The 72,089-nt window shown below is 48.4% G+C and overlaps 1 protein-coding gene across 1 annotated transcript; it reads right to left on the bottom strand.

Moving 5' to 3' along the window:
* Window positions 1–13,393: 13,393 nt before the first annotated feature.
* On the bottom strand, window positions 13,394–64,332 carry TFCP2L1 (transcription factor CP2 like 1). Its single transcript, XM_081050749.1, has 15 exons — window positions 64,188–64,332; window positions 60,735–60,886; window positions 38,235–38,311; window positions 37,618–37,723; window positions 36,850–36,956; window positions 35,553–35,705; window positions 32,338–32,448; window positions 29,637–29,728; window positions 28,106–28,160; window positions 27,929–28,022; window positions 25,755–25,845; window positions 24,677–24,780; window positions 21,883–22,025; window positions 17,831–17,882; window positions 13,394–16,965 (listed from the first exon to the last, which is right to left on the bottom strand). The coding sequence occupies exons 1-15, from the start codon at window positions 64,247–64,249 to the stop codon at window positions 16,919–16,921; spliced, it is 1,446 nt and encodes a 481-aa protein (XP_080906875.1). The 5' UTR covers window positions 64,250–64,332; the 3' UTR covers window positions 13,394–16,918.
* Between the last annotated feature and the right edge of the window lie 7,757 nt (window positions 64,333–72,089).

Below are 72,089 nucleotides of genomic sequence, written 5' to 3'. Positions count from 1 at the left end.
GATTGTGGTTCGGACACCTTCTAGGCTCCTACGAAGGGAAGGCAGTCCTGGGCAAGGAAGCCATGTGGTTGCACCCTCTCCAAGCAAGCACAGTGCCATGTGCTTTTCCAGTGTCAATAGAGGTATGATTATTCAATGGAGCCCGAAGCCATGGCCCAGAGAAGTGGTCAGGGGCGGATCTGCCCAAGTCTTTCCGTGCGCCATCTAGCCAGGTACGGACTGAAATGCCTCGTGGTGGGCAGCTGAGCACTTGCTCCTGAGGGTGGGTTTCTGATGCAGGTGTCAGCAGGTGGCCAGGGAAGGCAAAGGGCCGCTTCTGCTCCCACCCACGGAGAGGCCTCCTCTTTTTTTGGAATTCTCAGTTGGAGCAGCTGCCACGGAGAAAGACCATGGAGAACCACGCTGGCCTTTGCCTGGCTTGATTACCAGAGCGTGAGGTAGAGACGGGCTTGGCCCCCAGGCAGGGCCCCTGAAGAGGAGGGCCCTGTATCTCCTGTTCAAGCAAGTCCCAGGAACGTGGACCCGAAACTGAGTGGGGCCAATACCAGTTTGTGGAAGAAACCGGAGGAAAGGTAGGTGCGTAAAGAAAAGACAGCAGAAAGTTCCCCGACAGGAACTGCCTACTCTAGCTAGTATCACTCCAGGGGTGGGTCTTTCTTTTGCAGAATGACATGTTTCATTTACTCCCTCTTTTAAAGAAAATTTTATTGTGAAATGAGATATGCATGTAGAAAAGGGCACAAAACAGACACACAGCTTAGATACTTACCACAAAGCAAACACTCATTAACTATCCCCCCCCAACCCCCCCCACCCCACCCCACCCCCGTAGGAAATGGAACATTGCAGTCCCCCGGAACCACTCCCAACCTTGAATCCTCTCCCAGTGCCTTTCCTTCCTCCCAAAGTTAACCGCTAGGCTGACATGCTCAGCAATCACTTCCTTACTTTTCTGTATAATTTCACCACTTAATGTCCTAAACCCCATCTTGGTGTGCCTACTTGATCAAGCTGTGAAATCGAGCAGCTCACCTTCTTTCTGGCTTCTTTCACTCACTGTCAGATACACGTACATTGGTGTGGTCACGTGCTGGTCGCTGAGCGTTCCTCACTGGCGCTCACACCTAGAGCTCTGCTCAAGCCTTGTCTCTGGGCCACTGTCTGGCCTCTGGTTCCAGCCCCACGGCGTCCCCATTGCAGCGCCCTGTGCGGTTCCTGCCTCCTCACGCCTGTCTGTGAATATCGTGAACACGCTCAAGGTCTCCCCGCTATTGGCCTGACACAGGAACATGCCATCCAACTGAAGGTTTCCAGAACTGAATTGGAATCCAGGCTCCACCACTTTCCAATTGTGTGGTTTTGAACAAAGTACTCATTTTCTCTGAGATTCTGTTTTCCCCTTGTAAAATGGTGATAATAATATTCACCTTGAAGGATGATTTGAAGAATTACAAATGTTTGGGTAAATGTAGGCGCATGGCAGACATCCTTTTCTATAAGATATTAACATCCCCAACCTGCTGTTACTTGTCACATGCTACTTATAAAGCAGCCACCTGTAAGAGGGGCAACTTTCCTTCTTTACGTTTGAAAGTGTGATAGTATCTACGAAATGCCACCATGGCACCTAACTCAGAGGACACCCTCCTCCAAAGTTCCGTCTGTCCCCAGCCCATCCTCGGGGAGCCTTGGACCCCAGCAGCTGTCCCAGGTCCTGTCACTGAAAGAGCCTCCAGGGCCCCCGGGCGGGGAGGGGGGGATCCTTTACCTCTGGATTCCTCTACCCCAGAGTGCAAGGGCTTCCACTGAAAATGTGACAAATCCTTTGTGCTCTGCAAGTTTCACCATTCCAGCAGGATCAGAGGGCATCTCTCTATAAGCAAATGCACCAGTGTTAGAAAGAAAGGCAGAGAGAAGGTGGCATCCCCAGATGAGCCTGGCACACCAGGAGTTGTGGGCAGCAGCTGGCTGCAGGGGTGTGGGGCGTGACCCTTGAGTTTCTTCCAGGCCTCCCCAGGCAGCCTCCCTTCCCCATCAGTCTGCCCTGCCAAGACCAGGTCCCTCCTGATCCGGACGCCAGGCCACCTAGGGAGGGTTGTGTCCCTACTCCCCAGCCCAACATTACTCTGGAGGCCGTCTTGGCCACAACGTCCCTTTGGCATCAAAGTGTCCAGAGCCCTGGCCCGGTGGAAATTAATTTTAAAATACAGAAGACAGTGGCTGGCATACCTACATACATACATACTTACATACATAGACAAGTAAATAAGAAATTGGACATACTCAGTTACACATGAACACTGTAAAATTGCATTGTTGAGTCTGTTCATAGTAAATGTTCCTCCTGGACCCCAAAAAGGATGAGCTGGAGAAAGAGGATTTACGTTACTTTCTTTTAACTGGAGACAAACAACACGGGCCCTGGGCAGTGAAAATTAACCTCTGCAGCAGCATTTTTTACCCATGTCACTTATTGGTCACCCTGCAGCTGATCAGGCCACTGGTCTTGAGCACGGGTAGTGTCCCCAATGGGAGAAATGGTGTGAAAAGCTGGGAGCCCTGGCTGTGCAGCCAGCAACCCCACATTCAGGGCATCAACCCACATTCCCTGATCGAGCCAGTGTCTTACCATAAGCGAGACAATGTGTTTTAAGCCTGAGGTTTTTCTTTGGAGAATAAGGACAGCAGCCCCAACTCAGGGTGTGTTGCAAGTGTTCAATGGCCCATGTCTACCATCTGCCCAGCCGGAACCAGGGTGTCTACATTCAGTAAGTGGTGGTGACAAATGTCTGCAGCACAGACTCTCCCAACCCAATACTCCTGGCAGAGGGACGTTGGAGCCTGGCCCCTCCAAGCCAGGCAGCCAATATCCACCTGTGCAGGTGCACCCATTATTTAGGGGTCCCCCATGGTGTTCAACTGCTGGTTCTACCATCTTCACTCCCCTCTAGCTTCTTCCAGCACCCTTGTTTCTGGGAGGCAGCCTTTACCCTGTTCTACAGGTCCGGTACCACCCCTTCCCCCACTCCCATGCCAACTCAGCACTCTCGGTAGCCCTTCCATCCTAGGAACCACCCACTCCCTGGTACATTTATCATATAGCTGGTGTTGGAAGGGCCTGGGTTTGAGGGCAGAGGCCTGGCTGAGGACATGGGACCTGTCTTCCTTCTCACCTCAAATGGGCCATGAGTCACTGGGGATTGTGCATGTTGCTTCCTTTCTACGGGCCGTCTCCCCAGCAGCAGCAGCAGAAGAATGTAGAGGAGCTCAGAATGTAGAATGTAGAGGAGCAGAAGAATGTAAAGGCGCCGGTTCACACCTGCTTCACACAGCCCTGGCCTTGCTCAGAGCCCCTCTGGTAAACCCATGGCCTCCTCCCACCCCGCCTGCACCCTCAGTTTGACTTGTGGTTTGAAACGCATGGCCACATGCTGTTTCCTTTCATGAAGGGTTTGGGGAACATGTATGAAGACCCCTGGCCTGGGTGGTGTCTAGGGTCCTTGCAGTGTTGACTCTAGGACCGTGTTGCCCAGGGTCTGGCTGGAATTCAGCCCCACAGAGCCATAGCCGTGTCACACAGGCGCAGTTTTCTCCCTCCCACATCTCCTCTACCGTCTTTCATGCCAGAGACATCCTGGCCTGAAGCAAGCCTAGAGTCTCACAGTGGGCCCCGTGTGCCACGGCCACCCCCAGGCCCGGCCTCTGTTTTGTACACAAACACCCACGATGAGGCATTACAAACCTGCAGGCTGATTTTGTCTTTCCAACAACAATGCCTGTTTTTTCTTAAAGGCGCCGGTGCACACCCCTGGGTGTGGGAAGCACATAGAGGAGTCTGAAGGAGGCAGGAGCCTATCGTCACCCCCTCTCAACAACTGCATCTCCCCAGCTACCTAAACTGGGTGGGGGTCCCTCTGCAGGGCCCCTAAAGATCAGCCCATTTTTGACCCCCCCTTTTTTTGAGCTTGTGCCTCTATTAAAGAGAGGTAAAAGTAGTGATTTAATGCACAAGTTTGAGCCAAAATATCTGGGTTCAAATTCTTCCTTGAGCAAGTTAATGAACCTCTCTTGGTTTCAGTCTCCTTCTCAAAATAGCGTTGATGGCAGAGCCTGAACTGGGCTGTTGGGAGCACTGGTATCCAGACTCCAGACGAGCCTGGCCTAGGCTAACACCGCACATGTTGGCAATTTCTTTTTCATTCATTCTGGTGGGTTTTAAATTTTTATTTATTAAATGCCATAGTGGCAGCAAATGCTGAACCTATATCTAGAGTGCATTTCCCGACCACCCAACCAAGCTGCTGGGTGGGGCCATGTGACTGTGTGCTGCCCGCTGTTACATGAGAGGAAGCTGATGGTTGTCACTTTCAGACTTGGTCTCTAAAATCTCTCCTTCCAATGTCCAGGTTCTCCCTCATTTCTTCCTCTGCCTGCAGCAAAGGGTCAAGAGAAGAACTCTGAAGCCCTAGAAAATGGCAGATATACTCAATGGAGGGAACCTGGACAATGGGATGTGTCCCTGAATGACCATGTGGAGCGCAGCCCTGGCAACCCAGAACGACCTGAGACACGAAGAATAAATAAACCTCTATTTTGGTAAGCCACTAAAGTTTAGGGATTGTTTTTAGAGTACTAGCATTACTTACTTAACTTGGCTGTAATGTGAAACTATTTCAATTAATTCTTCTCAGGGTATTTCCAACTTAATATTTTTCCTAATAATTATTATCATAGTGGTAGTGTTTTACATTCTGGAGAGTTTTCTTTTTTTTTTTTTTTTTTTACTTTTTTTTTAATTAATTAGATTTATTGGGGTGACAATTGTTAGTAATGGATAAAGAAGTTGTGGTACATATACACAATGGAGAGTTTTCTTTTCAATGTGATCTTCTGGGTATGTTAACAAACAGTTTAGTGGGTCTACAGACCCATTCTTCCAACTCTTAAGTCGTTAGCAACAACAAAAACTGGCACCCAACACACTGCTTAGAATACAGGGCTCTGCCAGGGCCCCCGTGATCTCCTTCCTAGAGTCAGACTACCTTCAGAGCACAGAGGCCACTGACATCGGGGGCACTGTGGGCAGAGGGAGCGGCAAGCTTCCAAATGGACAAGTCAAGGCTAGAAAGTGCAGGAGTCGGGATGGAGCCCTCAGAACCCCTCACAGAGCCTAGGGCCACGAGGTAGGGCCTGAGGGGTTTGGGGCCTCAACTCCCTCAGTTATGACATGGCTGGCACACTCTTCCAGCCTAAAGGAAAGTCACAATTCCCCCTGAAGCTCATCTCCAGCAGGCCCGCTGCAGTGGTTTGCCAGAGGGATGGTTGCATAACAGGGCATGCCAGACCCAAAGGCTCCTCAAACAGATTTCCAGACATCCTGACTCAAACATCCTTCAATTCATATCAGTTTATGTAAATACTGAACTGACTCCACAAAAGGTACCATCTCTGAAGACTGCCCTCCCGCCCGGGGCTGCACAGAAGACACCCTGGGCAGGTGGGGGTGCTGAGATAAACCCTGGAGATCAGTCCTCAGGGCCCAGAGGAAGAGCTGCACACGCAGGGTCTTAAGGACACATTCCAGAGGGCAGCAGAGGGACATCTGCAGTTGTAGGGAAGATGCCCACTCAGTGACCATGAGTGGGTCTGGGGACTCAGGGTCTCCGAACTAAAGACTTACCACGCTGGCTAGCACCCTGGCTGCACCTCCACCCCTGACGCCACCTCCACTGTCCCAGGATGGGGATGGAAGGTGGGGATGTGCTGAGAGAGAGGAGGAGGTCCTGGCTCATCCCTTTGCACAGCCCCCAGGGACATGGCTGAGATGGAGAGGGGATGACCATGGGATGCAGCCTGTCTCAAAGGCACACGACCCTGAGGGTAAGAACTAGGAGAAGGGGCATCGCATAACCCACCTAGACCATACCGATCCTTCTTCCAGCTCGGAGCAGCACCTTACCCAGAATGCATTGCTCACCACTGCTGGCCCCACCACCGCCTCCCCAGAGCCTTGGGGCACAGTCCTTGGAGCTGACAGACCCAGGTCAGAAGCCCGGCTCTGCTTCACGACCAGCTAGCTGTGTGTCCTTGGGTGGGCTACCCAGCCTCTCCAAGTCTCAGTGTCTTCAGGGCCATGTGGAGATTTAAACATCTGCTTCAAAAGTTGCTTCGAGCACTGGTTGAGACCGTGAAATGTCAGGAAGGAAAAACTTCTCTGCCTACTCTGTTCACTATCTAGGGGCCAGCGAATTAAACTGCCAGAAGACACATTAGCAAAAGAAATGACAGGTTTTTATTCATCTATGTATGCAGGAGTTCACAGAAAAAAATATGACTCAAAGAAGTGATTAGAATTTGGGACATACAATATAAACCATCTTACTAAGGGAAGTGGACGGGGAGAAGGGCACTTATGGGAAAACGAAGGATTTTTAGGACAGGTAAGTGGGCCCCTAAGAGAACAGATGAGAGAGATGATAGTTTTGTGACAATGTCTGGTAGGTGATTTCTGATCCTGAGGCCGACTTCTAGACTAGGCGGCTCCTCTATGGTGATAGGAGTCAATCTTCCCTGGTTGAGAAACTGCTGGGGAGAGAATTTATGACAGCTGAATTCTTTTGGGAGGCTATGCTTTCAGGCAGATAAAAAGAGTTCAAAACAAAAAACAAACAAAGCTCTTCACAGTGGTATATTCTGGGTCCCTTCAAGTCTGTAAGACCCTCGGTACGTGGTAGGTACCTGACCGGTTGGGGGGCGGGAACCTTCCCAGGCCCTCTCCGTGATGATCCACCAAAAGTCCCTTTGGCCCATGTTTGGTGTCTGTCCCTAATCCATACTCTCCCGTCTGAATTTGCCTGTCCCCTCTCCCCTACTACCAGAGCGCTGTTCTTGGTGCTCGAGCTAATAACCTCCTCTGCAATCTTGCTAAGGCACACCAGCTGGTTTCTGGTCCAGGAACTGGTACAGGTACTCTTTCCCCAGGGCCTTTGGGTCCCATTCCCTCACTTGCCAATCACCATATGCTTTCATTTACTCATTCAACAAACACTCCTGGAGGGGCTTCTCACTGCCAGGCTGAACTCCAGAGTGGCAGCAATCAAGCAGACCAATCTCTGTCCTCTGGGACATCTGCCTAGTTCAAGAAAAACTGACAGTTCACCTATGTACAGGAGACGTAGGAGCTCAGGGAAGAGTAGCGCTGGCAAGTTCTGTGACTTGTTGGAGGAAAGAGTTGAGTCCACAAAGGGAATGGAGGGAGTGGGGAGAGAGGGAAGGAAGGAAGGAAGCAGGAAGGGAGGATGGAAGGAGTTGGCTGGTTTCCCTCCATCCCTTCTCCGCTCTGGATGTGCTTAGGGCCTGGCCCTTCTCCCACTCCATGTCAGCCTCTCGGATTATTGGATATTCCGATAACTGCTCCTGCCTGAGAAGCTCTCTCCAGATAGCCCCTTTCCCTTGTAATTGCGTTTAAATATTGATTCACCCAATCAAGACAGGTTAATATTTAACCCTGCTGAGCTCTGGAAGCCACCAGCCTCCCTTCACTGATGTGACGGGCCAGTGGGCTAAGAGAGGGGCAGCGCCGGGGTGCTGCGGCCTGAACATGCAGCATGACGTGAACTCCTCCTGAAAGCTTGGTGCCCACATTGTGGCTGGAAATAGACCACCTGCAGGGTGGCGCGGCTCCTGCCTCCGTGGGGCTCACCTGCCCAGTGGTGCAGGTCTCCTGGGGAATGACGGAAGGAGCGGCTGCTGCAGGGTCCCTGCCGGGAGGGTCTGCCCAACGTGGGCCCAGAGTGCTTCCGGGGAAACACCACCAGGCTCGTGTGTCCTTCTGCTCACAGCTGACTTCCCTGTTGACGCAGAGGCTACACAGGCAGGTGGGGCAGCCGGAAGCCAAACCAGACGAAAGACAGGGGGACGCGGGGTGACTCCCAGCTCCAGCCCCAAGGCTCTGCAGCCGTGACCAGCTCCCTCGCTCAACTCTGAGCTTTTGAACCCAACCCCATCTTGTCCCTTCTGAGTTTAAGGACCTCCCGTGCTGTTTGCCACTGTATGTAGGAAGCAAAGCAGAACTCCCTCTGCACCATGTCTGTGAGACCACGTGTCATTGTGCTCAAAATGCAGAGCACAGCCCACCCGTGGGCTGGGAAGTCAGCCTGGCAGGTCAACACCTGCATTTCTCAAGAAAACATGAAATGGAATAGTTCCAGCATGGAGTTCTGAAACTCTTACTACGTGAGCGTGTACTGTGCAACACTGAAAACTCTGAGAATCACTACTTATCTGGCTCCACCCCCAGGGCATCACTGTTTTGGATCCTGGAAAACACCAAACTGTCCCCCCTCAGCACCCTGCCCAAAGCGGCTCCTGTTCCCAGCCCCACTCACTGCTTCCCATGCGTGGTCTCATGTCAGCCTCATAATCTTGCAAGGCAGGTGGCATTCCTGCTTCACAGGTGAGAAGACTGACGTTCGGGGAGGTTAAGCAGCCTGCTCGAAATCCATTAGAATTCAACCTAAACCTGGCCCCTCACCCCTGTGCACACCCCTGTTCTTCTCATGGCAGCACAGGCAAGCTGAGAGGACAGGGGGCTTTACCAGAGTGTGGAGGGGAGAGAAGGGAGTCCACTGGCTCGGAAAGACAGGGAGAACATGAGTGGGACACGGAGGGCAGCCCTGGGCACAGCACATACCTTTGACTGGAATGGAGCATTGGGGGTAGACGGCTTGGAGGAAGTGTCATCTGGGTGGGAAGGTTTCTGAGCAGGGCAGGGGCTGGGAGGGAGCCAAGCTGGTTTAGGAAGGCTGGTGGGTGGCCCACGGGGCTGCAGCCCTGGCCCTAGGTGATGCTAGGAAGGGTTTGGGGTCGTGGCCTACAAATGTGCCTGCCACAGGGTTCAGCACAGCCTGCCCACTGGGCAAAGACCCGAGGGCTCCCCTAAGGATGGCTGCCATCAGAGAGACGGTGCTGGAGAGGATGTGCAGAAATCAGAGCCTAGGTGCCCCACTGGTGGGAACGAACAGGGGTGCAGCTGCTGTGGAAAACAGTCTGCCTGTCTGATCCCATCAATTCTACTTCTGTGTACATATCCGGGAGAGAAGGCAGTAAATGTCTGTACACCCGTGCTCACAGCAGCATTACTCACAACAGCCAAAAGGGGGAAGCAACCCAAGTGTCCAGGAATGAATGAGTGAACAAAACGGTGTACTATATATAGACAATGGAATTTTATTCATCATTAAAGAGGAAGGAAATTCTGACACAAGCTACAAATAAGGATGAACCTTGAGGACATTAGTCTACGTGAAAGAAGCCAGTCACCAAAGGACGAATACCTGACGATTCCACTTACACGAGGCACCTGAGGGGTCACGTTCATCGAGACAGAAAGGAGAGTGGTGGCTGCCAGGGGCTGGGGGAGGGGCATGTGGAGTTAGTGTTTAGTGGGGACAGGGTTTCAGTTGGGGAATGTGAAAATGTCCTGGAGATGGATGGTGTTCAATGTGGATGTGATTGAAGCCACTGAACTGCACACTGATTAAGATGGTAAATTTCATATTATATGTATTTTAGCACAGTTCAAAAACATAAGAAGTGTGGAAGTCTGAGCCACACGGGTTTCTTACAAATGAGTTTTATTTGCATTTCTGACCCGAGTACAGATCCCACATACAGATTTCTCAGCTGCACGATGGCACAGTAACAAGTGCAAAATAGGCTTTATTTCAGGTACAAAAACAATGTGGCAGTGTGACAACTTGTCTTGATGCCCACCTCCCCGTGCCACCACGTCCGCCTGACCCATCTGAGGGCCACACCACCCCAAGACCGACTCCCTCCACTTTTAGAAAAGTCACCCAATCTGAAAAAAAGGCAAGGAAGTTACATTTTAAGAAAGAAATCACTTTAAATACAGGAACATTAGAGAACACAGAAACCACGTTTTTACCCAGCCAGGGGAGGGCAGGGGGAGGAACACGATGGAAACCCCACATTTCCCCAGCAGGTGTACCGAGCCCGGTGATGAAGTCTGCGTGAAAGCCAGAGCTGTGTAGGAAGGAGCTCACTGGCGATCTGGAACAAGACATGCGGTCTGGATGTGGGATCTGGACCCAGGGGCCTGGCTTCTCATCTGGGCTCAATTCACCAATAGCTGTAGGACCCTGGGCCCGTATTGACTTTCTGTCTTGATTGCCCTCCCTGGAAAACCAGGCTAAGAGGGCCACACAGCGCCATTGGAAGGATCAAATGAGACGATGGCAAAAGTACTGAGCACGAAGCCAGAGCCAGGAGAGGCCAGTCAGTATCCACTGCTCCCGCTGGTTTGGTACTAACGGAGGGCTGGACGCAGTGCAGGGCCATCTGCATATGGAGGGGAGAAGCCAAGGCCCAAAACGCTGGCCAAACCAGAGGGAACGGGCACCACCACAGCTGAGAGCTGGACAGCAGCATATGGGCGTCACCCCCTGCAAGGCCTGCATTTTGGCTCACTCCAGCTTCTCCCGAGGGCAGAACCGGAAACCAGGGCCTATGAAACCCTTACAGAGGGCCAAGAAGCAGCCTCTGTCAATCACCAGACTGAGGCTGCCACAAGTGGTTCCCTTTGTAGGAGGGAGAATAGCAGGACGTGTAGGGAGGTATTTGGGGAGACCCAGAGAAGCCAAGAGGTCCATGGTCCTCAGGCGCTATCCGGAAGTGAAGGTCAGGCTGCACCCTCCCAGGACGGGAAAGTTCCAGAGACCTCAGTCAGGAGGCCACCACCCAGCTTGGCTCAACGACCCGTTAATACCAGCACAAAACCTTTCCCACATACACAGCCTTCTCACACCAGCCCCTAACACCCTGAGCCAGGTATCCCAAGGCCCACCAGGTCCCCGGGAATGGGACAGCAGGCAGGAAGAGGGAGAGAGCAAAGGACTCAGACATTTCCACCAAGAGGCGGGTGGACCCCACAAGGGCAAGAGGGCTCGTTGGCCAGTCGGGAAGTAAGACCACTAGTCAGGGGACACTCAAAGGCTACTCAGATGAATGTTTCTCTTGCTTCGAAGCTGAAGATAAAATACTTTTTATTGTTTTAAAAAGTCCTACTTTCTGGGATTTTCTGTAAAATCATCCAATGGGGACAGACAGTAGTGGAGGCCCAGCTCAGTGGCTGACAAACTTTTTCTGTAAAGGGTTAGACAGTAAATATTTTCTGCTTTGAGGGCCAAGAAGCAAACCAATATTATGTCAGCATAAGAGAAAATAAATATCCACAATTCTTTTGTTGATGAAATTCAAAATATAATAATTGAATGGGAGAGGGCAGGTCCAGCCTTCGGCCGTTGGCAGAGGAACCGTCACTCAGACCTCCTCCTTCCTTCCTCCTTCTGGGCTTCCTTGTCACCCACAGGGGTGGAGGAAGAAAGCCCATGAGGAGCCTTTGCAGAGGTCTGGAGAGCTTAGCACAGGCTCCAAGGAATTATCTGGCTGTGCCTGGGTGGGTTCCTGCAAGGAGGCCTGGGAGGCCTGACCAGCACCTCACTGCCCAAGCCCACTGAGGACAGCACTCAACCTCCATGCCTGCAGGCAGGCTGTCCTGAAGAGCCCCCTGCCGGTCCCACAGAATGAAGGAAGGGGCTAGGAGGTGATCAGAAAGGATGTTCGCACATTTCCTATGGGCCAGCCTGACTGGTACCACACCCAGAGTACAAAACCAAAGAGAAAAAATGGACACAAGGCAGTTGTGTGAAAGACTGACTCCATGGGCCTTGTCAGATAGCAGCTGCCAGCTCTGCTCCCCTCCCCAGAAGAGCTGGATTTAGGGTGTGGATTCCCCAGGTAGGGCAACATTACCCTAACCAGCTTCAGCAACAGAGCCTGAACCAAGAGCGTCATGTAAGATCTAAAGGGAGCAGCAGTACTCACCACGTCTGGCTGAGAATATTCAAGGCTGCACTCCTGCCAGGCAGACACTGGAGCGGGGAAAGGAATCCATGTGCATACATAAACATCTGTAATGCAGCTGCAGAGCCGGCCAGCACTGCATCCAGGCTCAGCCTGCCAGGGACCCCTGGGGCCACTCTCAGTGCTGATGGAACACAGTCAGCCCACTTGTTCTTAAAGACACGACCGACACACTGCCTCGTGGCAAGGTGCACGCAGCGGCCTGAGCGGGAGCACTCGTGGCACTGCTCACAAGCAGAATGCCTGCACAAGCTCATCCCCTGCTCAGTGTGCAATATCATGGGGGGAAACATGAGAAAGGACCGCCACCACTCAGATTCACCATGTGACCGAGTGGTCCGCCAACTCCACAGGTCTCCCAGCCCTGATTTTTAAGGGGACACAGAGACCCAGAGAGGCAAAGGGACTCTTAGAAGCTGGGACTTGGTCCCCTGTCCGTTCCAACTCTCTCCACCACCGCCCCACCCCCTCATCCTCTGCTTTTCCACCTTCCCTGAGAGCCTCAGGGCTCCCTCCCTCTGCTCCACCGACAACAGCAAAAGAGGCTTTTCCATGTTTTTCACCAACTCGTTAATGATTTTCAGACTTTAAGTTACTCAGGCCAGCCCCTGAAGCCACACTAGACTTGGAAACTTGTGACACGCTGCTCAACCAGCTCCAAATCCGCTCCCCGTAGAGCACCCCCTAGGTTAACAACTCTTTCTAAGGGGCCTGAGGCTGCGTGGGCAGGAGGTTACCAGGGCAATGTCTGACCTTTGCTTGGAACCCCAAGCCGAGATTTCGCACTCCCCACCCCATCCTTTTCCCAAAGGCACAAAGCTCCTTCCCAGGCAAATCTGACTGTTCCCCCATTCAAAAGCCTCCGTCTTTCCTACAAAGGTGCAACCTGGTAAACAGGAAAAGGTTCTCACAACCTTGCAAACAGACACTTGCCAAGCAAACAAATGTCATGGCCTAAGAATAAAGAACACAGCTTTGGGCGCCGGGTTTGGGACGGTGGCCTGAGCACAAGATAGATCTTTCCCTCTGGAGATCACTTTTAAACACTGCTGCTGCCAAAGAGAAGTCACAACCTCGAACACACGGGGTAGAGGGCACAGCCCTGGGAGAGCTGCCCTGCCCAGCAGGCCCAGACTCTGGACTCCGAGCTCACAGGAAAGACAGTGGACAGGAGTAGAAGTGTTACAGCGTTTCTGTACACAACAAAATGAAAACAAAACCTACCGCTCTAGCTCATCTGACTCCCGTGGAAGGGACACGTGGCTGAGTTAGGTGGCTAAACCATTTTGGTATCAAATTACAGTGTGTATTCTTATTTTGGTATTTATTCTTTTCTACTTCTCTGTAAGCTACAAGATTTAACTAGAACCACGAGGAGAAGGCAAGGAGAACAGTGAACAGTGGGCATTTCAGAGAATGAAAGGCTACTTAAGGCAACAGCAAATTTAACGTAACAGATCTTTATTAGGCCCTCTTTCGGAATTAAGAAATAAAAATATTAGTCTACTCTATTTTTAGAATTAAAATTTAGCCTGCCATCACTTGGCCTGCGTAGTGACATCACTTAAATATAGTGACTGAAGACACCTAGAGGCTGCAAGTCAGAAGACCAAAGGTCTAGCCCTGTTTCTGTGTAACCTTGGGTAAGCTATTCCACTTCTATGTGACTCGTTTCCTTAAAAGGAAATGACTGGTATTGGCCTTGCTCAAGGAATAGTGTGTGAAGCTAGAAGGTGCAGCAAGAAAGATTGTAGAACATCCGAGTGATACGATCCCGTAGTACTGAGACAGGTAAAGAGGCAGACAGCAGGAAGAGAACAGAAAGCCATCTGTAAAAACAGTGCAGCCAAACATGGACTGAGTTAAACAACAACAAAAAAGACAAGGGGAGCTTTCTAATGACAGCCCCGTGTCTCAAAAAAATAAAAAAAATAGATCCAGTAAGAATCAGGGGTTTTTAACAAGGGTGCCAAAGCAATTAATTCCATGGGGATTCCAAAAGTTTTTTCAACAACTGGTGCTGGGACAACTGGATAGCCATCTGCAAAAGAACAAAGTTAGGCCCCTACCTCACACCATATAATTTATAGACATATCTCAGATATATTGTGGGTTTAGTTCCAGACCACCACAATAAAGCTACACATACTATCATAATAAAATTAATCGTAATCTTTTTGCTGGTGGAGGGTCTTGCCTTGAATTTGTAAGAAAGATGACATCTGTGAAGCTCAATAAAGTGGGGTGCAATAAAACGAGGTATGCCTGTACAAAATTAACTCAAAATGAATCAAAGACCATTATGAGAGCTGAACTATAAAAATTCTTAGAAGAAAACATAGGCATAAATCTTCCTGACCTTGAATTGGGCAATGGTTTCCTAGATATGACATAGAAAGTACAAGTAACAGAAGAAAAAATGGGTGATCTTGGACATCATCACATTAAAAACTCTTGTTGTTTCAAAGGACTTCATCAGGAAAGTGAAGACAACGCATAGGATGGGAGAAAATTTTTACAAATCATGTATCTGATAAAGGACCTATATCTAGAATATACAAAGAACTCATACAACTCAATAATAAAAAGGCAAATAACCCAATTTAAAATGGGCAAAGGATCTGAATAGACATTTCTCCAAAGAAGATATACAAATAGCCAGTAAGCACATGAAAAACATACTCAACATCATTAGCCATCAATGAAACGTAAATCAAAACCACCATGAGATACCCCTTCAAACCCACTAGGATGCTATAATAAAAAAGATAGATAATAGCAAGAGTTGGTAAGGATTTAGAGAAACTCGAAGCCTCATGCACTGTTGATGGGAACGTAAAATGGTACAGCTGCTTTGGAAAACACTCTGGAATTACTGAAAAAGTTAAACATACAGTCACGGTGTGACCCAGCAATTCCACTCGCATGTATATTCCCAGGAGAAATAAAAACACATGTATACACAACAATTTGTACAAATATGTTTATAGCAGCATTACTCATAATAGCCAAAAAATAGAAACAACTCAAACATCCACCAAGCGATGAATGAATAAACAAAAGATGGCATGTCCATAGAACGAACTATTACTCAGCTATAAAAAAGGACTGAAGTACTGACGTACGTTCAGCATGGATGGCCCCAGAGAACATTACGCTAAGTCAAAGAAGCTCGTCACAAAAGGCCACCTATTGTATGATTCCACACATATGAAATGTCCAGAATAGGTAAATCGATATAAAAGTGAATTCATGGTTGCCTAGGACTAGGGAGTTGGGGGGAAAGTTGGGAGAGTGATTGATAAAGGATACAGGTTTTCTTTGGGGGGTAAGGAAAATGTTCTAAAATTGATTACGGTCATTCTGTGAATTTCCTAAAAACCACTGAATTGTACAATAGAAATGGATACACTGCATGGTATGTAAATTATAGCTCAATAAAGCTGTCATTGGCTCTTCTTTCCCCTCCAAAAAAGGAATCAAGAGCCTGTCTTTACTCTGTAGGAACATCACACCTGTTATCCCAACATAATTATGAATACAGCCTGTTCACTCTCAAAAGTGCCCTGGTTTGTATAATAAATGCATGTTATTACCCTATCGCTAAGTGTTACCAGGAAAGTGGCTTTGCGCCCCCGGGGCCTTCAACTGCATAACAAGGACTGCCTACTTCTCATCACCTCTGACCCTGGCACTACATCCCCCAAAGGCTCCACTTTAAAAGCGGCCTGTTCAGTGGCTCACAGGGCTGAGGTGGCCACCACGCTTTGGAAGATAAACCTAAATTAGCAAAGAGGTGAAGCCCTGGGCCAGTGTAGGTCACTGGGTCCTGAGAAACAGAGGCAAGAAAGACTAAGAGTAATTCTTGAGTCTACCAGTTACTGATATTCAAATTCCCTCATATTTAGGCCACTGAGAAAGGTGGCCTAATCATATCAAGGCAGGCAAAATGCTCTAACCAAATCCTCTACAAAGGAAAAAAGATAAACACTTAAATGGGGGCCCTCACAGACAATACAACGTCCTAGGAAACTTGGCAGCTTTGGCAGTGGTTAACCAAGGTCTTCTCTAAATGGGACTTGGTGAGTCCATCCAAGAGAGCCAGGTATGACAGTCAAGGCCATCTAATTATTCAGTGTAATGCTCATTTCCTGGTCCTCCGTACCCATGATTGCTAGGAAATGAAAGTATACTAAAGGAGCTCAAAGGGAACCATTTTGTTCTCATCCTTTATAGTCATGAGAATGTGCCTAAAAATAGTCTTTCTGTCCTCCCCCCCCCTCCCGCTCTCCCACGGGACCGAGAACAGGTCTGTGTGGCAGGCGCTCCACACATTGTGGCGTCCCCCACACCAATGCAGTGAGGTGATCCCGGGGTTTTGCAGCGGCAGAGCTTTAGAAACCAAGTAAAGAAGACACAGCATAAACGCCACTCCCATCACTCCAAGAACAGAACAGACAGGCTCACCAGCGGAGTCATCAGGAAGGGAACCCAACACGAAGACAGGAGATGGTGGCAAATCACCCTAATTGGTCAGTAGTCTTGGTCACGGAACCAGTTACCAGAGAAGGTGAAGGTTTGGGGTGAGGCAGAGCTTTGTCTGAGGGAGAGTGGTCAGAAGGGAGCAGTACAGATGGCACCAGGATATCCAGTGAACTAGCCTCCAACTGAGGGAGACGGGGGTTTCCGAGAATATGCCCCCACTGTCTGCGTCTTTAGAATGGCAGGGCTGGGGAAAGACCAAGGAACCACTCAAACACTGGAGGCCAAGAGGCAGGAAGAGAGGAGCCACTGGCTTTCTGCATGCTGGAGACTGCATCCGCGGGCTCTGCTGGTTGTGGGACTGTGGCTTTCATAGACTGGGCAAGGGCACTGCTAGCCGCAGCTGGCCAGGGGAGGCTACAGCTTACAGCGGTGTGATTTCTACATCCAAGGGGCTGGAGGTGGAGGCAGCTGCTCGTTCTACTTCTGCTCAGAGGCCACATTTCAGGATGATGTGGTAGCCGTCACTGCTCTCGGCTGCAAGAGAGAAACACTGGGCGTTTTCCAGGAAGAAAGGCACACTGCCGCGGCATCTGGGATCACAGAAGGCATGGTAGGACGGTACCACAGAAGCCCTGCCGTAAATATTGGCAGCCCCCACAGAATAAGGCGGCACGGAATCAAGTGTGCTGACAAAAGCAGAGATGTCGACACATGCTTTTGCACCTGCCCGTGTTGAGTTTCTTTCTAACAACCGTTCTTTCCACCACCGCCCTAGGCCCAAGGACTAAAGGACCTACGCCCAAGGAGGACCTGGACAAACTGTGATTCCTGGGGAGTCATGGCCCCCAGACCCCATCACAGTGCAGGGTCTATGAGCAGTCACAGGGCTTTCTTTCTGACAGAGCCCTTACACTGAACTGCCTGGCCCTAAGCAAGGTCTCGGCTGGTCTTTCCTTTCTCCTGGCCCATGAGTTATTTCTCAGATCCCTTCTTCACGAAGGCCCTTGGCGTCCCACCCCTACCCACCCCCCTTCCCAGGACCCCAGTCCACTAGGCCTACAGACTCAGCCGCTGTATTCCATGCCTGCTCTTCCTGGAGACCCATGTTTTAGTAAAACTCAAATGCATCCTATGTCTACTTGGCACTGAGTTCATGGAGAATACACTGTCTGGCCAGGATTTGCCTTTCAGAAGTAACTTTGGGGCAAATCTAACTAATTCCCACATTCCAAGGCTTCACAGGGAGTTTGTGTTTCTCTTTTCCAGAGGACATTCCCAGGTAACAATCTCGCAAGGGTTACACCACGCTGGTAGGCCCATGCCACTCACTACGTTACTGGGGCGAGGAGGGGGCAGCCAACATATTTCAATTAAACAAGAAAGCGGGGGAGGGCTTCACCTTTTAAGGTACTGAGGGTAAAACAGGATTCATCTTGGAAATTCTGCACCATCTGCAAGGCAAAAGAGAGACCATGTCGTTTCAACAATCAATTCATAATACGAAAAGGCTCAGCGACCAGGAGTCACTCACAGCCGTCACAAGTGAGTCGCATGTTTACACAAATGCAGGACCACGTGCATGCTTAACTTGCACTGAGAAAATGTGATACAAAATAAATGTACAAAATGATTACAATTTTAAGTAACAAAAACTAAACATAAAAGAAAAGAAACCTGGAACGGAATCAAGATGTTAAGGTTTAATATGAGACTAATTTTTGTTTGCTTTTTCCTAGTTACCGGGTCTTGCAGTCCCCATAACAGACACATTACAGGAGCATGTATGTGATAGTAACAACAGATAAAAAAAAAAAGTGCTGTAAAAACACTGGTAATCAGTAGGCTCAGCCTAGCAGAGTCCTAGGAGGACCACATATACACAGAGTGCCACTCCCTGCGTCTACACATGTGGCAGGTGTCAGGATTACTCACCAGCCACCTCTCTGGAGTTCCCATTTTGATTAAGTACCCAGTGACCTTGGACAAGCCAACCTGTTTTCTTCCTATCTCCATGCCCTCTCTGTAAAATGGGACTGTTTTGATAACAAAAAATATGACCAGGATGTAGAGCGAGGGGAGCTGGCATCACTACCGGTGGGTGTGAATCTGTGTAACCACATTACAGAGCTGTCCATGGGTCCTATAAACATGACCGTGACCATCTGTTGCATAGGAAGACACCCTGGATAAACTACACGTGTCCACACAAAGCACACCTCAAAGTGCTTAGTGCAGCACTGTCTGTGAGACTGAAAACCAGCAACAGCCCCATGTCAATCAATAATAGGAGCATGAACAAACTGTGACCTAACCACACTTTGCTTTCAGCAGTGCCAACGACCTGCAGCAGCACACCTCAATATGCGTAAAAAAAGTCACAGAAGAATACACTATTATTCCACTTATACAAAGTCTTAAAATAGGCAAAACTAGCCAATATACTGAGGAGGAACATGGAAATAATTAATACAAAATTCAGACCAGCAGATGGAGAGGTAGGTTGGAATATGGAATTAGCCTGCAAAGGGGCTTCTACTGTGTTTCCCAAAAAATAAGGCCTAGCCAGACCATCAGCTCTAATGCGTCTTTTGGAGCAAAACTTAATATAAGACCCTGTATTATATTATATTACATTACATTATATTATATTGACCTGGTCTTATAGTAAAATAGTCTTATAGTAAAATAAGACCAGGTCTTATACTAATTTTTGCTCCAAAAGGCGCATTAGAGCTGATGGTCCAGCTAGGTCTTATTTTCAGGGAAACATAAACTGTATTAACCTGAGTGCAGGTATTGGGTACTTTAAATATTCTTTAAACTGTACAAGTAAGTTTTATATACTCTTTGCACATGTATGCTGTATTTCACAATATAAGTGGAAAGAGGAAGAAAAATACAAATATATACATAAACACGCACACCACACTCACACACTAGCCAACATGACAGCAAAACCCCTTTCCAATTTAGAAAAGTGCAACCCACATTTTACTGCCTGCTGTGGATTACTGTCCCAAATCCTGCGAATGCATCCCCCTGTGGACCCCTGACCCTCTCTGCAGGGCCTAATGACGCGTGAAGTACCTTATTCTATACTGCTGGGCTGCTCCCTCTAGGCTCTTGGCAGCCCAGCCACTTGGGCATGCAGAGCCCTAAGCAGAGCCCACTCGGGCTTAATCAGTAACTCCCTTGTTTAATTAAGTGCCCTTGCACCGCAGGGGCTGCTCCGCGGCTGGCCGGCCGCCTCCAGTGCTCCGGGCAATTAAGAACCAAAGGTTTCCAATTGATTTGGGGTTACAAGGCAAGGAGACTTCAGGGAATAAGAATCGCCTACTTAGCTGAGGTGGCATTTGAGTTCTGTTCTCTGCTTCACTTGCTTAACTGCCTACTCTTGAGGGCACAGGGCAAGCTGGGGAAGGAACTTCCTTCAGGGACCCATGAAACTGCAAGGGTTCCGCGCATTCTTGGCTTTTGTCTTCATAGAAGGAAGTCATTCTGAATTGCAAAGTGACAAGTTTTCCATGCTACAACAACAACCCACCGCTCAGGGCAGTTTCACCTTCCTGGCTACTCTAAAGCAAGTTCTCAGGTCTGGAACTCGGGGCTTCATTTTCTCTATCTGTGAAATAGGGGTTAAAAAAAAATAGCTGCATTCGATTTGAACATAATGATATGGAAGGAATTCTGAACCCGTGACAAAAATAGCAAGTTGCAATAAATGTTCAGCTGGAGCTCTGTTGTGTGGTTTAAAAAGCCGCACCCACACACACTCAGGCACATAACAGACACGTGCACAAAAATTTATCTGGCAGAATCTCATCAAACTTAATATAAATTCTTCCAGGAAAAGAGAGTGGGGAAGACAAAGGCCTTTCATGATTTGCTTCTGCTGTTCTACCTTGCTTGACTTCTTGCTCTAACTGTGAATTACTTTGTAATTTAAGAGGAAGGGAAATACCAGCTTTCCGACCTCTAGGATGAACTTTCCACGAACTGGAAACTCCCATTTAAGGAGCTCCGGCAAGTGTAATGTGAAGGGGCAATAGGATTATTACTAATAATGACAAATTATGAAATAAACAGACCATTGTCAAATGTAAAGGCCTCTCCATCACTTGCTCCCAAAAATAACAAGCGCCTCGCACTATCCGTTATAACATTGGCTGCTTATTTAGCATCTCCTGGTAACCTAACACCGTTTTCTCGTTTTATCTTTACTACAACTTGCTCGATGGGTACAATTATCCCCATTTTTCAGATGTGGAAACTGAGGCTCAAAGAGGTTAAGTAAATTTGCTCAAGGACACTCAGCTACTAGGAGTCAGTTCCAGGTGGGGACACCAGTCCACTTCCAAAACCCACATTTTCTCTACTTCCCCAGCCACCATTCCTGTACCATTTCCTCTATAATCCTCTACACAGAGGCTTTCAGAGTTCCCACAGCTGGCTTAGGGCCTGCTGGGGGCTCCCATCACCAGCTGTTTATTTTAAAGGCTTCATTTCAGGAGCGGTTGGACAGCCTGCTAGCTCAGAGCTTGGGCTCTGCATCTGGACAACTAGGGTTCCCACCAGAGCTCCACCCTTTACCAGCGGTGTGACCTGGTCAGCCTCACTTAGCTTCTCTGTGCCTCCGTTTCCCACCTGTGAAATGGGATAATCGTAGCCCCACCCCCTGGGAAGGCTGTCAGGATTAACTGAGTCACTATGTGTGCACTCAGAACAGTAGTGGGGACACAGTAAGATTCAGTACATGCTCGCACTCCCTACTATTATTATTAAGAGGAGAGGTCCAAGACAGAACAAGCTGACTAAAAGCCTCTGTTCTACAACTTATAGGAATGCCTCAGTGAGTCAGCAAACCTAATTAATAACCCCCTCCGTAGCCAGGAGTGGGATCAGGTCACTTGAGGACACACTTCGAGGAGGGCCCTCTGCCAGCGGCGGCTTGTGCCTTACACAGGTCTCGGTGGCAGTGAAAGCCCAGGAAGGCTATGGCACTTCACCATTCGGCAGAGGAGGCCTGTGTTCTCGCTGGGGAGCAGGCCTCTCCAGCGCCCAACCTCCGGTCCATTTCACTCTTCCCTGGGCCTGCTGCCTGTCCCGGGTGATCACCCTTCTCCCTCTCCTGACTCCTTCAGCCCTCACCGTGAGCACCTGAGTGCAGAGGTGCAGTGTGTGCTCCTGGCTCCTGCAGGACACCTGGCGAGGGTGGGGTGCGGAGTGGACACTTGATGGCTATTCAGAGCCCCGCCCTGGCCTCAGCGCTCTCTCCTTCACAAACTTCCGGCAGCCACTGTCGCCGAGAGCAGGTGGCATGTGACATGCAGATGAAACCTGCCTGCCACCTTTAGGCCACAATCATCCCCAACCCCCACAGGGTGCATTTGTGGTGCAGCCCCTGCTGCTCCAGACCCCCGCGCACTGGGGCGGGAAGCCGGCCGCACTCACCTCGTTGCTGACCACCACGTGGATGCCGGTAGGGCCCTGCCGGTACACTCGGTGGATGTGCTGTGGGGAGATGCTGTACAGGTTGGCAATCTTTTCAATCAGCTCCAAGGTGGTCAGCTCTTCCAAGAAGATGGCGTGGTACACTGCGGAAGGAACCAGGCTTTCTATAGCACAAGTGCCTGCTCTGTAAGGCGCCTGCCCACCCCCACCCCCACCCCCGCAGGAAATCAGTGACCTGCTCATCAGGATGTCCATGCCCAGCCTGATCCCTTGGGCTCTGGCTGTAATGGGCACGTTTAGAAGCCATATGGCCTCCGTGCGGCCCCTCGACAGGTGAAAAGATGCCAGACTGTGATTCTTTTTCCTGTTTCAGTCTCTTTTGGGGACTTATGTAAACTGTAGAATTCCTCGATCCATCCAGACCCAGTGACACCCATTTAGGGGTGGCAGCTGGAGGGAGAATGGCTGGCAGAACCTGTATTTCTAACAAGATTCCAGTGACGCTGACGTGTGGCCAGAGGAGCACCTCCCTGCAGGAGGCAGGAGAAAATCCTATGTCCCCTTTCCTTCCTTTCCGCTTTGTAAAGGAATTAGTGGGTGGCTTCAGGGGCAAAGAGTGAAACTGAAAGATAATAGCTCCTTGACAGCAGAAGACAGGGGGTCTGGCACCTGCCCTTCTCCAGAGCACAAAGTGTAGTCTGCTCAAGCCCTGTGACCCCAAAGGGAGGCAGGGGGCACTAGCTGTCATCAGCCTGTCAGAAGCTAACAGCGACCCTTAGGTTGGAAATGCTTCCTTACACCAAACCCCACCCAGCCAGGTAGGAGCAAACTCCGTGGAAACCCGAGTGGGTTACTCGATGTTTTGTGCCTCGAGTTCCTCAAAATTAAAGCACAGCTGGGTTACATTACAAGCTCCCAAACTCTCCCCTAAACTAAGGAAACTTTCATGCCAAAAATCTGATCAGAAGCCCAACTTTAAAAGCGCGTGCACGTACACACACGTACACACACACACACACACACACACACACTATCTCCCTCTGAAAGGGGTGGCAGAGACCACAGGGTTCCAGCCGTGTGACAGACAGAATTGCCCTTCCATGAGTTCAAACAGGCTGACCCCCTGTTAGATTTTGTTCAGAGGACGTGGTCCCCTGTGTGCTGGTCCTTCCAGGACCGACTCCAGGCCACTTTCCTAAGATTCCTCCTTATAACAGAATTCTAATTGTTCCCTTTTGGCAACAATTTTACTCCTCAAACAAATCAGACTGCTGGCAAAAAGAGAACTAGAAGGATTGTAGGCTGGCACCTTTTGTTGTAACCTTTAGTCCCTGACCTTTCCCTGCGCCCAGCTGAGCATGGCCACCAAGAGTGCTTGGAGCTAGAAGAAGGGTAGGGTGGCCACTCCTCTGAATTCCACTCATCAGGGGCCATGGAGTGGGGGAAGGTGGGGGCAATACGAGGCTCTAGATCAGGCAAGCCGGGGTTCAATCCTGACTCTGCCACACGCTGGAAGCAAGACCCAGGAAAACCTGCACAGTTCCCAGAGCCTTGGTTGTGTGCACTGCCAGCACCCACATGGCAGGACCAGCACGGCTAAATTACACACTGTGCACAGAGCACCTGCCCTGAGCAAGTGCGTGCACTCAGCTGCCCTTTTCCTGTGTGGGAAACACGGCACCTGGGGTCTGCCCTGTACAGGCTAACAGCTGAAAAGCAGGGGGAGGACCTGGACCTCCACCCGAAATGTTCAGAGGCCGGGCTGAGGGCTCAGAAGCCAGCTGCCAGAGTCCAAATGCTTGCATCTGGCTCAGCCATTTACAATACTATCATCTTGGACCAGTCAACGGCTCCATACCTCAGTTTCCCCCACAGTGAAACAATATTAGCAGCAGTTCCTACTATGAGAAGCAAAGAAGTGAATGTGTGCAAAGCCCTTAGGACAGGGACTGGCTGGGCACTCTTACTGATGTGGGCAATCGTACTGATTGGGCATTCCTACTGAGCTGCAGAGAGGCAGACAGCGTGTCCCCTCTGCAGACGATACACTGAGCAGTGACTACGCAGGTCAAGATGGGCAGCTCACCAATCTCTCAGCACTCGCAGGTGCTCAGAAGTAAGCAGCTCCATATGCGTTGTTTAACTGAAACGTCCCACCTCTGCAGGGAGGTGCTGCTACCTTCATTTTACATGCGTGGAAGCTGATGTACAGGCCCTGGTACCCTGCCCAAGGCCACAGGACCACTAGGTGCTATGGCCAGCACTGGTATAAGGACAGCTGATCTCAAAGCTGAGTCCTCTCTCTCCTCAAACTGCCCCAGAACTGCCAACCCAAAAAAGTCCCATGCCCCTGAGATGCTCCAAGACCCCTCAGCTGTGCTCCTTAGCCCTAGTGCAGCAACCCACCCAAATGACAAAGACGCATCCGGCCATGAAAAATCACAGGAAATCGTGCTCCTGGGATTACAAACATCAAGGGACACTTGTCACCCCCTGGGAGCCAGAGGCCCAACTCCCCGTGCTACCAGGAAGTAGCTCAGCGGCTTTGGAGGACACACACCCTCTCTGGGCCTGTTTCCCCGGGTGCTAAATAAGTAAACTAGGCCAAATATCCTGGGGGACGCCTTCCACCTTAAACATGTCAATCCCAGGATGCAGTTTAGCGAAAAATGGTCCTGCAAGAATCTAGTGTGAGGCAGATCAGGGGAATGTCCTTAGTGAGACTTGGGTTGTTTCTTCTGTCCCTTTGCCGCCCCTGTAACCGGCCTGGTGGGGAGGGACCCTCACGACTCACCACACAGACTATTGTCCCCGCTGCCATCCCGCTTCTGCTGGAGGGGCGCTCGGCTCTGCTCCAGCTCCTGACAGACATAAATGGTCATCTTTGGCCTCACGTTCCTGGCAGTAGGACAGAAAATAAATAGCAGGTATGGGGGACCAAGCCCTGGTGCTCCAGAATGTTCCAGAACACAGGATAGATACAGCAATGGGAAGGACTAGGAGGGGAAAAAAGAAGGTTGTGGGGATGCACAGAACGCCTTTCATGGTGGGGGTGGGAGCAACATTCCAGCGAGGCCAAGAGGGGGCTCTGCCCACAACACGAATCTCAAGCTTTGAAGCACTTTTCAGGGTGCTAAGAGCAAACACTTGCTCTAATTTACTCTGCAGCAGGCACCATTCTCAGAACTTTACACGTATGACCCGCTTCACCCTCACACCACCTACGCGGGAGCAAGAACCATCATCCTCATTTTGTTGATGAGGAAACAGGTTCGTGGGGTTAAGGGCTTTCGCCTGGTGCAAAGCTCCTAAGACGCAGATCCAGGCCCTCTCTCTTACTCTAAAACTGTGCTGTCTGTGGGCAGTTATTAGAATTTAAATTCATTAGAGTTAATTAAAATTAAAACTCAGTTGGTCAGGCACAGTAACCTCAGATCAAGTGCTCCCACGGCCGCATGTTGCAGGGCTGCTGTACTGAACAGCGCACCCCAGAACATTCCCACCATGGCAGGAAGCTCCATCAGGCACACTGCTCGGCAGTCCTGAAACCTACTGCATGAGGCTGAGGAGCCTGGCCAGTCCACGGCTCCCTACAGCAAGAGGTAGCTTGAAGCCCGGGACCATGCAAGTGTCTGGAAACCTGCAGAAGTGGCTAACGGGCCAAGATTCAAAGGCCAAAGCTCCCCAGACTGAGAAGAGGGAGGGGCTTTCAGGTAGGTGTGCTGTAGGTGGCTGCATGTCAGTCACAGCGCCTCACTCACCTGCTGCAGCCTGGCCCACGGCCCTCTCACCGGGACTCCTGCACTCGCCCCAGTGGAGCCCCTTGTCCACTTCCTGCCACACCCCGCCTCCAGCTGGAAACTGGCACCCACCTGCCTTTGATGGCGTTGAAGAGCCGGATGCCATCTGCAGGGCCACAGATCTGGACCAAATCATCTCGAGACATCTTTAACAAGTCAGCACCTGGGCAGGTAGGTAAGTGGGGCCACCCGTTATGTGGGACATAAAGAAAAGGTTCCATCCCCAAGCACGTGCAGACCCTGCCCCAGGGGTCAGGGTCAGGGGACAGGGAAGAGCTAGCCTCACTTCAGTGGGCAGCAGACATTCCACGCAGAGAGAAGCAGCAAAGAGCCAAACAACATCAGATCACAGACCAAGAGATGTCAGAAGCTAACCGACTGGCGTTCAAAAAACTCAGCACAACAAACAGGCGTTTGCGGGAGCCTATGCCTGCCCACTCCTCCCTCTGTACCTTTTATTGGCACATAATGTATGTGGCATTGATTTCAGGTGCACTTGTCTGTCTACAGAATACCCAGCTCACTGACGCAGCCATCCTAAGTGCACTGTGCACCCAGGACACAAATCAAGAGGCAGAACGTTCCCAGAATCCCGCAGGCCCCTGGCACCAGCCACGCCCCCAGCTCTGGGGAATCACTGTCCTGACTTCTCATGGTATAGATGAGTCTGGCTTGCTTTTTGAATTTTATGTAAATGGAGTTGAACAGTGTGTACTTTTCTATGTCTGGCTCCCTCCCTTCAAGTTCTGTTCAAGAGTTTATTCCTGTTGTATGTAGTTCTAGACTGTTCACGCCCATTATTAGGTATTATTCACGGCATGAATATAGCAGAATTCATGTGTCCACTTTCTGCTGACGGGCATCAGGGGTGCTCCCAGCTTGGGACCATTATGAGTAAGTCTCTGTGGACATCCTCCCCCGTGGATGCAATCCATCCTCAAAGGCCAGCGAGTCCCTTAGAGCCTCGTGACCATGTGCACTTCCCCAAAGGTACAAAGATGATACCAGCCTTCTGCTGAAAATGTGCCAATAGCCACTTGGTCCTGAGTCACAATTTCCATCTCTCCTTGCCTACTACAGTTAACACATTGTTTTAGGTACAATTCTGTAAGCACAATGGCTCCCTTTCCATTCAAGTAAAAGCCAAAGTCCTCCTGCCTTTCCAGCAGGCCCCTCAGTGCCTCTCTGACCTCACCTCCTCCCGGGTCCACTTAGCCCCAATCTCCTGCATCCTCTGCTGCATAGCCACACCAGGGAGGTGCCCACCTGGCAGCCTCTGCACTTTCCCTCTGCTTAGAAAGCTAATGCCCCCGCCCTCACCCCCAGCACCCACGTAGCTCCATCCCTTGCCTAGTTCCAGCCTTTGCTCATGGCGCCTTCTCAGTAAGGCCTACACTGATCACCCTACTCAAGACGATCGCCAGCCCTTCGGTCTCCTCCCCTGTCCAGGGCAGCTCAGGCCCCTCCTCTGAGCCCGCACACCACACTATATTGAAATGGGTGGTTTCTGTGTCTGCGCTGATTCAGAGCTTCCAGCTCCTAGAGGACGGGGTCGCTGTCTGGCCCTCCCTGCACCTTCTACCTCTAACACAAAGGAAGTTTTCGGAACAGCTGTGCTGAAAGATGGCTGGGTGCCCACTACCACAGATGTCCTTGAGAGTCACTTCTCTGCTTTTGGTCACATCTTTACTCCTTGTCACTCTACATTGACTCTACTTGGTGGCAAGGTTGACCCTTGCAGGCCACAGTCCCTGGCTCGGGGCTTCTGCCTGACAGACTCATCAGTAAGGACTTCAAAATCCTTTTAAAGAAGGAAGAACTAGCTTTCCCTTCTTACCTGTGGCTTCACTTCCCTCTCCCAGATCATGGCTCTGGACACAATGTGACCAGCAGCATTTTGGTAGGACAAATGCCAGGGAATTTGCTGAGTATACGCTGACCCACTTGGCTAAGAGGCCCCCTACCCGGCCAGACAAGAGCCCAGCCTGGATGTGAGGGCACCTTGATAAAGGTACCCAGATGGGCCTCCCTTCAAGCCACACGCGACTGGAATTTTCTAGGGGCAGGACCTGTACTCTTCGCATTTGGCCCAGGTCAGCAAGTGTAAGTAAGTGACCCACACCATTCTGGGTCCCCAGGACAAAACCACAGCCCCAGGCACTGAGGGCAAGTCCTGGAAGGGAACCGGCCTTGCTCGGTGTTTCCAAGATCCCTGTGGGCTACAAACATAACCTAGAGACGCTCACCTGAGAAGCTGGCAAACAGCCGGCAGAACTGTGAGAACCTGTTGCGGTGCAGCCACTGCTGGGCGTCCTGGATGGAGGCTGATGGGAGCAGGTGCTGCAGGCAGAGAGAGCAGGCCCTGAGATGGTGCCTCCGGGTCTGGGCGGAGACAGGCAGCAGGGAGCCCCCCAGACACTTACGTCACTGCTCACGACCAGGGCCTCGGCCGGGTGGGGATGGGTGGGTGAGCTGTTGCTGCCAAGGAAGAAGACATGGTGGTGAGAGCAGCGCATTCCAGGGCTTGTTTTACAGGAAAGCTTTCGGAGTCAGAAGCATGAAGGCAGGAGCCACCATCCAATCCCCCCACATCCCTAATTAACTCTTCGCTGTGGGCAGGAAGTTCTCCCAGCCAGTGATGACCCCTCTACCCAAGGCTCTGGGATTGTTTTGGTCAAAATTTGCCTCCCACTCAGAGTTGCCAGCCCGGCCTCAGCCCGAGGGAGGGGCAGGGGACCAGGGGGACCCTGGCGGTGCCCAGAGTGACTCAGTGATAGAGAGCAGTGGCCACAGGGGCAGCTGGACACGTTTCACTGTGGCAACAGGAGAGGGCAGAGGGGGCCCGTGGGAAATTACTGTGCAGTGAGCAAGCACCCAGTTTGTCATCCTCCATGAGAAAGACACTCTCATGGTTTTTCCTACAGCGAGGCACCCCCGACCTTCCTCAAGCGCTCCCTGAGCACTTTTTAAGTTGAGAGGAAGATATATTTAAAGATGACCCTCCCCCATGGAGAGAGGTGATGGTACAATATGAATGTACTTTTGCACATGTTCCCTGACCCTGCATGGAATTCTTACCCCCTTACAGAATTCTTACAGTGGTGAGACCGAGGCAAAGGGTGGTTAAGGAACTTATCTCCAGAGAAGTGTAGATCTAAGACTGGATCTGCCTGAATCTAAATAGGACACCTCTTCTGTCCCCCCACCTCAGAGAGGATTCTCCCCACCTTGGAAACCAAGTGCATGTCTTGCTTTCCCATTCGTAAAGTTCTCTGCCTGCCAAGCATGGGCTTTGAGGAACCTGCACACTGACCTGTTAAACCCGCCTGGCGTTCTCCCTGCCTCCCCCAACCCCATGAGTGGGATGTGCAGTTGCCATAGTGACGCAGTGGGCCCTGTACCATGCACGCTGGAACCGGCTGGACAGCTGCCCAGCAGCCCCTGCACTCCCGTGTGTTTGCAGGGCTGATGACCAGCGGCGAGGCTGCTTCTGTAGTATAAGCCCCAAAAGCCAGGACGGGGCATCCTGACCTGACCTGCACCACACCACCCTGGGAAGGCACAAAGACTCACGAAGGCCCTCACAGCCACGGCGGCCGCCCATGCGTCTGCTTGCCAAGGCCCCACCTGTCTAGGAGGCATGTCCTTCTGCCGGAACTGGCTGGCTGGCCATTGCATGACACTGACCCAGTGCCCCACTCGCCAGCCCTACCTTTACTGGAGGGAAGGGTGGCTTCTGGGCTGCTGCCCTGCCAGACATTTATAACACATGTGTCTAAGCACAAAACCCTGTACAAATGCTAAAAGCGGTTGTGAAGGCAACACCAGTTAGCCACCCTGACACCCAAACTGATGCCAGGCTACAAGAGGAAAGAAGACACAGAGAAGACAACCAGACAAGGACCCCACACCCATCATCATTCCAGGCAGTGCAAAGGGAGAAAGGTCACATACCCTTCGCCAAGGCCGAAGCTGTTTGGAGAGCCGTTGTAGCTTGGGGAGGGGGCGCTGTTCACCTGGTAGGCCACGTCGGGCCACGGAGAGCACTGCGGGAAGAGAGCACAGGGCAGCGGTGACCTGAGGGCAGCGGCATGGGAGGAGCTGGGTCCTCCAGGGTGCTGAGCCCAGGTGCGCTGGGCCCTCCCACGCAAGTATCCACTGCAGTCGACGCGTGAAACCACTGACCTTTCAACACGCAACCTGCATGTACCAGGTGCCCACCTGAGCCAGAAAAGGTGGATTACTAGGGCCACACCAAAGACTCATATATAGTAGCAGAGACCTAACGCTCAGTAGGTCATCCCGGGAGCAAGCAAAGCATGAGATGTGTCTCTGCGAGCTTCCTGGTAGTCACACCAAAGAGGGAAATATCATCAGTCACATGATTCCTGGGCCCCCGGAAAACAGAGAGAGAAAAACAAAACAGGCCAGTTGCCCACAAGTAGGTTTTCTTGGCGTAGACAAAATGGGGGTAAATGAGTGAAATAGGGTGCATTGGACCACAGACTACTCCCAAACAAAAACTCATCCTTGAAGTTCAGTATTAAAACGAGCGCTATTTGAAAACAGAATGTGCAGAGGGTCCTAGACAGACAGGAGAGGGATTTTCCTATTCACCAAGAGCAGCCGCTCTGCAACACAATGCTCAGAGTACTTACTGCACTGCAGGCATCCTGCTAGGAGCTAAGGGACACACAGAAACATGGATATGTGACGATCCTCAACCTCACGGAACTTCTGGTGCAGAAGCCAAAACCGAACACATGTGAGTGTCCCAAAGAAAGCAAAGACACACAGGCTTGGCCTGCTGGGGGAAGCCAGTGCACAAAGTACTCATTTCCTCCCATCCCTGTGATGACACATCTCTGGAGAGGGCCAATTTGAAGCATTCCTAAAGATTTGCTGTCACCCACCGAACCACAGGGTTGGTAAACATTTACCTGTGGTATGAGCGTGGGCTGGAATTTGTTGGTGTAAGTCCTAGGGGAGGAAAGCTGACGAGCTGATACAAGGGGAGCCGTCGCTTCCCAAGGTCATGGGCCAGGTGTGGATTTCAACCAACCACACCACACTGTGACAGGGACGAAGTGCACAGACCTGTCCTCCACCAAGGAAGTCACAGGGAGGCTGAGGCTCAGCTGGGAAGGACGAAGGGAGCACGGAGGGCCATGGGGGTGGCGTCACCAGCATAGGCAGGAACGAGGCCTGGGAAAAACTCACTGGTCTGAGCTCTAATCCACACAATGCCGCACTGGCACAGCATTGCTGCTGAGGTGGGGGTCGGGGCAGGGTTCTTCATGCGCGGGAGCTCTCTGGCCAGTTTCCTCAGATAAAACTCCAGTACACATCTGTCCGGGCTGCAAAGTTAGCTTCCATACTGTCTTATTGCAAATACCCTTTTGCATGTGGCTTTTTACATGTGTGCGTGCACGCACATGCACACACACACACAGCTCGTCAGCCAACACTAAGCCTCTGTCCTCTTAGATGCTCTGTGCCTGGGCCTCCCCCTTCACACAGCCTTAACCCTACCATGGACACTGCAGGGAATTACGCATCTGCGGAGGGCCTTCTGAGCAAGTCATTCAGTGAATGAATACCAACGCCTGTGAGCTGGCCTGATTGCCAAACACAGAGGGAATAGTTGATTTTTTTGTTTTAAAAAAAGCAGAGCCTGGTTAAAGAAAAAGAAAGAAGGAAGGAAGGAAGGAAGGAAGGAAGGAAGGAAGGAAGGAAGGAAGGAAGGAAGGAAGGAAGGAAGGAAGGAAGGAAAGAAAGAAAGAAAGAAAAGAAAAAAAAACTGCACTAGCAGTGACCTGTGACAGGAGAAAAAAGGGCCAAAAGTACTCTGGACGAAAGGATGGTTGGAACGGGCTGGTGTTGGCATGAGGGTTAAGAGAACACGCCTTCTAATATCTATCCAAACAACAAAATAGCAAGTGTTCATACCATCTGACCCAGAGCTCCCACTCGGGAATGGAGGCCTGCAGACCTTCTTTCCATGTGCAGAGCTTCTCGTGCACAAGCTTCTTCACGGCACCCTGTCTGAAAAGGCGTGAGTCTGGAAACAACCAAACGTCCACCCACAAAATGAAGGCCATCCACAAAATGAAGGCGATGCAGCTGGACAAAGAACTACAAAGTTCTCTATGAACAGATAGGGAACAGACTGCAATATATTCTACTAAATAAAGGAAGCAAGTTGCAGAACAGTATGTCTATGTACACTGTTGGTGTGGGGGGAAAAATGAGTATGAATTGGCTTCATTTGCAGTGAAAGTCGGGCTAGATACAGAAGGAACAGAGATGCTGGCTGTCCTGGGGACAGAAACCGAGAGGCTGGGACAGTGTTGGGAGAGATTTTTCTGATGTACACTCTTATACCTTTTGAATTTTGGACCTATGACCTATTTTTTAAACAGCCAATACCCTGATTTTGCAAAGTGCCAATGGTAACAGAAAGCTAGAAATTGTTTCTGAAAGACTTTCCCGGCCAGTGGGCCCCATCAGATGAACACAGCTCCAGCCCTGGGAACACACCACAATTTAATGGATGCTCTCAAAAGAAGCATTCACCCAAGGTAGGCAATTTCCCAAGAATCTAACCCGACAGAGTCTCTGGCCCACTCCTGGCAGAAGGCCCTGGGAGGCTCACCTCAGTGAGAATGGTGGTTTCATAGGATGGCTGGTACTTCTCCTTCTCTTGGGCTGTTCTTTTCTCCATCTTCTCCCGGTCCGTCTTTTGTTTCCGGTCAGCTCCCTTTGGCTACAAATGCAGAGCACAGGGGTCCGATTAGTCCAAAGCAGGCAGAGGCAGCTATTGGCGGCAGATCCAGGGCTGAGCGGTGGCCCCCAAAGCCTGCACACTCCAGCCTCCCCTGAGGCACAGAAGCCCAGGCAGGATGTCACAGACAGGACAGCAGCTCTCTCACTTCATAGGCATAAAACACATGGTCTTCCTGCCTGGAACGCTTCCCCTCTGAGGGAACGCAAAGCCCACTACTGGGTCCTGCCATCAGACTGCACACAGCATAGTACCTTGAAAACATCTTTACCAATGGCCAATTGCTTACAGAAAGGAACCCTCAGGAGCCACAGCAAATCCTAATGTGCTCACTGGGTTACCCATGGAGCCCCAGAGGAAGTGAAGGCGCCAGGGGCTGCTGGTTGGGGTTTGGCTGGCGCGCACAGGCTGAGATCCTGGATCCCCCAGGAAGGCCTCAATGCCCCCAACCCCCAGGACTCCTGCTGCTCCCAGCTCACACTCCACATGCAGGGTAAGGTCTCCACTCGGACAGAGCCTATCCTAGGCACCAGAAAACCTGAGGAACTTGCAGGTGTCCGGACCTCACAGGGTCATTATTCCCCTCATTGACATGTGAGGAAACTGAGGCACAAGCGATTCATCAAGACTGTAGAGGGTCCAAGTGTAGACCAGGTAAGGAATCCAGGTGAGAGAGCCCAGGTACACACCACCACCATGCTGGCCCTAGCAGGCTGGCTAATGGGAAGCTTCTGGACTCACACTTCCTAGGAGTTCACAGTCCTGCCCCAGGACTGAGCAGTTTTACTGTGTATACAGCAGACGGCAGAACAGTCAGTGATCAAACTTCATTCTCAGGTTCATTGACAGCTTTGAGGATTTTCATCCTGCATGCACCTTCCTCAGTGTACAGCTTTTGGATTCCAGCTCAAGAAATTTTAGGAAACCATGCTCAGAGTGACACCCACGCTAGACAGAGGTGTATTTGCAAGGGGTCTAGTGTTCAGTGGGAGAGCTAGGCATGCAGCCATCAGACCTCCATCACCTGCTCCACCTCATAGCTCCTGTTCCTGAGAAGAGGCCCAGAAGCCGCAAAGCAAGGCGGGGTTCATTAGTGCAGGCTGAGCCGGCGAAGCACATGGCAGTCAGCCGCAGTGGCACCTACAGGGAGCCGGCTGGTCAGAGAGGGGCCCTGCCTTCCCTTTCAGAGACCCTGATACCCCACACAGAGCCCCAGGACACAACTCCAAGAAGCTGCGGGCTTCCCAGGAACTGCGGTAACCAGGGGTGGGAGATGATGGACAGTTTGGCTGGGCTCTACCCGGTGCTTGCAAACACCTGCTTGCACTGCTTCCGTGAACAGGCATGGGTAGATGGGCGGTCATGCTTCCTCTGGCATTCTGAGGAGCCAGTTCCCTGCAACAGGGGATCCTACCCCCTGCAGGAGGTGCTGAGTCCTTCCTTAGGTCGCTCAGATTCGACAGCTTCCAGCCCAGGTCCGCAAATAACAGCTGGCATGTGGTCAAGGAGCCTGGTGGGCAGGGCCCTCACTGCTGAGCTTCTGCCTCAAAGTGCAGAAAGGAGAGCTAGTGGGGGCCACAGGAAGAACAGGTGCTCCATGGGTAGAGACCCCACCCGGCTCCTCTCTCTCACTGCCCAACATGGTGTCTGAGCCGCAGGGCACACGGTGTGAGGGCAGCGGAGTACCCTGGATACCACTGGACGAGTAAACGAACCACTTCCTGGGGGCAGGTGTGGTCTGTACACGACAGGGAGAAAGGCATGAATGGAGGACTGAGAAAGACCCCCAGCAGTGCAGTTGTGGAGATGGCCACAGTGAACCGGAGATCCTGGCACAGGCAGTAAGACCAGAGGCTGCAATGCTCACTGCACCGTGCTCAGCACAGCACTAGCCCTAATCCCAGGGACCTGGGAGGGCGTTGCCTTACATGGCGAAAGGGGTAAGTGGGCACGGGATTAAGACTGCTAATCGTGTGAGATTAAACTAGGAAGATTGTCCTGCATCACCCCGTGGGCCCCCTGTAATCACAGGGCCCTTAACAGTGGAAGACGAAGGGAGAAGAGGCGGTAAGAGTGGCGCAGTGTGACAGGGTTCAGCCATCTCTTGCTGGCTCTGAAGAAGGAGGGAGGGGCTGCGAGCCAAGGAAAGCAGAGGCCGGGAGAGACTGGAAAAGGCCAGGAAGGACACTCTTCCCTGGAGCCTCCAGCAAGAAAGCAGCCTGCTGACACCTTGACTGTAGCCCAGTGAGCCCCATTTCAGACTTCTGAGCTCCAGCACTGACTGACGATAAATGGGCGTAATTGTAAGCCACCGAACGTGTGGTGATTGGTTACAGCAGCAACAAGACACAGAGTGGAGAGGCTCAGCTTCCTGTGGAGGCTGATGTCAAGTCTTCAGACTCCTACAGCAGGTTTCTGAGGACTGCTGAAAGACAAACTCAATCCTGCCACCACCTCTCCCTCCCACCCGGGTGGCATTACTAACTGACCAAAGCTTCCCATCCGTAGAGCCCAGCCAGGCCCCGGAAGCCTTTGCCCACAGCCACGGGAGGCCAGATCCTATCACTGCAGATGAGCCGGCAGCCCGGCTGTGTGGTCTCCGACGTGCAGACCCATCAGCTCTGGCTGTGCTTCTATAGCTGCTGTGATCAGAGTGTTCCCCAAGTCAATGCCAAGTGCTCACTGTGCACCAGGCTCTGCAGACGGCACCAGAGAGGTAAATGGCTCAGTCCCTGTTTTCCCTTGAGAGGAAAGTCCAAGGGCTTCCTTGGGAGGAAAACAAAAATCTGAAATGTGCAAATGGAATCATTCTTATAAAGGAGAGATGAGTACTGACATCTGTGATGAAGAAAGCTGAGGGGGTGCCACCCTGGAAAAGACGCCCACAGCGGGCAGGCCTGTCATGCCAGGACATGCAACCTGAGCTTATCAGGAGTGCAGGTGGAAACCTGGGCTAAGGGTCGCCAAGCTCCTTGCTGGGCCTCCACGTGGAATCAGGAGAATGTGTTGGCATCACTGTCCAGAGCGGTGAGCAGAGGCGGACTGTGGGCACGTGACCACAGGTGGGAGTGGCGAGGCCGTCCTACCTTGAACACCTTGATCTGGCAGCTGGCCGAGTGCAAGTGCTCGGTGTACTCCCCATTGTCGTTCTGCTTAAATGTATCAATCTGCACTCGAAAAGGCACTCCCTTCTCGCCGCCATGCTTCCTTGGGGTGAACTCTGTGCTGATACAGTGCACCTGGAAAGGGAAACGTGCGACAGATAGCAAGATGGGGGCAAGAGTGGGCTCTGGAATCCCCGAGGGTTCCTCTCCAAATGCAGGTTCCCATCCTGCCTGGTCAGGTGCGGACCTGCCTCAATCTCCCTGCTGCCCCCCAGGCTGACCCCAAGCACTTGCAGACCCTCACTTGGGCCAACGACCTCCCCTGCACTCTATCCACAAAGGACATGCCCTCCCACCTCTATCCCTTGACCTCGAAGGCCCTGCCTGACCAGCTAAGCCCTCACCATTGCTCTAGGCCCACTGACCCCAGTAGCCCGCCCTCATTCCTCACCCAGAGACCCCTCCCTTGGCAGACCTACAGACTACAGAACAGGGACCACAGCTTCGTCCCAAACGGCCTGCTGTCCAGGCTACTCGGGCCAGGCCAGAAGCATAACCAGAAGGCTGTACCATTGCTGTATTTCTGTAAGTACCTGCTACATAAAAGGCACTTGATATATATTTATTGATATAATACTGTTTGTTATACTAATATGTTATAATGATACGATAATATTGCAATACTTTTCAAATACAGTACAAATACTGTAATTATGGGGGGAAACAATTCACCAACATCTATTGAGTGATTACTATGGGCCAGGTACTGTGTTAGGGCTTTAGGTTCATTATATGATTTATAAGACCAGTAGGGAAACTAAGACTCTCAAAAAGTGGACACACAGCGAGTGAGCGAGCCGGGGACGAACCTCTAAATGCAGCAGTGGTCATGCCCTTAGCTAACTCTATCTGCTGTCATGTTTACCACAAGGCTAGACCCACACAGAGGCTTGATAATTAAATATTTTAATACAAACTATTATGGAACATTTTTTCACTTCAAATTATTTATGCTAGGAATTACTTATTTTACAAAAAGCTTACATATTCATAAGCAAAACCCATAAAGACTTCTAAAATACTCCAGTCCTTTTCTTAACCCGGTGACCAACTAGCTCTGATGATACAACACTCCACCCTTCCTCCCCTTTCGGCCTCTTTCCTTGCAACAGAGAACAGGAGCCAGGCAGGGCCCTGCAGAAGAGTTGGTTTTAAGGAACTGAAAAATGGACCCCAAAGCTCTGGCTTCCCCACAGAGGGTCACCTCCTTCCTATTTACCTGAATGAACGCAGAGGCTCTCTTTGAAGGGTCCCACAAAAACTCGACTGCATTCAGCTGAGTCGGGCTGGCCCTGGGGTCCAAGATACCAACAGACAGTGGAATATCTGCACATACATACACACACAAAAGTGCAATTGTCAGCCACTCCCAAATATTGACGGAAGGACTCTCATTACAGGTCCAAATTCCTTAGCCACAATTTGAAATGCCAAAAGTTCTCAAACTTGTTTGGCAGAAAGCCTGACTCGAATTGCCATGAAACTCTTTAGTCTTTATGCCATTTTGTGTAAACAGTCATTTTATTTTGCTGCAAAAAAGAGTCGTGTGCCTGATTGCCCGCTGGAGGCCTTCCCCAGTGCGGTGGGTCTACACACCGCCCCCTACTGTCATCGTAACTTCTGAATTCTAAAACCCACGTGGCCAGGAGGGCTGTGGATAAAGGGCGGGGGACCAGTGCCCGAGCCCCTGAGATTCCATTTCTGTTGCATATCTGTGATGCTCTTCCTTCCCTTCATCGCTTATCAAAATCTTTCTGCGAAGCCCTCGCTGGAACTCCCTGATAGCAGGGTCTTTGAATTCCACCTGCCTTTCTTTTCCACCAAAAGGGGAGTTCCCCACAGCGTGTTCACCACTGCCTGCTCCCACCGGCTTCACACAAGACAGGAATGCACTAAGAAGGCTTCACAGACACAGGTCCACATGACGTCCAGGAAGAGCCCCAACGTGCAGGGGTGTTCTGGGCCTGTCCTGGCCCGGGAGACTCACCGATGTCCAGGATCCTGTCCCCAGGCCGGCTCCACCGCCAACCCTCCAGCTGCTGGTGCTCTGTGTATTGCAGTCGGCGGTCGTGGAAAACCACGCGGATGATACTCTGCGAGGGAGAGGCCGGCAGGGACAGATGAGTGTGGGGGCCAAGAGGAGCCCCCCACCTTCTGAGCCAGGCACACCCACTGCCCCTCAAGGCCGCTCCTCCTAGACCTTTCCGTCCCAGCTCTCCAGCCCCATGTGCTCCCCTACTCCCTCCGCAGAACCCCCACAACTCTAACAACAGTAAGAATAATTATGACTACCCTTTTTCCTACAAGTACGCAGTGCTTTACATATATGGCTGACTTATAAACCCTTTTGTGCAGATGAGAAAATGGAAGCTCACAAAAGTTCAGTAAGTGGCAAAGCCAGGCTGGAACCCAGAACCCAATCCATAAGCCCACACCACTCTGACTCACAAGGCTAGTCCCCTCGGACAACGTGCTGCAGGGGACAGGAAGCCACTCTCTGGAGCTTTTCTCAAAGTCCCAGGCCACTCCTGATCCCCCACAGCACACTCAGGTGCTGAGGCCCCACCCAACCGCACAGGGAGGGAGAGCGCCTGCCAGACTTACCTTGACATACTTCGTGTTCAGATCTTGAAAGTCTCCCAGCTTCCGATTCTCCAACAGTCGGATTTCATAAGATTGACCTGAAGGAGCATTAATAGTATATTTCCCATTTCTGGCTGTTTTCAAATTGGGGCTCACCCAGCTAGAGGCCTTCTCAACCTCCTTAGTGCCCGTCCAGACCTCATGGCCAAGGAGCAAAGCAGAGAAGGAAGTCCACGGACAGCTTCGATCACCCTCTGGACTGGACAACCCCATTTGTCCGGCCAGCCCTTGGGTCTAGGGCACCCCAAGTAACACACCACATGACCCTGTGAGAAACAGCACCTCTACAATTTTCAAGGAAATCGAGTCCAACAAAATACAGTTAGCATTACATTTATGGAACATAACTTCATATTTCTCTATAAAAGAATGTCCCCCATACACCTGGATGAAGAACACAGCTACTTAAATCCACATTAGAGTAAACAAGTGACCATATCTTTCCCGAGAGCAGGTTCAAAGGAATGAATAAAAGCCTGTTAAACATTGTCTCTAATTGCAGAATGAAAAGCATTTTCCCAAGTTAAAAGAATTTCATGTATTTAAAAGGGTGTGGGGTTCTATTTGGTGACATATAACCAGCACAAGCTGGTTAAAGAATATAAATGGAAAAAGATCCATCCATAATAACAACAAACTTAAAAGTATCTATGAATAACCTGAAGAAAACTAGACACCTTTTATTGGAAGATAAAATATAATTTGAATAAATGGGACACACCATGTTTCTAGATGGGAAGACCATATATCAAATGATGTCAATTTTTCCCAAGTTAAATAAAGTTTAACGACAACTCTAAAACACCCTAGCATATATCATAACTTAACAAAGAATGATTCACAAATAATAGAATAAATGATTTAAAATTGGTATTGGTAAATCTGATTAGCTATTTTAAAAAAAAATTTTTTTAAATAATGATAGACTCACAAGAAATTACAAAAATCATACAGAGTACCCAGCCCCCAGCTTCCACCAGTGGTGGTACCAGGAAAATGACCATGGCACAATACAATTAACTAAATCCAGACTTTACTCAGATTTCCCTGGGTTTTGCAGTTTTTTTCTTTCGCTTTTCATATGTGTTTGTGTGTATAGGTCTATTAAATTTTTTCAGGCATAGATTAGCTATATTTTTCAAAGTGAAGACCCTCACCTCACAGTAGATATCAAAACAAGTTACCACTAATTAAAAAGTTAATTTCCTAAGGTTTTATTTTTAACATGAACGACTATTATCAGTCAGTAGGGAAGTCCTTTCTCAACCTAAAATCATGGGGGGAAAGGGAAATCTAGCTGTAATAAAATCTTTATAACCCAGTGGTTAACAGTCTTAAAACAAGTAAAAGGGAAATGATTAGAAAAATAGTGAGACCCCTGATAGTGAGCTGAATGGTGCCCCGCCAAATGTCTATACCCTAATCTCCAAAGCCTGTGAGTGCTACCTTATATTTAGAAAAAAGAGTCTTTGCAGATGCAATTGAGTTAAGAATTGAGATAAGGAGATCATCCTGGATTGTCCCAGGTGTCCCTAAGTCCAATGACAAGTGTCCTTGGAAGAGACACGCAGAGGAGACAGAAAGGAGGCCCTGTGAACAGAAGAGCAAAGACTGGAGTGGTATCAACACGAGCCAAGGAGCGCGTGGAGCCACCAGAAGCTGGAAGAGACAAAGAGCAGATGCACCCCGAAAGCCCCCAGACAGAGTATGGCCCTGGTGGCTTTCCGACTTGCAGCCTCCCAGAACTGTGAGAGGGTAAACTGGTTGTCTGCAACCAACACGTTTGCAGTAATTTGTTGAAGCCATCACAGGAAACTAATACACCACCACCACCACCACCACACTGAATAACAGAATGGGCAAAGACTATGAAATTAAATCATTCATCCCAAATATTTGCTGAGCAACAACTACATGCCAAATGCCACGCAAATCCTAGGACGTGGAGATGGCAGATGGACAGCCGCCGTGTGTTGGCGAGCTCATCACTACAGCTTCCCCCAGGACTGGAAATGAAGCTGGCCGAGCCCAGAAATACCCCCTCAGCAACCTCCCTTTTCAGGAAGGTGGGACCCCCTCCCTCCACCCAGCTTTGAGCAGCCCATCTACAGGACCAGCGGGCACCTCATGAACACACCAAGGCCCAGCACTGCTCAGGATGAGGCTCGAGGCACATCAGGTCACAGGGAAGATGCGCGAACCCCAAACTCTTGTCCTGCCCACTTGCTGGTGACGAACTCATAGAAGGGTCTTGCTGATCTAATCCAACACTTCTAACGTTCTGAAAAGGCCAGATTTTTAACATACATTTCCAGACTCCTGAGCCAACGCTCCTTTGACAGCAACATAAAATGGAGCCTCTCACACCCTAACTGGTTTTTCCAGTGTCCTCCACCTCCCCAAGGAAGAATGTAACAAGCTCTGGCATGAGGCCCAAGGCCCAAGTGGTCATTATGTGGGTTTACAGGCACTCCAGGGCCCAATTAATACTGACCCCAGGCTCCGCAGGGCAACGTCAGCTTATGGCCGGCAGGCAGCACCTCCTGTCCCGTACAGAATAGTTCTATTAAGTGCGGCTACAGGCCCAGGGTCAGGTCTCCTCCCCAGCATCACAGACCTCATCCGTGTACTTCCCACAGATCTCCCTTCCTCAGCTGTTCCTCTTGCATGCATACTCTGCAGCCCCTCCCAGCCACACCACACCTGACTCACTGAGGCCTCCGGCAGGACAGACGTCCAGCCTCCCTCCCCATGCCTGCCTCAGTGCCCACACACTGGCCTCGCCAGCCCCGCTCACACAGCACAGCGCCATCCAGAAGGCCCCTGTTCACGGACACACACTAGCTGTTGAGGGAGGTCATGAAAGCTGAACTGACCTGAGGCACACAGGCTAAGCCGGATCATCTCGGAGCACGGGTGGGAGCCGTGGAACGTAGGCTCTGCGAAGGCACACACTGTGCCTGTTTTGCTCACCACTGTACTGTTTGACACATAGTAGGTACTCAGCAAAAGCTTAAATGTGATTTCATATTCTTTGCAATGCTATTCTGTTCTAGAACTACAGGGTTTGCAAAAGTAAGACATACTCCTGCCCTCAAAGGATTAACAATCTTTTGGGGTGTATCAAACAGCACAGGAAAAGCATTAATATAAGCAGAATTTGAAAAATCCCTCTAAGAGATAGGCAATACTCATCAGGAATGGGGAGTGGGAATAGTGAAAAAGGTTTGAGCAGAGGTAACAGTAGAGATGGGCTTTGAAGAGTGGGCAAGATTTTGATAATTGAGGCAATAATGAATAAGAAAGCAATCCTAAGCAAAACTACTAATATAGCAAGGAGGTAGTAGGAGACAGGCTTGCCTCTAGGGATCGATAACTAATAGCTTTCATCCACTAGGGGCTTACATAGTGGCAAAGTGTGCTCAGGTATTAAGTCACCCAAATCTCAGAACATGTCAATGGGATAATGTAAAGTTATAAGCCCCACTGATAGAAGGAAGCAGAGGCTCAGAGAGGTGACCTGACTCGGGCAAGCTCGCACTGCTACTAAGTGGCAGAGCCAAGAGCAGAAACTAAATCTGTTTCCAGAACCTTCCCCATTCGTTGCCACATCCTACATAGTGGGTGTCATTTGCTGGTCAGAGGACATCTGTAGGTAGTTCTACATGATCCTCTCTACTTCTCCTTTCCGGAAGCCATCTGATTCCATTTTGCACACTAAAGAAAGTTTGCCTACAGCATCTTATGGTATTAAAAGTACTCCAACCATCGGCAGCCCAAGTTAAGATGGTTTTTTCCTCCTTCCTTCTTCCCTGTAGGGCTAGCAATAAAGATGAGCCCTAGGATGACCAATTCAGCTTGCTGGTGACCTTAGATAAAGCACGTTGATTCCATTTTCTTGTCTATAAAAATACTGTTTCCTATATTCTGAACAATAACCTGGGAGGAAAAACAAATCACTACAGAAAATGATTGTAAAGCCTGTTTTCATGTCAGAATTGTGAAATGTGGAAAAAGGGAAAAAAATTGGTCTTAGACTCAAGGAAATAGGGTAACAAATAAATAACAGTTAACTGTTGTCCAGCTATGCATTGGGACATTACCAAATCCCTTATGTGCGTTATTTCATTTAGTCTTCCCAACAATCCATGAGGAAAACCCATTATTGCCCCCATTTTATAGCTAAAGAAGTTAAGATCCAGTTAACCTGGGTCTCTCTGACTGATCACTTAGCCAAACTACTCCACATAATGTCTAGTTGCTTCGAAGGGTCCTTCTGGTTCTAGTATTCGAGGAGTCCATCTATAACATTTCTCCTGAATTTCTTGATATTCATTTTATTTTGTGATCCTCTTCAGCACACCTAAACCCTTCCCTCCCTTTAAGGCTCAAATCCTTAATGCCCCATGACCTCAGTTCTCTGAACCAAGAAGGACCTTAGAAGTCCATGTGGATATGTAACAACACTGTGACGTAAGGTATAATATTCATTTCCTCCTGATAAACTAGTCTCCATGAAACACATGTTCCTATCCCATTTACAGTACTCTGAACATACTATATAAAGTTACAGTAACTAAAACTATGTCATTTTTGGCATGGGAACAAGAACAAGGAGCCCACAAATAGGCTTTCAGATACTTGGAAACTTGATCTATGGCAGTGAGAAAAAAGAATGCTTTTTAAGAGTGGTATCCATATGGAAAAAATAAATCCCTACCTCACACCGCATATAACAAATTAATTCTAAGTGATTGAAAGCCATATAATAAAAGTAAAACCTTAACATTTCTAAAGAAAATATGAGAACTTTATGACTGCGGGTAGGACAGGATTTCTTAAACTAGAAACACACACACACAAAGGAAAAATGATGCCTTTTATATCATATAGGAGAACTATGTTAAAATTTATATTGAGACACTTTTTTAAATGCCAGGAGTGCTATTAATAATTATACAGTCCCTATAAGTGGAGACTGACTTGGGACATATATGGTCACCCTATAGAAACAGAAAATGGTCAACAAACACATGAAAAGATGCTGGTTTCTACAAGTATTCAGGATTATACAAAGTAAAATAAAGTACCATCTTACATCCATCAGAGGGACAAAAATGACACTTTGTCAAGTGTTTATGAGAATGTAGAGACTGGACTCAGGCATTGCGGATGGAGTATTATATGGACATAACCGTTTTGGAGAAGAGTTTGGCAAAAAAGAGGTAGGTGGAGGATGTATAAGCCCTTCAGTCAGGTAAATCCAGTTCTAGAAACATAACCTAAGGAAGCACTTGATGTGCACTGGGAGACGGGTGAAAATTGCTCATTACAGGGAGAAACTGTCAACAACATACATATCCAACCACAGGAAAAGAGATACACTAATTCTGTTAATTGACTTAAAATGGAATAACGCACAGAACTTAAACACTCTAAAGACATATCAACATAGAGAAATCTCAGAAACATTATTAAACAAGCAAAGTACATGGTGATATACAAAAACAACCTACATATGTAAGGTTTGAAGACACGCAAAATGATAACGTTCATTTTTCTGGCTGACTAGGCAAGGAGTAAAAATCTAAGAATGTGCATGGGGATTCAAACCAACACCCATTTCACAACACTGGCTTTACTTCTGGGAAGGAGGAAAGGCAACAGGATTAGAGAAAAGTAAAATCAGAAGCAAATTTGGCAAAAAAACTATGTTGGGCACATGAGTATTTGTTCTCTTATTTTCTATAGTATTCGGCCGATCTGAGATTAAAATATTATACACACACACACACACACACACACACACACAATTGAGTGGGGAAAGAACACTGGAGCTGGTAGTCATTACACATTGCGTTCTGACTGTGTGTTTCGGACCCCCCGGCCCCACCTTAGAGGATGGTCCCTTGGGGTCCACTGCTCAGCAGACCCTGTACACCCCCACCACTACCTGCTTTGTGCCAGTGACATGCTGAGTGCAGGACCCAAGACACTAGCAGGGATAGCACCTCCCTCATTCATACACCACCCCACAAATTTGCCACTGAAACTAAAAACCGCCTGCAACAATGCTGATTTTTATCAACTCTCTTTTTAAACTTAATTTTGTAAGTGTATATCATACCTCCATATAGAAAATCATAATCATATGCCATAAATAAACAGCAATTGTAAAAGTTACCTAGATAAGCAGCTACCAATGTTCTTCCACGCACCCCTAAAACTACCTTGGGAACCTGGTCAGCACCCAAGTTTGGAGCCTGGGCTCACATCTGGCCCACCACTTACTTTGGGGTAAATGGCTGCATTTGTGAGTGTCAGTTGCCACATGTCCAAAAAGTGGACAGCACTGGGACTTAACCCAGAGGCTTGTTGGAGGACCGAAGGTGCCTCCAGCGGAGCCGGCGCGCAGCAGGTCCTTGGCTAGACTCAAACGCTCCGTGCAGCGAGAGCGCGGGCAGACAGTGCAGGGGGTCCTGACAGCGGGTGGTGGCCTTTCCACAACCTCACCAAAGCCTTCCAGACGATTCCTTCCAATATCCCTAGCTCCATCCTCTACTCTGGAGTTGTTAGAGGCCTTTTAAATCAGGGAAGGAGCCCCCGGTCAGCACTTGGTGATACAAGCGAGCCCTCCACAGGAGGCCTCCAGCCCAGCCCAGAGGAGCCAGCACTTGGAGTGGCAGCAGCTGGCGGAGGACGTAGTCACAGGCTTCACCCCATCAGCAGTGGCCAGCTGAGCCCTGGTGACCCCTCCCAGTTTAGTACTCCAGCTTTAGCCCTCAGGGAGGGGTGGGGCCTCCTCAGCTGGACTGAGGCTCAGTGGGGAGCCCCAGCCACCCCTGGGAAGTCTCCCTTTACCCCAACCTTTGGGCCCAGCCTCCATTTCTTTGCCTCCACCCCACACAGAAATAGGGGAAGGAGAGCAACAAGAATAAGGTTTCCTCACCTCTAAAGGGAAACAAAATGAAATACACACGTTTGGCACTCTACACGCTGCCCGGCCCAGCCAGGTGCTCAACAAACCTTTGTTTCCTCTCCCTTCTTTCATGCAACCCACAAGAGCTCATGTCTTCCGGCCAAGGCATCACCCAAGGTTCTCTGTAATGGGCCAGCCTGTGACTATTTTCAGCCTGTGAGCCACAAGATCTCTGTCACAACTACTGGGCCCTGCAACTGCAACAAGGAAGCCGCCATAGACAATACGTGAATGAATGGCCATGGCTGTGCTCCAATAACACTTTATTTGTGGACACTGACATTTGAAATTTTACATAATGTTCATTCTTCCTTCCTCCCAACTTCTTAAGGTGCTTGCAACTTGGCCCCTTGGCTGTCTTGCTTGACAGTTAAGTCGTAGCTGCCAAACTGGACTGGAAAACCTGAGGACAGGCCAGCAACCAGTTTACCTAAACCAGTCTGCACACACGCACACACCAGACCCGGTATGGCAGTAGCATGTGAGAGACTTTTCATCAATGGTGGCAGAATTTAATATAAATTCCCTAAAGCAAATACCAGAGCTGAAACTAGTCAGCCACACCAAGAAGAGCATGAAAAGCTGCTCAATCCCCCTAATGGTCAAAGAAATGCCAAATGAAAAGAACGCAGTGCCAGTTTCATCTGTCAGACTGGCCGAAGTCTAACAGATTGCTAATATCCCACAACGAGAAGAGATGGGGAGATGGATCCTCACACACGCTGGAGGTGAGAGATATTACATCACAGCCTATTGGACATGCTGATAATCCCATCAATACTGCAAATACACACAGCCTGTGATCTAACTACCCCATCAAAAAAGTGCTAAATAATACGTACACAGTGTGATTGTACTTTTATTTTTAAATGTTACATACACATCCCTGTATGTGAGTCTAACATATGCACCTAACAATGGATAGAAAAGAACCTTTCCCTCTTAAATTATATACATCTTCAGCATAAACTTTTTTTTTTTAACTAGGAATATATGAGGTCTGACAATTAAGTTCACGAACTTGTTTTCAATGATGTTGTTAAGTTTTTTTTATATCAGAGGGATTATTCATTATGAACTTGTACCAACTGGACAAACAGTTAACCAAGTTTACTATTACTAACCAAGTTTAATATGCTGAAAATGCTGTGTGAAAAAGTTAGACGACCTGAACTTTTCGCCAACGATTCACGGCTCTTACATCATGACAATTCACCAGCTCACACGGCACTGTCTGTGAGGGAGTTTTTAGATAGTAAACAAATAACTGTATTGGAACACCCTCCCTACTCGCCTGATCTGGCCCTCAATTACTTCTTTCTTTACCCAAAGATAAAGGAAATATTGAAAGGAAGACATTTTGATGACATTCAGGACATCGAGGGAATACGATGACAGCTCTGATGGCCATTCCAGAAAAAGAGTTCCAAAATTGCTTTGAAGGGTGAACTAGGTGCTGGTGTCAGTGCCTAGCTTCCCAAGGGGAGGACTTTGAAAGTAACCGTAGCGATATTCAGCAATGAGGTATGTAGCACTTTTTCTAGGATGAGTTCGCGAATCTAATTGTCAGACCTCGTACTGCATGTGAACTTGCAAAAAATACAAAACAAAGAGGGGGGAGTGCCTCATATTGTTCTAAGCATGTAACAGATGTCACCAGGGACAATGATTGGTATTTTTCATTCCAGTGTCAGGCTGATACCCAAAAGCCAATCAGGCACTTGGGGAAAACAATCTTCATTCAATAAACAGAATACCAAACACATGCAAATACGATCAGACACACAGAGGTCCCTCCAACCCAGCATCTCTCTGGGAGAGCACCCTGAAGACCCACAAATACAATATGACTGTGCCCATTTTAGAGGTGAGGAAACCACGGCCCAGAGAGGTACTGCAGTGCCCAAGGTAACACTGCAAGTTAGTGGCAAAGACTCAGCAGCCTGTGGCCTGGCCAAGGACAAGGGGAAACGGGATCTGTAATCAGGTCAGACACACTGGGGTTGAGTCAGCCCCTCCCACATCCTGACAAGTTCATGAACTTCTCTGTATCTCACTCCACATCTGCAGAACGGTTATGAGGATTAAATGAGATAATGTACGTTCAGCCTGGCATATAATAAATACTCAACAAGTGTTAGTCCCGACTACCACTTCCAAACAAGCATTAAATGTGCTCCGCTGTACTGAGCTCCGCCCATGCACAGCCCACTGTATTCAGTGCTGCACAAGTGAACTCTCTCCAGTCTTCACAACGGCTCCATGCAGTGAGTGAGCTGACTGCCCAAGGCCATCCAAGGTCACAAAACCAGGAGGCAGTCAAGCTTGGACATGCCCCCAGGTAAGGGTGACTCCAGCGGGCTGCAGTGTGGCTACTAAGCGAGCTTCCTCCCAACTGTCTGGGGTAGCGTGGTGGGGAAGACCCGCATCGCCACGGTGACACAGGGGCTGCCCCAGCAGGCCCACCCTTGCTTGCCCCCACCCCGGGGCTGTGCCCACCAGGCTCTCCCACAGAGCGGCTCTGCCCAGAGAGCGGAACCCGGTGCAGGCCTCCTGCCCGGATCACCGTGTTCCCAAGAACAGGAGGCAATTGCCCTCCCTGGCCAGCCAAGATTTACAGGTTGTTTACTTTCCAACAGTTACTGCTTTGGGTAATTAATGCCACATAAAACATAATGAAGGCCATCATTACCTCAGAGAAAGGAGGGCTGGGCGCCGACAGTCCTGTACTAATGGCAGACAGGGAAAGCATAATGCGGCCCACATCGTGTGCTGCACGTGTCGTTTGTCTTGTCACCTGCGTACATTCAGTATTATGTAAGTATGGCGACACAGTGCTCACACACAGGCATGCTTCAGGGAAGAGGCTCTGCCATCAACAGACCCAGCCCCAATCCTGACAGCCTGGGTGACCTTGGTCAAGGCACTTAACCTCGTGGGAGCCATTATGAATGGCAGGAACTAGGCACCATGCCTGGCACCCAATGGATCCCCAATAAATACTTGGCAGATAATAAGTATGTGTGTCTATGCACAAAAGTGAACGAGTAAGTCACGTTCTGGAGACTTTTGAGAGAAGGATTATTTTTGAGGCTGGGACACGAAAAATACAACATGCTCCTCTTGTCTTAAGCATCTTGTAGTGTCAAAAGTGAGGAAATGCTCAGAAAAAGGATGGTGGCATGTCAGAGAAACACAGGAGCCAATTTGCAGAAGCTCCCACTGGCCACAGCTGGAACAATTTGAGCAACAAGCTAGATAATAGTGTTGAGTTTTAATTCACAGAATAAAATAAATATCTATGAGTCTATACGGACAGAATGAGAAAATAAGTAAACTAATGGTAGAGGAGAAAAAGCTCCTTCTTGCAGTAGCATTCCAATTACTAAATGCAGAGAGAAGAGGGAATTAAATCAAAATTGGTGCAGACGAGATCCAGTAATGGACGTGACAATTAGTGGGTGCAAGTTTAAGGATGATCAAGATGCCAGCCTAGTCTCCAAGTATCTCTGTCACCCCCAAATAGTTATTAATTACAAAGGGGGACATAATAAGTTTACGGCACAGAAACCTGGCAGACACTGCTACATCCTTCAGGTACCACCACCGGCAATAAGACCAATTAGCATCTTCACCCCTCAACATGACGCACTGGTAAGGGCACAATGTCACTTCTGTAGCATTCTTGCCAAAACTGCATAACCTCCATCTCGTCATTAAAATACATCACAGAAACCCAAATTGAGGGGCACATACAAAACTGACCAGCAAGCCCTCTGGAAGTATGGAGTTCATGGAAGAAAAGGAAAGACTAAGGGACTGTCATAGATTGGAGAGAGAGGAGATGTGACAAGGAAATACCACGTGGGATTCTAGATAGGAACCTGGAACCGAAAGGGGACAATAGTGAAGGAACTGGTAAAATGCAAATAAAGACTGCAGTAGAATCACAGAATGACAACAGTGGCACTGCCTGGTTTCAATCATCGTACCACGGTTACGTGGTAACATTATTGGAAGCTGGGTAAAGAGTATACAGCAATTCCTGGTACTATTTTTGACACTTTTCTTTAACTCTAAAATTACTCTTTGGTTCTTTCTCAACATGTCATGGAACACCAAGCCTCACCCAGAACTGGCATTAGCAAAGCTGGGTGGGCCCCAGAGTCGGCATTCTTAGAAGCACTGCTGGCTGTTCTGAATCAGGAGCCTTGGGAACCCTGGACACTGGATCAGCATGTTTAAAAGCTGTTCGATTTGCTCTTGGTACTAGGAATAGTATCTCTTTTTCCTGTTTTACTTTATACTTGATTATTGTTGGTTCATAGGAAAGTCACTAATTTTTCATGCTGAACTTATCCAGCCACACTGCTGAACTAAAACCTTAACCTGTGAAGATGAACGTGAAACTGCAGATCATCAACGCATTCAGATTTACAAAATGGCGACTGCATGTGGTTCCACCTAATGCAATGGTTCTTGCAGATTAATAAGCAAGAGGGCAACAGAAAAAAAAAAAGGATGGATACAAACTGTCAGTTTTTAGTAAATATATGAGAAGATCCTCAATTTCACTCATAACAGTTATTAGAAATTGAATGAAGTGCTAATTTTCTGTGCACATATTATAAAAGATTCAAAAGTTTGACAATATATAGAGTCCAGGCAAGCATGTGGAAACAGGTACCGTCCTGCACAGGTGGGAGGGGTAAAAACACATAAGTTGGTAGGACAAAGGACCGCAAAGAGTAGAAAACCAAATCTCTAAGATCAGATCAGAACTGTGACTCACTCAGGCATCTCCCCTCCGAGCCATGTCCATGCCGGGACTGAGGGCATTCACATGCTCTTGATGGGCCAAGATCTCGGAGGTGGGAGCCTGACAGCCTGGTGGCTCAAATTCCACACACCACTGTCTGGCCCCAGACAGTCCCACTTTCTGTCTTAGCTTCTGGTAAGACAGATGAAGGACTTTCTGGAACAGTCACTGTCAGGGTAAACAGGGCTTGTCAGTACAGCCCTGTGACACCCAAAGCCTCCTCTTCGCCCTCACCCCTCCAGAGGCACGGACAACTATGGACCATCTCAGGGAACTGTTCCACCATCAACCTCTGCCTACAGACTGGAGAAAAGGGAGACGGAAGGAGCAGCCATTCTTACACAGGCCCCAGCTCTTGGGCTAGACCGGTCCAGGTGAGCACACCACCTAGCCAGGCCGCCGGTCCCCCCCTGGGAGCGCGGAAATGGAAACAGAGGGCTGCACAAAATCTTGTACATGAATGTTCATAGCAGCGTATTCATACCAGCTGAAAAGTGGAAACAATCCAAATGCCCAACAACTAAAGAATGAATAAATAAACTGAGGTATATCCACATAATGGCATGTTCCTGGGCGATGAACAGGAATGAAGTTCTGAAACACACTACAACGTGGGCGGCCCTTGAAAACGTTCTGTGCTAAGTGAAAGGAATCAATCACAGAACTCTACCACTTGTGCGACACCATTTATAGGAAATGTCTGGAACAGGCAAGGTTAGAGGCATAGAAAGTGGATTAGCGGCTGTCTAGGACTGGGGGAAGGGGGGGGGAGACTAGGGATTGATTACTAATGGATGCAGACTTTCTTTCAGGAAAGACTAAATTGTTCGAAAATTCGTTGTGATAGTTGAACATATCTAGTTGAGCATACTAAAAACCATAAATTGTATACTTTAAATGGATGGATTGTATGGTATGTGAATTGTATCCCAATAAAACTGTTTTAAATAAAAGAAAGAGAAACCAGGTTAAAGTACCACTCTGTGACCTGGGCAAGTCACACAGCCTTTCTAGGCCTCAGTTTATCCACCTACAATACAAGGGAGCGGGGTAGGGGCTGTATAGGCTGGATCAGTGCTTCCCAAGCTTTAGTGTGTTCCTAAATCACCCGTAACTATTAGAACACAGATTCTGTAGCAGACCCAAGATTCTGCATTTCAGGTAATGCTGGTCCATGGACCACATTTTCAATAGCAAGGCATCCGAGCTGTCTTAGCCCCCCCCCCAATACTGAAGGAATCACTCTTATCCACCTCTATGAATTCCCAGAGCATGTGTGGGTTCTCCTTCCCATTCAGGACTCAAAGGGTCCTTTAACCACCCTGCTGGAAGTTTCCAGGGCATGGTCACTGGCTGAGAGTGCCACACACTCAAAGGAAGGCCACACACCTCCCAAATCTACCTTAGCACAGAGCCCATGGCTGGGCACAGGCGAGGTCCTCGACCTGCAAAGCACAGAGCCATGAGTGAAGCAGGGCCCACATCTTGTTTGCAAGGTTCAGTCCCCTCTTTCTGGAAAGAAAAAGGTGAAGAACAGCAGTACCCTCCGTGGCTAACAAGCCCGAGTACACCCATGCATTCATCCCTGGGGTGAGTAGTGGAAACAGAGCCCTGCCCCTCCCAGTTCTAACTCAGCAGGAACCTCAAACTCCAGGAGATTCTCATGCTCCGCCCTCTGCCTCTGCCTCCTGACTGCCTGGTGCTTCTCCAGATGGCCCTGCCTTGTGTGTCCCTCCACTTGGGAACTGTAACAAACTCTCTCTTCAGTGGTCATCGTCTCCTGATCTGGTGTCCTCACAGTACCTGGAAATAATAAAACCTACTTGGTACATTGAAAATAGATCTGGACACCCCCCGCATTACCAGGTCCCCAGGGGAGCAGGAGAGGGGAGCTGTGAGGGCTCAGTGACACAGGGTGATGGGCAGGTTCGATTCAGACTTACGTCAGCCAACCTCTAAACATGGATAAGCACAGCAGGACAGCTGATGTGTCTTCTCTCTTTAAATTAATTTTCATGAGCCTATTTCATTCAACATGGTATTTAATTGATGCTGCATTGCTCTCATTCAAGTTTTAATAATTCTAATTTCCAATGTAGTGTTTCCAGAATAGAGATGGTTTTAACATAATTCTTAACAACACATCATTCCCAGTTCATTGGGCCCTCTGGAATTAGATCTTGTGAGTATCGTATTTTAACTCAATTGGCCAACTTTTAAAACATAATTGAAGTTTCACATGACCAAAAAGAGACCTTTGAAACATTAAAACTCATTTCTATATGCTAAGAGCTGTGATAAGCAGTCTGGACAACTAATCTCATATTTATTTCAATAAATATTGATTGGTTTTAAAAATAACAAAGAAACCAAAAACCTAGTCAATGATAACGATACTCCCAGCTAAATTATTAGTATTTTTATTAGTTTATTAACTCATAGGTTAATTATGGGGAGCTGACATTTGGGAAAGCATTTGTTCCTTATTTTGTTTTTCCTTTAACCTTTGTGATGTGGTTTATAAAATTCTTTGCTGAGTAAACATTTCTAAATTTTATGTAGCCAAAATAAAGTATCCTTGCATGGCGCAAACAAAACAAACAACAACAACAAATATCTCATTTACTTCTCAAGACAAGACCTGAAGTGAGTGTTATGTCTATTTTACAAAACACACGGCTTGACAGGAAAGAACAGAGAGCCAGAATTGGAATCTGTGTGTATCCAACTCCAAAATCCCTGGCTTTTGGCCTGCCACCCAGTTTCTAAGAAAGAATAATTACTACTGTCATCCAAACTGCTGTTACCAATGGAGGGGGGTGAGGGGAAAAGGGAAGATGTTTTGCTTTGCTTTGTTTTTTAATTTAACAATACAGGTTGGATATTTTTGTGGCTATACTTAAGGATCTCCTCATGCTTTTTATGGCTGCGCAGTATTCTACTATGTGAAGGCTCCGTACTCAGTAAGTTATCATGGGATAATGTGGAAAGTACTAGAGTTGGATTTCTTCCTCATTCCTTCCACACAAAAATGAATGCCAAAGTGTTGAAAACTGGGGGGGCGGAGGGGGAATCTTTAAAAAACAGGTGAAAATTACGAAAATCTTAAAGTGAAGAAGTCAGTCTTTCCTAAGACAAAAAAGAATTAAGGTAAAATCCAATAAACCTGATCGCACAGAAATGTATAAAAAAATTTTGTTATGTAAAAGAAAGGGCAAGCAAACAAATGAAAAATGAATAAAATAAATGAAAATGTGAAAAACTATGTCTAACATATTATCCCAAATATGCATAAAGCCATTACAAATAAATAAGAAAAGGATGAAAATCCCCCTTGAAAAGTGGGTAAATTATATGAAAGGCAAAAGGTGTAAAAATAACCAAGTAAAATGTGAAATACATTCAACATAATTGAGAAAATGAAAATTAAAATAGGAATACCTATATATAGTCTCCATTAATGACCAAAGGTTAAAGTGTTGACAACAGTATAGAAAAATTGACATTCTCCACTCATTCAAAGAAGTTATGTATGCCAGACACTGTACTAGGACTGGCAGTGAACAAGATGCTTACGGTCTCTGCTTTCAAGGAGTTAATAATATTCCACGTGTGGTAGGGCTGGGGGATAGATAATAGGGGAGGAGGATATAAGCAAGTAGTCAGGTAGTTATTGTTCCTAAAAGTACAAAGCTATACAACTTCATTGCAGGGCAGTATCTATCAACATGTGCTGGCAACGGTATTTCTAGATATTTCTCCTACAGATATTTTCACTCCTACTTAAGCACACAGATAGGTGTACATAGATGCTTCCTGGAGTGCTCGGCGTAATTATGGAAAAAAAGTTTAAAAAGCCCTAAGTTCCTCATGAGAACAAGTTATGCAACATCCATGTAATGGGTCATAATGTAACCAGTAAGGATCAGCGTTGCTTTATATTTTTCAATGTACCTACGTGGAAAGATTTTGAGGATATTTTGAGGGGAAAAAAGGCAAGTTGTTGAACAGTATGTATAATATGATCCCATTTCTGTTTAAAAGAGGCACACACATTTCTACAAGTATATATGTATGTGTGTCTATATAAAATTAAACATACATAGGTTAATGTATTACTATACAATTAGACATATATGGGTTAATGTATGACTAAGAAAAATCCGGGAAGTGGGGTTACTGGAAGCTTTCTGGAATACAAATTTCTGTACTATTTGGCTGTTCTGTTTTATAATAAGTATGTGCTATTTTTATACTCCGGAAAAAAACAATGAGGGAGAAAGTATTTTTAAAAAAAGTAATGCATTTAAGTGTCATTTGGTTTACTCAGTTTATATTCCCAAACTTCAGGCTAAAAATTAATCTGGAAAGAAAACTTCAGCTATGGAGAAAGGATAACAAAGTAACTAATCCTTTGCCTCATTCCTTAAATTCAAAGTCACTGATATAATTGGGGAGAAGGGAAAATATAACTGTGTACTTAGTATTTGCCAGACATTCGTTATTCACTTAATTCTCAAGGCAACACAAAAAAATGAAACCGCCCCAATTCTAGATAAGGAAACTGAGGCTCCTAGACATTAAGTGATTTTCCCAGAGCAGAAGCTGCGGAAAAAAAAAAAAACCTAGTTGCCATTCTGTCTGGGTTCTAGAAGCAGGGGACAGAGAACTTCACGGCCTAGAGTTCTTATCTCCCTGGCCATTCCTTCAGGGCACTGTGGGTGGAGCTGCTGAAAGGTGGGAGTGGAGGAGAAACAACTGATTATGATTTTTTTGTTCAAGGAGGCATGTTCTCCCCCCTCCATCCTCATGGCCCTCTCCCCTACGAGTTTCTTACCCCTTCCCTCAGAGCTACGCCACTCACGGAAGTGTCTAGCCTAGAATCCTGCCCATAGGAAGTCCTAGAAAAAGTGGCCAGGGAACGGGTGCCTTCCCTTCCAGAACTCCTTTCATTAACACATCCACTTCCCAGGCTTGCCTGATTATGTGATGTGGGAAGGGGAACTGGATTCAACCTCTTTCAGCCTGCCATATATAAAATGGGAATACATATACAGTTGGGGAGAATAACTCAGAATATCAGAAAGTGTTTTGTAAATTCTAAAGTGCCAAACAAAGTATCACCCTAAAGGCTGTGATCCCCATGTCAAGCAATCCTTGACACAAAAGCTCACATCATTTAGGAATCCAGTGCTTTTTGTAATCACAATTTTAAAGACGGTATTTTAACACCCTGCTTATGTCTATTATTAGGTTGTACAATGAATGAAGAATAGAAAAGTTGAGCAGGCCTTCCCGACTTTCATCTGGTCCAAAGCTACCACCTTTTGATTCTAAGAGGTGAAGTTCTTAGTTCTAGAACCAACCCCATGTCAATCTTTAAATTAGGAAAAGAATAAAAACAGGGACATTTTTCAAAGTCCCAATTTGATGACCTTGTGAGCTTCCACAGTAAGATTAGGGTAAACATATATGTCTACTTTATTATTAATAATGACTAATATGTGAATGCTTACGATGTGCCAGACACCGTTTTCAGTATTTATAATACTAAATAAAAATGAGTATGATTTACTCATTTTATCCACACAGTAGCATGCACTAGTGTGTTTCCCTGAAAATAAGAGCTAACCGGAAAACAAGCCATAGCATTATGATTTGTCACGATGCTTGTAATATAAAATAAGCCCTAATACATCTTTTGGAGCAAAAGTTAATATAAGACCCGGTCTTATTTTCGGGGAAATACGGTAGGGCTTATTTTATATGACGAGCATCCTGAAAAATCATGCTAGGGCTTTTTTTCCGGTTAGGTCTTATTTTCGGGGAAACACAGTATGTGGAATTTTATTTCCTCCATTTTACAGATGAAGAATTGGAGGCACTGAGAGGGTAAGGGACTTGCCCAGGTGACTGTCCAATAGCTCAGTTTTAGCAAAGCAGTTTGAAATTTTGGCCATCTGGTCTACCTGTCCATCCATGTCATTCACACTCCTCATATTCCAAACATATTCATCCTCTACCACTTAGGATTCTTTGGCTAGACAGTGTGCTTAACTGCACCACCACCACCCCCAACCCTTCTTGCCTTTCTTTGCCCATGGCTTTTCTCTCTTCTCACTGAACTGCCCTCTCCTTCCAATGAACAGGAAGTTTTATTTCATGAATGAATGAAAGTAAGAGTTCTATAAAAATTCATTACTATATTTAAGATTCAGGAGTTACTTTGTAGGAAATACCAAAGCTCTCTCCATAAGGAGCCATTCTTACAATTGTTTCTTATCTCAAAGCCAGAATTCACTACATAGATTGCCTGGGGTTCTCTTTCCTGTTCTGGTGACTCCTCCCTCACCACTCACTTCATCCTTTCCCTCTGGCTCCAGCCTACCTTGGGGAAAGATGTGTTCACTGTGACCTTCAGACACTGACAGAGGTTGATTATAAATTTTCAGACCTCCATTCAACAGCTGTCCACACTTTTTCCTTCAGACTCCATTTCAGAAGAAGAGGACATACTTTGTTTTTCAAATCATTTTCACCATACCCAAAATTGGCCATTGAGCTTGGTGAGAGGAAGCCCATATGTAATACACCTTGCCCAAGCCACATGATGTCAGGGCACTGGTTAGACACTGCACTGAGAAAGGGGTGTTCAACGGTTGAAATGACTTTTTGATTTATAGATAACATCATCCTTCCATGTTTTCAGAGAACTTTAAACACTCCGTTACAGGGAAGGAGACATGGGATGGCCTTATAGAAAGAATGCAACATCATAGAGCAATGCAATAAATATTAAATACTTAATAGCAACCTTTTCAATTAACCAAAAAGGTTTTGACTGATGTGTCAAAACTATTTTTAATTGAATCAATGCTTATTTATTTGCATAGAAGTATAGGCTACTTTAAATAAGGTATGCCAAAAAAGATAGCCAGTACAACAGCAACAAAAAGAGAAAAGAAATAAAATGGAATAAAATAAATCGTGCCTAATTTTTAATTTTCTGAATCTTCATAGAGCACCCATATCATGGCACTAAGCTTAATTAATGCTGGGGATACAATGTTAAATACACAACACACACACACACACACACACACACAGCTCTGCCCTCATAGAACTTCCATTCTATTATGGGAAATAGTAAAATAATTACATTGTATATTTTTTTCTAGCAGTTATGACAATGTGCTGTCCTAAATAACAAGTGGAAACAGTAAAATAATATTCAGACATATTAAATTATGTTTATGAGACTTTAATAATGACAGAAAATTTTATTACGAGAATAGTAGTTAATAAAAGTAAGCAACAATTTTCTAAAGCATATGATCTCATCAATGTTAGAAAAAAAAGGTACAGAATGAAGATTTAATGATTGTAAAATCCATCTAAAAGAATAAATCACTGAGGATGTCTAAGAAGAATGATGAAAGGAACTTCTACTCCCAAATAGGGAATCATATTTCCAAGCTACAATAAACAGCTCAATGAGAAATGGGGTGAGAATCACTGAATCTCAGGGGTATAGGACAAATACAAGAGTCTGTTTCTGGACTAATACAGTTTTTAAATATTTCAAAAGTGGTGTTTTAAACCAGTGAGAAAACGATAAACTAGGCAATAACTAGTACATTTAGTATGTTAACTATTTAGAAAAATAAACCTAAACCTTTATATCACATCATAAATTCTGAATTCAATATAAATCTCACTGGTAAAGTTGAAAAAACATACATATATTCTATGTAGTCATAATCCAAACTATCAAATGATGAATTATTAAGTTAAAAAAAATTTCAAATGCATTTCAAAGTTAAAATTTAAAAACCATTAAATGAAATTTAGGAAACTACTAAACTGATTTTGGGGTGGGCAGGAATTGTAAGCATAAAAGAAAAACCATTTTAAAAAACAAAGATTTGACAACAGACATTTAAAATAAATTACAACACAGAAAAAAAAAATCATGACATATATCCCACACCATAAATATACCGTGTTTTCCCCAAAATGAGACCTAACCAGAAAATAAGTCCTAGCATGATTTTTCAGGATGACATCCCCTGAACATACGCCCTGATGTGTCTTTTGGAGCAAAACTTAACATAAGACCCAGTTCTATTTTAGGGGAAACACAGTAGTATCATACAATAAATATAGTTAATGGCAATCAACAGGGGGAAATGTTTGTAATGTATGGCAGCTAAAAGGTTAATATTCTTCATATATGGTACGCTCTTACAGTCAATAGGATATAAACATCCTGATAGGAAAATGTGCAAAGGACATGAATATAATTGATGGAAAAATAAAAAAGATTAATAAACGTATTTTAAAATATTCAACCTTATTAGCAATAATAGAAATGCTAGTTTAAGATTAAATTCTACATTTCACTAATCAGATGAAAAATGACAATGCCCAATATTAGAAAAGAGACAGTGAGTGACATGTACCAGGCTGGCCAGCATGTAAATTGGTACATTCTGCTGAGAAGGCGATGCGGTAAATGTCTCAAAAGCTTTATTCAAACCCTTTGGTGTAGTAATTCTACTTCTAAGGTATTTATCTAAAAATAAATAAAGAATCAACATTTCACACAAAGAACACTGAAAACTGTGAAAATGGATAAGTAACATGACTACAAAACGTAATACTATGCAGCCATTACAAAAACTGAAGTTCTCCAAAGCATTTTTAATGACAGGAGAAAAGTTCACAAACATAGTAAATTAAGCAAACAGGATATATGCCTGCGGCATGATCCTCATTTTACAAGATGTATATACACAAATAAGTAGAAACGAGGTTAGCAGTGGTTCTCAGGTAAAATTAGAGATAGCGATTTTACTTTTCATTTTCTTCCTTATACTTTTCTAAATCACCCAAAACTTTTAGAATGAACATGTACTATTTTAATCATTAGGAAAATGTAGCTTAAAAAATAAGTACACCCAATTTAACACAGGATGGTAAGACCACAGGGCAACTCTTTCTCCCTCTTTTTTAACTTATCTATATTGAGCAAAGGATAAACTTTTTTAAAAGACCTGGTGTGTTGACTGCCAAACACTGTCCAAAGTTGACTGATTAAAGGCAGAAGGGGTGGAAGAAAGGTGGGGACAGCAGTCAAAGGCCTTAGAGACGGGTGGGGGACCAGGCCTCGGACCACTAACTCCTCAGTACCACGGGACAGGGCCAAGAATAAGAACTGCCTCGGGGTGAATGCTCATAGATATCATTCAATTTCTTTATGCTACATTTAGACAAGAAATCTGAGGCCTCGAGAGGAAAGCAACTGCTCAAAGGAACACAAGTTGGTAGCATTTGACCTCCAGTGAAAGAGAAAGAAAAATGGCCGAAGCATTCGACGAACAAGCACAGATGTACAGAGGAAACTCCCACATAGCCGCATCACCTGCTATGGATACCACCAGCCTCCGCAGATGGAGCACAGATCTCAGGGCCTGCGTCAGGCACCCTACTGCTCCCTGGGCTTTGCTTGGTGACCCTCTGAGGCCATAGAGCTCTGCCCACAGGGATAAGCATGCCCTTCCATGGAGCCATGTCAACAACGGGAGGGGGCTGTTTCCATCCAGAGGCAGATGCAGAGTCACCTGCTAATTCTGGGCTGGTTCCTGGCCCAGAAGCTGGAAAGTTCAGCAGTCAGAAGAGAGCTGGGTGATCACGTTCAACTTCTATCCAGACTGGCTCCCCAAACGGAGGAGTCAAAGTTTGACAGAAAGGACAGAGCCCATGTACGACAACCACGAGAACCCTGCAGCTCCCCTGCAACTCAGCGCAACCTACAGAAACTGCTGCGTTCCACTTGATGCCAAGGTGTCTGTGAGGTGATTCAGGAAGGAAGTGCAACAAACACATACACATGATCAAATAGAAACCACAAAAACGCCATCCATCAGGACACTGATCTACGGGGGAATCAGAAACTGAACAGCCACGATCATACCCGATACTTCACATACCCTCATTCTTTTAAATGTCACAAAATTACACTTCCCATCCTACACATGAAAACATTGAGGCTCTGAGAAATAGGAAAGGCCGCTCCAAGTCACAGAGCTAGGAAGTGCTAGAGTTGGAATTTAAATTCCAAAGCCCGTGCCATTTCCCTCAGGACACAATGAGAGATCTTGTCCCCATCTGCACAAAGCGCTTGTCAGGCACGTGGGAATCCAGCCCCTGTGCTGGATCAGGACAAGGCCAGTCTTCCAAGGGAGCTCCAGAAAGGACAGCAGACATAGCCCAGCAAAGCTGTTTAATGTACGTTCAGGAAAGGACAGCAGCTGTGATCACAGTACCCAGTAATTACAACAACGGCTGCAATCACTGAGCATCTGCTGTGTGGCAGACCTGTATGAGGAACATGACCCACCTTTGGCCTGAGTGACAACACAGTGAGGTATCCATTTTTCAGATGAAGACACTGAGGCAAGACTCAGCGAGATGACACAGCTAGGAAATGGAATCCATCTGATAGCACTGCCTCCTTCCCGAACCCCACCTCTCCCACTGTGACAAGATAAGGAAGCCCAAACGGGTGGTTCCGGTCGACTCCTCCCTCCCTCTGGGTGGTCTCCTCAGCCCCTCCACCACCACCTCGGGCTCTGCTCTGGCCCAGGGCTCCGGCCACTACCTTGGTTGAGGTAGGTCAGTGTCTCTTCATGCAGCTTCACGGCCGGGGACGTGGCAGCACACAGCACATACTGCAGGGGGGGCAGGCGGGCCTCATTCTCAGGGGACAGCTGGGGCTCCTCCTGCTTGAAGATGGGTAGAGCGAGCACATCACTGCAACACACAGGAGGAAGTGGTCAGAAGCAGAGCCCGAAAGCCCCTCTGCAAAGACAGAGCCCAGTGGAGAGGGAGATGCAGGACCGTGGCGCCGAGGGCAGCACAGCAAAGCATGCGGCGGCAGCACGCTGCTTCAGCTTCCCAAACCTCACACCTCAGACACTCTGGGTGCTTTCAGACAGAGCAAACCAATGTGCGGTGACTCTGCTTTCTCTCAACGACCCTCAAGAGATTTATTCAAACAAATCACCAATGAGGTAAAAATGCAAAGTTGTCTGACATCTACAAATTATAGAAATCTTCTGTGTGACAAAGGGACTAGCATTAATGGCGTGAACTTTAGATGCCATATGATTTCCGGCCACAAGATATTGCTCATTATAGTCTTGCTTTTAGAATAAGACTCTGAACAAAAATGTTAATTGTTTAAATAAACTAGTCTCAGACCAATTAGCTTCTTCTCAGACCAATACAAGCCTGTCCTCAGGACTCTGCAAACTATGTAAATACAGAAACTGCTCACTCACTCAGGTTGAGATATCCCCTACCCTTCTAAAAAAAAAAAATAGGACAGCTGACTCATAACCCCTACTTTAAGGGTCATACTAATATCTCCTAAATGCAACATAAGAAAGAAGGAAGGACCTTGGTTTCAGTTCCATTTTCTTATCCAAGTGGAAAACGTTAAGATGCTCAGAGGTTCTTTTCCTCTACCTCTGAACAAAACTCCCCACCATATCCAAAAAAAAATCAGCCTCACACGAGCCTATGACTGGAGAACTCGTTTCTAGATGTATTTTTAAACGCCCTCACAAAGAAAAAGAAATCCTTGAGAACATGAATGACCTGCGGGCAGGCGAGACTTGTTTAAGACCTCTAAATTATGAGCAGCATGGAAACAGGTGCCAAAAATGTGCTCTTATCTTGATAACCCTCCTCCCTCTGTGTGTCCCGGATTATGAATCAGATTTGCTGACCCCACTTCACTGTATAAACAGCAGAATTACTGGTACAATGTGTTCCTCATACAACACAATAAATGAGTGTCTCTAAAACACAAACCCAGCACACACCCCAACAATGTCTAACCAATTCTCAGAAGGAAAAGCCGGGCTTGGAGCACACCTGGAAAACCTCCCGAGTGTGTACATCTGGCCCAAAGACCAGAGTGCAGTGCTACCTTGGCTCCCCGCACACCTCACCTTCCTTTTACCAGACCAGGACACACTCCCAACCCAAGTGGTTATCTAGGAATGGGAGAAGCAGGCAGGCCTGCTCACCTGGGGATTGCATAATTTCATGTTTGCCCAGACCATGTTAAGTTAATAATCCATGGGCTGCTGCCTTTAAATTAAAAAAAAAAAAGAAAAAGAAAAAAAAGGAAGGGGTAAGAACCATCACTCAACAATAACTTGTTTCAAGCCTGGCATCCTTATTTGCCAAGGAATAAAAGTCACGAGAACACCAAACAGAAAAAGAGAAGAAGGGAGTAAAGGCCACTACCCTGGTAAGGTCAAACAACTCACAGAAGTTCTACAGTGAAGAGAAAACCAAAACTAAAATACAAAGCTAAAAAACAAAACAAGGAAAAGGACAAGACCCTCACTCTAGAGTTGGGGCGGCCCAGGGGCATATTCCCTGACTCCCACCATGGCCTTCACTGAGGTCAATCTCTACAAGGTGGAAACTCCAGCTTCCAAGTGAAATAATAATAATAATAAAAAAAGGGGGCATGGACCAAATGCTTCTTTATCCATGGACCCAAAATGACCCCAGAAACTAATATGGCTTTATGACATCTTTCACCCCAACTCCTGCTCCCCGGCCCCCCACAAACCCCTTAATGCAATACCACAATCCTAAAAGGTATCTCAGGTATTCCACAGACAAATTTCCATTTCATTAGCAGAGGTACTGCCCATGCAAGGGAAATTATTCCCTAATGGGATGATATTTCAGGTATCCAGGAAGTTTTAAATACACTCACCCTCCACTCAAGGTCACCTTCAAAATCATTATGAAGATAAGGCAACACACTTGATGGCCACAAACTAAAACTTAGGCAAAACTACATCTAAAACCGCATCATGCAGTACAATAAAAATGTATTCATTGTAGCATTTTATATGTGAACGGACACTTAACCTTCTGCCAGGGATTAACATGACTAATGGGCTTCCAACACCCCCCAGAGCAGCTTCCCTCTGGTGACACCACCGAGGTCTGCAGGGAGGCCACCAGTCCTGAATTCCCTGTACTTAGGCCATCTCCTACTACTCTGGCTTTGAATAAAAAACAGCAGACGCATCAACTCAAGCTTTTTTTCCCCCTTCTGGAAGGGGGAGGTCTTCGGGGGGGACTACGGGACAAATACCTATCCGAAGCCAGGATTCACAGATAACGTGCACTGCTAAATCTGAGTGGGAACTTCTTGGGGCCAAAAAAAAGAAAAAGAAAAGAAAGGAAAGCACTCCCGACGGCCGTCACTTTGGGGCTGTCAGTGCCGGCGACGCTCTCGGCCTCACCATTCACGTTCTCCGAGCCCGTACCAAACGCCGTTTGGGGTAAATTAGGTACCTTTTATAGGCTGTGACCAGGATGCCAATAAAGACGGGCCAAGGCTGGCTCGGGCGAGTTCACGACGTGAAATGACTGCCCATTAGTACCCGCCAGGTGAAGACGGGCGAACGAGCCTCCGGGAGCCAACGGGGTCCCGCTTCCTTTAGGGGCTCGGGGACAACTTCGCAAACGGGCAGGACTGACTTTTCTCGGTGAGAAGCACTAGTCCAACATCAAAGCAATAAATGTGCGGGCGTCGCGGAGGCCGACCAGCCCCTGGAAGGAGGGGGCCCCGGCCCCCCGGCCCCCCGCGCCCCCCGCGCCCCCCGCCCGCCACACCAAGGACACTGGAAAGGGCGCGGGCGGAGAGGGGCAAAGAGCAGGGGACCGGACCTGCGCGGGACAACGCCCCTCGGGCGCCCGCAGGAAGCGACGGGAGCCAGGGCGTACCTGGGGGGCTGCGGCCAGCAGGAGCGGACCTCGCCCCCGCCGCGGGCCGTCACGGGAGAGCCCTCCCCGCACCGGGCCGTGCGAGCCGGGCCCGACCCCGCGTCCGGCCCAGCCAGGGTCCGTCCGCCCGTCCCGAGGCGGGACCGCGCGGCTGTCCCTCCGTCGGGGAGGGGCGGGCAGCGGGGGAGCCGGCCGCCGCGGGGGCGCCGGACGCCGGACCTCGCAGCTCCCCCGCCCGCCCCGGACGCCGACCGAGCCTCGCCCGCAGCCCCCGACGCGCGGCCCTTACCGCAGGTAGCTGCTGGGGGGGTGCTGGTTGTAGTGCTCGGGCTGCGTGTGCCAGAACAGCATGCTGGAGCTCCGAGCCGCCGCCACCCAACGCGCAAAAGGGGCCGCAAGCCCGGCGGAGCCCGCAGGGTCACCTGAAAGCGCTCGGGAGCGCCGAGCGGACCTGCCCCGCGCCTTTATTGACGGCCCTTGGGGCGGGGCCGCGGCCTGACCCTCCCCCCAGGCCGCGCGGCGGGGGCGGCTCCCGGCGGCCACCCCACCTGGCTGCACCGCCCCGGCGCGCCCTTCCCCGGAGCGCGCGCGCCTCGGGAGCGCCGGACTGGAGGGGCTGGTGCGGCCGCCGCTCCATCCCCCGAGGATGGGGCCCAGGTGACCCTCAGCGAGGCTCCAAGGGCCTCACGCATCTTCTCCGAGCCCCGCCCTCTACTCTGCGCGCCCGGTGGGTCCGCACGGTGGCTGGAGACAGGCTGCCCTGAGCTTGGATGTCGGGCACCAAGGCCCAGACGCCCGCTGCTCCTTACCTTGTTCTTGTTTATTCGTAGCACTGTACACTCTCTGAAGCCGTGGTATTTTTACTGTTGATTGTCTTTCCCCCTAGAATGAAGCATGACAAAAGGAATGCATCGAGTGAGCAATCACAGAAGGCTTCCTAAAGGAAGTGACATTCAGCTGAGAGGCCTTATGGATGCAGAGGAAGCATCTCTATGAACATCTGGAGGGACAGTGTTTCCAGGCAGGCGCAAAAGTAATGGCCAAAGCCCTGAGGCAGACCTGCTTTGAGAGGGCTGCAGCTGGGTAACCAAAGGGCTTAGGGGATGAGGTGAGAGAGGTGGGCAGGGCAGACCACAGAGGACCTAGCAGGCCCTGGAAGGAGCTGGGATTTTGTTCTGTGTGTTTTAAGCAGAGGAGTCACATATCTGATTTGCCTTTGGGAAAGATCAATCTGGAAAGAGTCTGGACAGTGGATCGTGGTGGGGGTCGGGTAGGCGGGAGTGACGATCAGAGCCGTAACTCACATCCCTGAGTCTTCATCAAATGGAATGAAGTCCCATGGAGACCTGGGCCCAGAACTCCCAGCTCCTCCCTCACTCTGTTTTCTCACCTCCCCTCCCTCCAGCCATAGCTGGCAAGCCCCTTCCCCTGCGCAGCTGTCAAGGACTACTCTTCTGCCCCCATGAGGAAAATGAAAACGTGCCACCTAGATCCCCTTCAAGGAAGGACTTGTTACACTCGCCACAGGGAGCACTATAAGCAGATGGCCCTCGGCCACCCGCCTTTCAGAGACTGCCTCTGCTGCCGAGAGCCACGTATTGAGGCAGGAGTATAACAGTCTGGCCATCTCTGCCAGGGGGCTATTGTAACCCCAGGATTCTCCATGGGCCAGCTGAAGCTGTCCCGGAGAGGGGGCTCCCTCAGTCAGTTCCTGCTTTCTTCCCATCGCTTGCACATGTCTTAATCTCAGGAACTTTCTAATAAACATCCTAAACAGTAAGCTTGGCCTCAGGATCCATGACAAGCACAGCATTTCAACAGGAGGCGCTCTGAGGTAGTGTGGAAAGAGTGTGCCCTTTGCTGGATCCCTGCACTGGACAAATACCCCCAGAGCACGTGCTATGTGCCAGGCATGACCTGGGCGCTGGGGTGCAAGATTGCATTCTCACTGGAGAAGTTAGTGTGCATGCAGCAATCACAGACCAGTGTGATCAAAGAAGTAGAGACTGCCCTGGGAATATGAGGGAGGACTTCGGAGCTCTGGAAATTCTCCCAGGTAAAGTGATGTCTCCTAATGGATGGCTAGGTGGAAGTTAGGCCAATCTGTAAAATGGGGGATTGGGGAAGGTCGCCAGCTGAGCACGCAGCATGAGCAGAAGCCTGGAGAAAAGGCACCGAACATGGGAAACAGATTACAATGGCTCAGACCTGGGTTTACTATCGTATTTGGCTTTGAAAGAATGTGTGACCCTGGGTGGGTAAAATCGACTGCATGCTAGTCTCCCATCAAGAGATGGCATCTGTTCCCTCCTCCCCATTCCTATCTGGGCTGTCCCGTAACTTGCTTTGACCACAAAATGCAGTGGGAGTGATGCCGTCCCTGTTCCAGGTAGGCCCCTAGGAGGCCGGGCAGCTGCTGCCTCCACTCTCCTGGAGTTCTGGACCCCCATGTAGAGTTTCACTGCCTGGTTGGAGAGCAAGGCCCAGCCAGCCCCCAGGCGTTCCAGCCACCAGCAGAGATCATCTTGGCTGCACCAATGGACCTGCTCCAGCTGAGGCACATGGAACAGAGTTAACATCCCACCGAGCCCCGCCCGAAATGCAGACTTGGGAGCAAATAAATGGTTGTGGTTTTAATCTCCTAACTTATCAGATGGTTTGTTTCATACCAACAGAGAAATGATATCCTGGGCCCTTTGAATCGCAGTTTGGCCACTGGTAAAATGCGGGGAATAAATCTTCGCTTCAGGGTTGTGATAAAGCTTAGTATCTGGAGAGTGTAGCCTGAGTCTGTGTATTTCAAGGACTGCATTCCTTCTAGCCTTTCCTAGAGGTTGGCCCTCTTGAGGATAGGATTTGACAATGCCTACAGACTGCATCCGAGTCACACTGTGACATAGCCCTGCTTATGACTCCTGGGTGCTGCAGGGCACGGCGAGTCCCAGTCTGGACCCCAGGGGCTTCTCGTCCAGTGAAGAGGAGAAGATAGATATGCAGGCAATGGTGTGCCAATCCCTCTTTATATTTTGTAAGTATCTACCATTCACTTACACCAGAATATTGACTTTTATTCTGTAGCAGGCCTAGGCTACATACTGGAATCGACCAGTGCCGAGAAGTAGCTACATCACCCCATCTTACAGATGAAAAAATTGAGGCTCTGAGTTTTGAGGCCAGTTCTGAGAGCTCAGGGCCCATGCTTTTTGGCTACCACCAATTCTTGTCCTCAGGCCCTGCATTCCTTTCTTCACACAAGGCTGGATAAATGTCCTGTGGTCAGATATGTGTCAGCTCCCAAGAAGCAGCCTAGGGTCCGCAGGGGGTGACACCCTCTTGGCAGCTCCACAAGGATTCCAGCTGCCTTGGAGAAGGTCACCCTGAAGACTCAGGGGCCCAAAGCCTGAGAGGATGGTTTTAACATAAATAGGAGTGTTTTTAAAAAAAAAAAAAAAAAAAGATTTTATTGGGGAAGGGAAACAGGACTTTACTGGGGAACAGTGTGTACTTCCAGGACTTTTTCCAAGTCAAGTTGTTGTCCTTTCAATCTTAGTTGTGGAGGGCGCAGCTCAGCTCCAGGTCCAGCTGCCATTGTTAGTTGCAGGGGGCACAGCCCCCCATCCCTTGCGGGAGTCGAGGAGTCAAACCGGCAACCTTGTGGTTGAGAGCCCGTGCTTCAACCAACTGAGCCATCTGGGAGCTGAGGGGCAGCTCATTGACTTCAGTCTAGTTGCGGAGGGCGCAGCTCACTCTAACCAGCTGAGCCACCCGTCCGCCCCAGAATAGGAGTTCAAGGATGGCCCAGGGAAGGGGAATTCTAGCCAGAGGGAAAAGCTAGTACGAACATGTTTATCCCAGTATTGTTTATAACAGTAAAAATTGGAGACCAACTAAATGTCAGTAGCAGGCTATACGCATCAGCTGTGGTTTATTCATACAATGGAACCCTCCACAAGCGTGACGGTGAGTTAGAGCTGCGTGGATGAAGCTCACAAACAGAAGGCTGAGCAAAGAAAAGCAAGTTGTAAGTACACATTTCCTGATATTGCTTTATAAGATTTAGAAACATGCAAAACAATACTAGCTTTGTATTGTAGATGGGTCCTTACGTATGTGGCTACAGTGGTGAACACGGGACTCAGAGCGGGACTTACCTCTGGGTGGAGGGGCTCCCATAGGTCCTTCCACTATGTGATGTACTCATGGTAACTATTTCTTAGGTGGCACAGGAGGTACACCAGTGGCCACTGTAACAGTCTTTATATACTTTATATAAAAATTACATATTTCATTAATAGTTTTATTTTTAAGTCTATGCAAAGGCGAAAGGCCTTGGAGGCCCCGAGTGTGGCATGGAAGAGAAAAGAAAATGATCTTGTTTGCCCTGCTCCAGCAGTCAAGTTTAACGACTTCGGCTAAGAGAGGATGGAGCCCCTTCTGAAACAACTGGAAAAGGTAGGTGTGGATGCCCCCAGGTATCTGCAGGTGGCAAGCAGCTCACATCTACCCAGACACCATGTCCCTTCCCTGGACAGGCTATGCCCCATCCCCCAGTGTCAGCTGCCCAGGGCCCACTCGTGGAGGAGGGTCTGCTTGGTTTGGGGGTAGGTGGAAAGAGGCTGGAGGGCCTCAACAATGTCTGATCCTAAAAATCCATTACTTTTCCTGACTTGGGTTCCCTGAAGGGGAAAGGAACTGAAATCCCAACTGTTATTTTTGGAATACCTGCTCGAGGCTGGACACTTTCCACTGTGTTTCCCCAAAAATAAGACCTAGCTGGACAATCAGTTCTAATGCATCTTTTGGAGCAAAAATTAATATAAGACCTGGTCTTATTTTACTATAAGACCAGGTATAATATAATATAATATAATATAATATAATATAATATAATATAATATAATATAATATAGTATAATACCAGGTCTATATAATATAATACCAGGTCTATATAACATAACACCAGGTCAATATAATATAATATAATATAGTATAATACCAGGTCTATATAATATAATACCAGGTCTATATGATATAACACCAGGATAATATAATATAATATAATATAATATGATATAATATAGTATAATATCAGGTCTATACAATATAATACCAGGTCTATATAATATAATACCAGGTCTACATAATATAATATAATATAATGTAATGTAATGTAATGTAATATAATATAATACCAGGTCTTATATTAATTTTTACTCCAAAAGACACATTAGATCTGATTGTCTGGCTAGGTCTTATTTTCGGGGAAACACGGTAGTCCTGGGGTAGAGGCTGAATGTCCATTTACAGACGGGGAAGCTGAGGTTCCACAGAATAATTGAGCTGCTGAAGTTTGCGAGGCCACAAGATGGAGGAAGGCACAGGGCAAAGGGGCAAGAGGAGGTGGGAACTGCGGTGTCCTGCCTGCCCCTTGGTCATTTGTCCTGGGGGGTGACCCTAAGCAGGCTGCCTCTGCAGAACTCGTGGGCAGGGATTTTCTCCTGGGGAGAGCCTCTGCTGTGGGCCATTACGCCCATAGCTGGCGCATGGTAGGTGGCCAAAACACAGAGCGTGCAGCATTCTCGGGCTGGAGGCCGGCCAGCCTCACTGCTGTGCCAACTGCCCAGGCCGACAATGTGATGGGCCCAGTGCTGGCAGAAGGAACCCTCCGGGACCTGGGCTCCGGCCTGCCGAGCCCTCGATACAGCACCTCAGACCCTGACTCCCACACAGGGGTAGGGTCGCAGGCAGGAGACAGGGAAGAAGCTCCCGTCTGCTGAGAGCTGGCTCTGCACAGGCGGGAATTTAACTAATGCGCTCCATCCCCACTACACTTTGCAAGGTTCAGTGTGGTTACTCGGGGAGGAAAGACCAAGGCTCCGGACACTGGAGTGGCTTGCCCAAAGCAAGGTGCCGAAGATTCAAGATCTGAACCCAGGCCGTCTGACTCTGGACCTCTGTGCTCAGTCCCCTGTTCTGGTGCAGACCCTCGACCCCCAGCCTAGGCAAGGGCATGGGTGAGAAAGCTATGCACAGAGTTCCGGCTCAACCCCGGCCACACCCAACCTGCACCAGACAGCTGGGGAGGCTGGGGTCTCTGAGGCCCTCAGGAGCTGACCCCTGAGGTGAGTCTGTGTCCCCACCAGGCTTTGGAACCTACTAGGCAGTGCCATGTCCTCCTCCAAAATGCATCCTCCACACCTGGAACAGGGTCATCACTGAGAGGGTATCATAAGTACCTTCTGTGGGCTGCTGGTTTAATTTGACAGACGTGGACTGATGTGAAACACCATGGCAGATGGTCCAAATAGGAAAAGCACTAGTACAGACTATTACATAATTAATAGTCCTCTAGGAACAACATAGAAATATGCACAACATTAAAAAGGGTCGTACCCAGGAAAATATATCTCAGCACCCCACTCTCCCCTCATCCAGCTCTTCAGTGCTCAAAACTTCCCATGGGCTTCCTCCCGAGGTGGGTAATACGCATGAGCACGCGTGTGCCCACAAAGAGACTGCAGGAGGCCCACTAGGGGTGCTAGAACTCACTACCCGGAGATCTTAGAGCTGTGTAACCTTGGCAGGCCCCTGGGGGAGGAGGGCGCAGACAGTTTGACCTAGGCCCTGAGGGAGGTAGGCTTTCTGTACATGAAAGAAAAGAGGTTTTCCCAGCATGAGGAAGAGTATGTGCAAAGGTGCAGAGGGAGGAAAGAGTGTGGTTTTCCAGGGACACAATAATGGGAGCCATGGGGCAGGCCCTGGAGTAAGGAGAGGCCAAGCAACAGTATGCCCCAGTGACCTCTGACTTCTGGGGAGTGGATTGGTTGTGCCACGCTGGACATGTCACTTCACCTCTTGTTGCTGACTGTGCAATGGACATTTACTGAGGCGTGCTCTTGGGATCAGCAGCTGTCTGGGAGTGAGGGAAGGGAGTGGGCAGAGGGGCAAGTTAAACTGTGAGCCCTAAGTGGATGCTATAGGAGCTTCGGATGGCCCTTAGAATTGTCCAGAATTTGGGCAAGGGATTCAGGCCTTTACATACCCACATCAACCAGGGATGATCAGAGGAAGGTTGCTTCTGGGGAGGGGACATGACCTTGAAAAAAGTGACCCAGCTGGGGGCGAGTCCTGAAGAGGGACCCAGTCAGTGGTATCAACTGCCAGTGCTCCTGACGCAGAGGCCTGGGTGCCCATGCTCAGGCGGGCATGCCTCGTCTGGTATGACAAAGCCACCATGCTCTCCCAGCTGAGTCTCCATTGGTGGGAGGCAGATAGTGACGCCTGCCTCTCGGAGCTTAGGGGCGACAAGGGAGTCAGTGCTGGGTGTGCAGGCCGTGCTTTCCCGCCTTCTCTGAAACACTTTCGGCTTTTCAGCTGTGCACCACCAATCTCATTTTTAATTACCTCACAAATGTTCAGAACTGGGTGTGGATCAAAAACGCCAGGTGCTAGTTAGGATTACATTCTGTTGCTAGTAACAGAAACCTCAAAATAAAAATGGCTTCAATGAGGAAGAGACTTCTCTCTTCCTTAAGTTCTAAAAGTCTATGGTTAACTCCATCCAACAGTACCCATGAGCCACATGTGGCCATTGAAATACGGCCAGTCTTAATCAAGATGGGTAATAAGTGTAAAGTACACACCAATTTCCAAGACTTTATATGAAAAAAGAATATAATTAGCCTGTCAATTTTATACTGATCCCATGATAAATGCTAATATTTTGAATATATTGAGTTAAACACTATGTATATTATTAAAATTAATTTCACCTGTATATTTTTACTTTTTAAAATGGAGCTACTAGAAAATTTAAATTCAAATGTGTGGCTTACATTTGTAGCTTGCATGACATTCCTATTGGACAGAGCTGAACTAGAGCAGTGGTTGTCAAGCAGAGGCGACTTTGCCCACCTCACCCCCACCCCCCAAACAGAGGACACACGGCAATCTCTGGAAACACTTTTGGTTGTCTTAATTTGGGGGTTGGGGGCTACTGGCATCTGGTGGGTAGAGGCCAGGGAAGCTGCTAAACATCCTACAATGTACAGGACAGCCCCCCAGAGCACAGAATTATCCAGCACAAAGTGTGAATAGGGCTTGGGTTGAGGAACTAACTTAATTACCCGGTGGTGTTCTTCAGTGTCAGGAACCCAGACTTCTATTTTGCTTCTTTGCCGTGTGTACCTGC

Source organism: Rhinolophus hipposideros (assembly GCF_964194185.1).
Source record: "Rhinolophus hipposideros genome assembly, chromosome: 6".
Taxonomy (NCBI): domain Eukaryota; kingdom Metazoa; phylum Chordata; class Mammalia; order Chiroptera; family Rhinolophidae; genus Rhinolophus; species Rhinolophus hipposideros.
This window is presented reverse-complemented; position numbering and strand designations above follow the sequence as displayed.

Coding starts and splice junctions, on each gene's coding strand:
- TFCP2L1 (XM_081050749.1), bottom strand. CDS start 64,249: ATGCTGTTCTGGCACACGCAGCCCGAGCACTACAACCAGCACCCCCCC. Junction 38,312..60,734: donor ACTGACCTACCTCAACCAAG/GTAGTGGCCGGA, acceptor ATGCTCCTTCAG/GTCAATCTTATGAAATCCGA. Junction 17,883..21,882: donor ACGTGGTGGTCAGCAACGAG/GTGAGTGCGGCC, acceptor TTTGCCTTGCAG/ATGGTGCAGAATTTCCAAGA.